This window comes from Haliotis rufescens, unplaced genomic scaffold (genome assembly GCF_023055435.1).
Source record: "Haliotis rufescens isolate VD_foot unplaced genomic scaffold, xgHalRufe1.0.p SCAF_1, whole genome shotgun sequence".
NCBI lineage: Eukaryota > Metazoa > Mollusca > Gastropoda > Lepetellida > Haliotidae > Haliotis > Haliotis rufescens.
Genome location: NW_025963779.1, coordinates 59,829,508 through 59,901,596, shown reverse-complemented (window position 1 = coordinate 59,901,596; position 72,089 = coordinate 59,829,508). Strand labels below are relative to the sequence as shown.

Below are 72,089 nucleotides of genomic sequence, written 5' to 3'. Positions count from 1 at the left end.
GATTTGGAAGAAAACGTACCTGCCAGGTCTTTCATCTGATAGCAGGCGTATCACTAATAGCATCGGTGCTATTTGACAACTTCAAAGGTAACTCATTACAATTTTGCATTTCATGCTTTCTGTCACTGGTTGGTCTCTTCCAGACTCGATCATTTACTGCCGCTCTAATATAGTTGGAAAATTGCTGACTGTGGGTACGAAAGCCTAATGGTGTCACTTTGGTTCCATAATAAAAAGAATTAAATCGAAATTTTCTCTTTGTTTCAAATTATTTTCTCGAAATTTCGAATTTTGTTTCTCGTTAACATCGAAAACGAATTTCTCGTTATTTCGAGGTTATTCTCGTTCCTTCGATTATTTTCTCGCTACTTCGATTATTTTCTCGTTATTTTTTTCGGGTTTTTTCTTGTTATTTAAATTACTTTCCCGAAATATCGTGGCTTTTTAAAACAATCGAAGTAACGAGAAAATAATTGAAATAACGAGTTTTTTTATATAACGAGAAAATAATCGAATTAACGAGAAAATAATCGAATTAACGAGAAAATAATAATTACACTTTCCCCTCACTCTTCTACCGCATCCGTCACTCTACTTCTCCTTCCCCTCACTCTACTACCGCCTCCGTCACTCTACTACTCCTTCCCCTCACTCTTCTACTTCCTGCCTTCACACCACTCACACCACTCTCACTCTATTGCCGCTTCTTTCATTTAACTACCACCCCCCCTCACAGTACCACCGCCTCCCTCGCTCTACTACCGCCCCTCTCACTCTACTACCGCCCTATCTCATTCTGCTACCGCATCTCTCACTCTACTACCGCCCTCTCTCACTCTACTACCGCCGCTCTCACTCTACTACCCCCTCTCTCACTATACTACCGCCCCTCTCACTCTACTACCGCCCTCTCTCACTCTACTACCGCATCTCTCACTCTACTACCGTCCTCTCTTACTCTACTACCGCCTCTCTCACTCTACTACCGTCCTCTCTCACTCTACTACCGCCTCCCCTCACTCTACTACCGCCTCCCTCACTCTACTACCGCATCTCTCACTCTACTACCGCCTCTCTCACGCTACTACCGCCTCCCTCACTCTACTACCGCCTCCCCTCACTCCACTACCGCCTCTCTCACTCTACTACCGCCTCCCCTCACTCCACTACCGCCTCTCTCACTCTACTACCGCCTCCCCTCACTGCACTACCGCCTCCGTCACTCTACTACCACCCCTCTCACTCCACTACCGCCTCCCCTCACTCTACTACCGCCTCCCCTCAATCTACTACCGCCTCCCCTCACTGCACTACCGCCTCCGTCAATCTACTACCACCCCTCTCACTCCACTACCGCCTCCCCTCACTCTACTACCGCCTCCCCTCACTCCACTACCGCCTCCCCTCACTGCACTACCACCCCTCTCACTCTACTACCGCCTCCCCTCACTGCAATACCGCCTCCGTCACTCTACTACCACCCCTCTCACTCTACTACCGCCTCCCCTCACTCTACTACCGCATCTCTCACTCTACTACCGCCCCTCTCACTCTACTACCGTCCTCTCTCACTCTACTACCGTCCTCTCTCACTCTACTACCGCCCTCTCTCACTCAACTACCGCCTCTCTCACTCTACTACCGCCTCCCCTCACTCTACTCCCGCTTCTTTCACTCAATTTCTGCCTCCCCTCTCTCTACTACCTCCTGCCCTCATTCTACTACCCCCCTCCCCTCACAGTACCACCGCCTCTCTCACGCCACTACCGCCTCCCCTCTCTCTACTACTCCCTCCCCTCTGTGAAGATGGTTCCTCTCAGTCCATATTATTTGTATGCAGAGCGGCGGTATAGCGAGTGAACATTATAGTACAATGATTGAAGGCTGTAAATATGTTTTTACCGTAGTATATAGGAATTTGTGGCATCTCACACCCACTCACTCTATACATATTTCATATATCGTCTTTTTCAGACACAGTTCCTTCCTTCAGTGCAGCGGTTACAGCGTTTGTCTTCATAGGAAAATATGCAATATCGACGTCATTTTCAGTTGTGTGGCTGTATACCCCTGAAATATTTCCAACAAACATCCGGTAAGACATTACGACTTTTTAATCCATGATATGGGCATAATGAATTTGATGATAGTGTTATAGTTTCTAAATACGTACGACCACTGTATGACATGAGTGACATGTGTCAATGTGGAAACAAATATTACATTAAGAGTGATTGGTATAGTTTTTCTCTTGTCATCTATTTGAAATTTTGTTGGCTGGCATCATAAGTGTCCAAAGAAAATCATGATGTTGTCGCATGAAACGGCTTCAAGAGCTGCTACAGGAAATTACAGGAACTTTATTGTTACAATTTTATTCAAACTATTACCCAAATGAAGTCAGTTGACTACAATAGATTTCGAGACAATTCACCTGCAGTAACGTCCATTAACTAGTACCCTACTCCGGGAAATAAACATTTACTTACTTTCTCTATTTAATGTGAACCCCGTGGACATCCTGGTCGACTAAGGGGATTGGGTGGTCAGGCTGGGGTACTAAGGGGATCCGGTGGTCAGGCTGGGGTACTTTCCTGATTGCATGTCATCCTCCTCAAATCGCGTGGATCGATCTTCGTGATATCAATCACTTCATCGTCGGGCCCAGACTCGATTACAGACCACAGTAACATGGCTGTAAGATTGACAAACTGAACCGGACATAAAATGTTCACACAAAATCCACATGCACGTTGTTTCCAAACTTCAAACTACAGTATTTCCCGGGAGTTTTCACATTCTCTTGTCTTTAATCTTAATTCACGTCTGGAACTTTTTACGTCAATAATTTTGATATTACAAGGAGGTAGTGGTGTTGATGTGAATCTACAAATATAACTGAAACGGTGACGAGTACTAGTCAATAGTCTAAATGCTTAAAGAAACCGAACCATTGCAACGAGACAAAGGTGGTTACATTTAAGTTAACTTAGGTACCTTCGTCTTAAAAGAGCATACATATGGTTGCACTTATATAGATGTAAGTAATAAATCAGGCACTACACACAATACTTGTCATATTAATTCACGATTTCAGATGTTTATTGCATTTGAGGCCATACGACCCGAAAGCTGGAATACTCATGATAGCTATAAAGCAAAAGTATCATTTGTTTTTATATCTTCATGTTAATGGCGCTATGTTTTCAGAAATGTTGGGATTGGCCTGGCATCAATGGCCGCTAAACTTGGTGGACTCTTTGCTCCATTTTCACGAACGTTGGTAAGTTGACTCTACGTGAGTGAGTGAATATTACTTTACGTCACTAGATTGCAGGTGGCCCGGTGACTTCATGTAACTTCAACAGCATAAATAATATTAGAATATACTATTTGTATATAGCAATTTAATGGTAGCATTGTGGTATTTTCCTTTGTATCTGCGTGTTGCGTTTGTCTGTTTGTTTGCTTGTTGTTTGGGGCTGACTCAGGCAATATTCCAGCTAAATGACGGTATCCTGTAAATACATGAGTGTGAACCCGACAAACCAGTGATTCTTATTGTGAGCAGCGTCCCACGCCGCCGAGTTCAGTCAGACCTGACCACTTGATCCAACTAGTGGCCTAATACGAAAAGCATAGGCTGCTGTGGGCCCATTCTAACCCAAATCCCCTGGGAAGGGGTGGGGGGGAGATGGGGTGGGGGTATGGGGGGGTTAATTCCAAACGTCGCACTACCACATCCTCAATCCTCAGTTTTATACACAGTTAAACCTATGCGGTCCCGTAACACTTCACCTGTTATCTGCGCATGTTTTTATCATCGGTAATCCGGACCATACTCAGTAAAATAGTCTACGTTTAAGACTCATAGATGCGAAACAATATCCCTTTGTCTTTATCTAATCACGAATTTTCCCATATCAGGGGTTTCCAAATTCTAATGATGATTCTTATATGACAGTACCGCTACCAGCCGTGGGCACCTGGCACTGTGTTCGGCACATTGTGTATCGTGGTGGCTCTCATCGTTCGCTTCCTACCGGAGACCAACAACCAGGAGCTGCCGCAGACCATCCATGAGATGAAGAAGTGGATCAGGCAACAAAGTGAAACTCCACGGGAAAACACCATACCCGAAGAGTAAAGCACAAATCTGTATTTTCAGACACGAAAGAAAGAAAAAGTGAAATAAATATCAGGAACTGAATATTTACCTTTCTGATGTTTTGTTTCAGTCTATAACATCCACATACAGCGACACGAACACATCCCTAAAGTTTGACTTTGTTCACCCCTGCCACCTGGACAGTGGGAGGTCGGAGATTTTAATTACATCTACTACGTGCAAGTGCAAAGATACTTCTGCTTACAATTAAATATGTTCGTTTTGCAACACAGTGGGGAAGGGTATGAAGGCGGTTTCATGTCTCGGCCCAAACACCAACAGCATTATTGATAAATATTACTGAACATTATTGATAAACAAATGTAAACACGCATGTCGCTATAGCGTGTAGTAAACAGGATTGTATGTAGAATTGTAAACGCGTATGTCCTTATAGCGTGAAGTAAACAGGATTGTATGTAGAATTGTAAACGCGTATGTCCTGATGGCGTGTAGTAAACAGGATTGTACGTAGAATTGTAAACGCGATTGTCCTTATAGCGTGTAGTAAACAGGATTGTATGTAGAATTGTAAACGTGCATGTCCTTATGGCGTGTAGTAAACAGGATTGTATGTAGACTTGTAAACGCGTATGTCCTTATGGCGTGTAGTAAACAGTATTGTATGTAGAATTGTAAACGCGTATGTCCTGATGGCGTGTAGTAAACAGGATTGTATGTAGAATTGTAAACGCGTATGTCCTTATGGCGTCTAGTAAACAGTATTGTATGTAGACTTGTAAACGTGCATGTCCTTATGGCGTGTAGTAAACAGGATTGTATGTAGAATTGTAAACGTGCATGTCCTTATGGCGTGTAGTAAACAGGATTGTATGTAGAATTGTAAACGTGCATGTCCTTATGGCGTGTAGTAAACAGGATTGTATGTAGAATTGTAAACGTGCATGTCCTTATGGCGTGTAGTAAACAGTATTGTATGTAGAATTGTAAACGCGTATGTCCTTATGGCGTGTAGTAAAAAGGATTGTATGTAGAATTGTAAACGTGCATGTCCTTATGGCGTGTAGTAAACAGGATTGTATGTAGAATTGTAAACGTGCATGTCCTTATGGCGTGTAGTAAACAGGATTGTATGTAGACTTGTAAACGCGTATGTCCTGATGGCGTGTAGTAAACAGTATTTTATGTAGAATTGTAAACGCGTATGTCCTTATGGCGTGTAGTAAACAGTATTGTATGTAGAATTGTAAACGCGTATGTCCCGATGGCGTGTAGAAAAGTGATTGTATGTGGAATTGTAAACGCGTATGTCCTTATGGCGTGTAGTAAAAAGGATTGTATGTAGAATTGTAAACGTGCATGTCCTTATGGCGTGTAGTAAACAGTATTGTATGTAGAATTGTAAACGCGTATGTCCTTATGGCGTGTAGTAAACAGGATTGTATGTAGAATTGTAAACGTGCATGTCCTTATGGCGTGTAGTAAACAGTATTGTATGTAGAATTGTAAACGCGTATGTCCTTATGGCGTGTAGTAAAAAGGATTGTATGTAGAATTGTAAACGTGCATGTCCTTATGGCGTGTAGTAAACAGGATTGTATGTAGAATTGTAAACGTGCATGTCCTTATGGCGTGTAGTAAACAGGATTGTATGTAGACTTGTAAACGCGTATGTCCTGATGGCATGTAGTAAACAGGATTGTATGTAGAATTGTAAACGCGTATGTCCTTATAGCGTGTAGTAAACAGGATTGTATGTAGAATTGTAAACGCGTATGTCCTTATGGCGTGTAGTAAACAGGATTGTATGTAGAATTGTAAACGCGTATGTCCTTGTGGCGTCTAGTAAACAGGATTGTATGTAGAACTGTAAACGCGTATGTCCTTATAGCGTGTAGTAAACAGGATTGTATGTAGAATTGTAAACGTGCATGTCCTTATGGCGTGTTGTAAAGTGATTGTATGTAGAATTGTAAACGCGTATGTCCTTATGGCGTGTAGTAAACAGGATTGTATGTAGAATTGTAAATGCGTATGTCCTTATGGCGTGTAGTAAAAAGGATTGTATGTAGAATTGTAAACGCGTATGTCCTTATGGCGTGTAGTAAACAGGATTGTATGTAGAATTGTAAACGCGTATGTCCTTATGGCGTGTAGTAAACAGGATTGTATTAGAATTGTTAACGCGTATATCCTTATAGCGTGTAGTAAACAGGATTGTATGTAGAATTGTAAACGCGTATGTCCTTATGGCGTGTAGTAAACAGTATTGTATGTAGAATTGTAAACGCGATTGTCCTGATAGCGTGTAGTAAACAGGATTGTATGTAGAATTGTAAACGTGCATGTCCTTATAGCGTGTAGTAAACAGGATTTTATGTAGAATTGTGAACGCGTATGTCCTTATGGCGTGTAGTAAACAGGATTGTATGTAGAATTGTAAACGCGTTTGTCCTCATGGCATGTAGTAAAGTGATTGTATGTAGAATTGTAAACGTGCATGTCCTTATGGCGTGTAGTAAACAGGATTGAATGTAGAATTGTAAACGCGTATGTCCTTATAGCGTGTAGTAAAGTGATTGTTGAATTGTAAATGCGTATGTCCTTATGGCGTGTAGTAAAGTGATTGTAGAATTGTAAATGCGTATGTCCTTATGGCGTGTAGTAAAGTGATTGTAGAATTGTAAACGCGTATGTCATTATGGCGTGTAGTAAAGTGATTGTAGAATTGTAAATGCGTATGTCCTTATGGCGTGTAGTGAAGTGATTGTAGAATTGTAAATGCGTATGTCCTTATGGCGTGTAGTGAAGTGATTGTATGTAGAATTGTCAACGCGTATGTCATTACGGCGTGTAGTAAAGTGATAACAAGTAGTGGTGAACACGTGTAGGTCCGAAGTTTGTAACGCAGTGATAGCATGTACAATTGTACACGTGTATGTCCTTATGGCGTGTAGTTAAGTGACTGCATGAAAAGCAGAATATATGTCTGGCGTCAAACGTTATCAAACTATTGTTAGGGGAATTAGGACTAAATCAAACATGTCTACGAGACACCACAAATATTCAGACATTTCTCTGAAGAATAGTTCCAACGTTATTCTGTTGTATAATATGCAGCCAGACAGGTTTTTATCGGGCACTTCACAAGGCAGCACCGCACAATAAGCGTTAAGGAACCTCAAGATGGTGAAATACCTTTGAGAGAATTGTGTTTGCTATGCGCCATGCCTCAGAGTTCTCTTCCTTGCTGTCGATTCGTGAACTGCACCGCCACTATTTTGGAAGATATGGTTATAAGTGTGTCCATCCATCAATCCATCTGTCATTTTATCTGTTTACATCTTTCCATTCGACCCGTGAAGATCCGTGGAAGAATAGGTCTTCAGCAACCCATGCTTGCCGTAAAAGGCGACAATTTTTGTCGTAAGAGGTGACTAACGGGATCGGGTGCTGACTTGGTTGATGCATGTCATCGATCCCAATTGTGTTGATCGATGCTCATGATATTAATCTCTGGATTTTCTGGTCCAGACTCGATTATTTACATACCGCCGTCATATAGCTGGAATATTGCTGAGTGCGGCGTTAAACAACAAACAAACAAAGTCAAAATGCACCCGTCATCTATCACAGGATAGATGGAGATGCTTTTTCTTGACGGGAACATGCGTCATAAAACTCTTCTGAATTCAGGTTCAGTATACATAAAGATCAACATTCAAAATCACGGCCTCGTACGAATGAGTGCTCAATATATGTGATCAAATATTGTGTTTTTATGTGTATTAAAGGGAGCGAAGTCCGTGTGCTACATGAAGTTTCCATTTGTATGAGAAACGTTATGCATCATGGCGAGTCGAATACTGCTGATATCTCAACTTGTTTCAATCATGAATCAACATTGTAATTTAACTGGACGGTTATTTGTAGCGTCGTGTCACCGGACTCAAAAGGAAGCCATGGTATTTATCGTAATATAGTGGAGCTATAACTCACTGGATAAGCGAGGATGTTCACCAATCAATATTCGACGAAGTCAACCTATATACCTCTATATAAACCCGGAGTGAGGTAGGAGCGGGGTTCGATCCCCGGCCGCGTCATAGCAAAAGACGTTAAAAGATGGTACTTGTTGTTATCCTGTCTGGCGCTCGGCTTGAATGGGCTCAGTCAGTATACTGTGTCTGAGTGGAGTATTCATGGTAAACTGCGGCAAGGTATCTCAGTGGCCTAGCACTATAAAGCACTAGCACTATACTTCGCTATATAAGTGCAATAATCTTGAACGCACGCTAAACCCCATTTCACCTCACCTCACCTCTCCTCACCTCACCTTCATGAGACACTAGTAATTTAGAATTTTAGAGATTTACAGTTTTGTGCATTTGATTAGTATACATATAATGAATGACATGAAATGCCTGCCGACGTGAGGAAGTGCTCTGTTGCTTCATTTTGCCAGCATGTGACTTGTCATCATGGGTATCCTTGCCCTTTCCATTCAGTCACTCGGGACAGGTAATCCTTAATGTCTCGTAGCTCGTGATTATTCTCTAATTACCACCACCTCAACGATAAAAATAGGATATATCACTACATAATAAATGGTATTTGATTGACGGTTGTCATTTTATCATTGTTGTTTGATGTGTTTTATTCGTGTTTATATAACAAATCTGTCGGTTCTCTTCCGTATTTTACTAATAAAAAGGAATATTACAAATGTTCGTTTGTTATTTGTCTGTGTTTGTATTTACCTGTATATCTCAGAAGGCGGTGAGTTAGCTTAGTGGTTAAACCGTTTGCTCGTCACGACAATTATCTGGGTTCGATTCCCCAGTTGTTCGCTTTGTGTGAAGCCCTTTCTTGGCGCCCCCGTCATACATGGTTTGGGCGTCGCTAAAAACAGTGTAAACCCACACGTACCAAATAAACACTCTCCTACCCAGCTTCCCTTGCGGCCAACCTAGTACCTCTGCCTCAAGCCAGTACCTCTTACTCAGCCATTGTTCTTCTGTTCCCTATTTGAAAAGTCTACATTTAGATAAACATATGTCATGAACTAAGGATATATCATAAAACGTGGAAACCTGTGTCCAGTTTGCCTACTTATCCTTTGTTAACAGTGGTTGTGTGGCTCCATATGCTGATACCTAATCCCGGCGGATAGTAGCGATACGGTCAGTTTGATGTGTATAGAAATATTGCCATACTCCTCACTGTCGCTGTTGCAGTGGTATATCTTAGTAATTACGCCCCGTGAAGATGTGGGATGGAATTGGTCTTCAGGAACCTATGCTTGTCGTCATAACACGTGAAACATTATTATTTGCATCAGCGTATTTATCCTTTGTTTGCAGTCGCTGTACGATTATTCCATGGTCATACACTGACGGGGTCGGGTGGTCAGGGTCGCTGACTTGGTTGATGCATGTCATCGTATCCCAATTGCGTGGATCGATGCTCATGATGGCAATCACTGGATTGTCTGGTTCAGACAAACGCAGTAATTATGCAAAACCATCTGTACATTTCACTAAAAGGCTTCTACTAGGCCGGACTGCTCAGATTTAGAATAAACGCATTTGTTTATAATCAGGAGTCAGGTCACGCAATATGAAAAATAGATTGATCGCAATCACTAATTGAGTCCCTATGGTCTATCTGCGGTCCACGTTTTGTCCGTAGGTACTGGCAACACAGGAATTAGGAGCGACAGAAACCTTTATATTCCTAACAGCAATCACCTGCGAAAGAATTGCACACGCACACATGCACACGCGCACGCACATATTTTTGTATGTACATATATAATGGTTAAACACTTAATTGTTCATTTGCAAAAGCATAGTAAGGAAGTAAGGTAAAGTAAGTTTAGAAACGCGCAGAAAATATGTCTGGCGCAAAACGTGATCAAACTATTTACAGATAAATTGGGATTAAATCAAACATTTCTACGAGACACCACAAATATTCAGAACGTTCCACTGCAGAATAGTTCTGTCTGTCAACCTTTATTCTGTTGTATAATTTGCTGTCAGTCAGGTTCTCGTCAGGCCCTTCACAAGGCAGCACCGCACAGTAAGGGTTAAGGAAGGATCAATAATGACTCCGACAACGCGGTGCTAAAATGCCTTTGAGAGAACTATGCACTAAACATGGCATTGCGCCCTCTGGTGGCAGATTGCCTCCCTTGTAGCTGGCAGTAGAGGTCCGTGTTTTGTTGGCATAATGTCGAAATTGATCAAGTTTGAGGTTGTGTTCAGCCAAACACAGGCTATATACTACCCAGGCCAGACTATACAGGGACATCTCACTGTGGAACTAAACGACACAATGAAAATGAGAGGTAAGCAGCTCTATTACCAGCAGTACGGAGTCCGATCGCCGCATGACTTTAACCCTCACAGTATCATGAAATCATGAGTCTTCAGAAAATGCTTGATTTCACCTTTGATGTAAAATGGTTGTACAAAATCCCTGAGTTGAGATGTGTGCTTTCATGACTATTGTTTTATGTTAGGCTGGCGCGACGCTAGCTGCGAAATCGTAGCTTGGTACCTCTCCGTTTTCAGTATCACAATCTCGGGGTTCAGTGAATCTAGCTGATATTCAGCGTGTCACCGGAAGTGTACAGAGAATTCATGGGAGGACACGTTTCTGTCAAACACAGTGAGGACCAGTTTAACCAAGACTTAGTACCTGTTGACCAGGCTCGTAAATGGCTGAATCGTTCTTGCAAGGTGGCTGGAGGCTTGACAGTAATAACAAGGAAGGAATCTGCATACCATAAATGGTGCCTTCCTGGGCTTAAGATGAAGGCCGTACCGGCGTATTTTCGATGGTGATAATACGCACGTTACGGTAGTGGATAATTTAGAAAACGTATCAGATACGCATCACAGCATACATGTACGTTCTAACATTCATTTACAGACGTATTTCCCCCGAAATGTATTGTGATTTCAAGCAGCGTATTTTCTTGAGCATAGTGTGCAATTTTAAAAAAAACACGGCTGTGTGAAGGGGCTGCGCATTATACACGCCACAATGAGTTTTGATGTTTTATTCCCCAACGCAGACACTACCGTATGCATGAAAACCGGAAATACCATGTCAACAAATCCGCACTGTAGTACGCAAATTAATCTTGTAATTACACAGGTTACAAAAAGTGTTCATTGTATATCTGGACTTATGTTTGTAACCTATTTTAATTATTTATTGAATTATATTGTTTACATTAATTTCGGAGAAATCGTGTGTGAAGTGGTCGGCTTGCCCCAAAATACTGAAAACCCTTTAATGGGGGTGCGCATCATACAATAGACATACATGTACAACGAACGAAGTTTACACGAGAGTAGCAATGCTGTGGTGCATATCTAAAATGAAATACAAGATTAATCAATTAAATTCCATTCAGTATTCTAAGAGTACTCTTTAGTTTTACCAGTACTCCTATACTGAAATGATAAGGATGGCGTACTCCTGATGCTGAAAAAATATCTGGAGCCTTGAAGAAATATGCTGAAGGATTTCCATGCGCTCCAGGACCATATAAGGCGTGTTCACGATTAAGTGATTATATGTAACCAAGCAACTGTCAGAGTACAAATTGTTACTGATCCAGTTGCTTCTGGGGGCTGGAGAAAAGACGAAAGCCTGGGTTACCTTGTCCCCGTTCTAGTGTCAAGGGAGCCTATTCCAGCAAGTTGTCTGGAATGGACATCGCGTGGTTGCAGAAAAAAACGTTCTTCTTGATGTTACAAAAACAAACTGATTTGTACAGGTGCACGGAGCTGTTCAGTTAAAGGATTCAATAATCCAACTATGTAGAGTACTTTTAAATGAGCTGGTCGACTATGAAGCTGTCGTAGAATGTGGTATATTCAATGACGTGGAGAAATGTTATATATTCAAGGGTTGAAATGTTTAATGTGATTAATTCACCATATGTGTTTAAATTGATGTCTATTGTTTTTTTTATTCTTTATTCTTATTTTCATTTGTATACAAACTGACTGAAAATGGAAATTTAAAAAAGTGGTTAAAAAGGCGGCAGCTTTTAGATGATCCTTACATCTCCAGATATAACAAAACACTGCCAGTGTATGGAAATATATGTCTTATGAGCAATAGCAGTGATAATTTTGAATTCACAATAAAAAGTGTTTTAAAACACTTAAATGGAAAATACTTTTTATACGGCCCCTCAAATGCAGAACAATGCAAGGATGGCATCCATAGTGTTCAGTGACGTCTTAGCAACATTTCTAGCATGGATGCCATATTGTAAAAAAAAAATGCCATCGGGCGTTTCATTTGCAATTTTCACCTCCCCACTACAGTGCACGTTATAAAATATCGTGGACATTTGTATTCCCCCTAGTACCCAAACTATTCCTCTTTAAGTACACCGACTATCTGAACATTCATTTAGTCCAAACAGACCTGGGCCCACTTGCACAAAGCGATCTTAGCGCTAAGATGATCGTAACTTCCATACTTTAACATAGGCTTACAATAGTCGTAGCGCTAAGATCGCTTTGTGCAAGTGGGCCTTGCACAGGACTCAAGCTTCCTTACTGTTCTCAAAATAGTAACATCGACCGAGACCATTGTTTATATCTGTTTCGCGGCTAACGAACAGCAAGAAATAGATGATTTTGTTTGTTTGTTGTTTAACACCGCACTCAGCAATATTCTAGCTATATGACGGCGGTCTGTAAATAATCGAGTCTGGACCAGACAATCCGGTGATTGACATCATGAGCATCGATCAACGCAATTGGGATACGATGACATTCATCAACAAAGTCAGCGAGCCTGACCATCCGATTCCATTAGTCGCCTCTTACAACAAGCATAGTCGCCACTTACGGCAAGCAAGGGTTGCTGAAGTCCCCGGATCTTCGCGGAAATATATGAGGCTAGTGTATATGGAATTATAGTCTCCAGGTTAGCGCAATAGAGGATGTTTGTATTTTCTTCCTATGTTTATCTCATTGAGTGAGTTTCACTTTTTCACTCGTTGTGCGGTACATTTGCATGACAGACATATTCACTCGTGGCGCAATCAAGATGACATTTGCACTCGTGGCCCAAACGACATTTTCCAACGTGGGGCTATCAAGTGAAGAGGTAGAGTTGACATTTCCACCAATAGAAATATCAACTTTGTCATGTCATTAATGGGATTGACATCTCCGTGATCTTTGCCTGAAAACATGGTGTCAGGGATGATGCCCTCATCGACATGGCTTTCTGGCCATCAACCAAGCAATATTGTATCAACAAACTGCGGACATCATTGAATTTTGTTACTCATCCGTCGCAGGAAATCTTATCTTGTTCTCTAATTTAAGCATTTTTTGTTTTTATAATAACTTCCAATAATTTCGTGAATTGGGGTACACTTTACTTTCATGTTATTATATTTAAATCACTTATACTGAAACAAGGGGTCACGGGTGGCCCAGACGTCTAAGGCGCCGCGATTCGCTGTGCAGAGTTGCGTCGCTTGGGCACGCTAGCAACCTATAATTGTGGGTTCGAATCCCGGTTCGCCTCCATTATGTTTCTAGGTTTGTCAGCACCATACCCGTGCTCGTGGGTTTTTACCGAAGTGAGACCTGCGTGACTTCGGGCTTTACTCCCACATTAAGCTGACACGCCGTGATTTAACTGGAATACTGTTAAAAGCGGCGTAAAACCCAACACTCTCACTCAGTCACTGAAACAAATCTGAATTGATGGGAATGTTGAAATAAACCGGTGTTTATTTTGAGCCACATCATGTTTTATGTCTCCGGGGTCTGACAATTCTTTAATTAAGGTGAAATTCTGTATCCGGGGTACTCTGGTTATGCTTCCACAGAATTAACTGAGGTAGCGTATTTCAGGAATCCGCCTCCGGTTTCAAGGCAAGGCAGAGGTGGAATGGACAGAGGGTTCGGGCGATAATGAGGAGGAGTATTCAGAGAAGGAGCAATACTTTAAAGATGATATCTTACTTGATGGGAGAGGTAAGGATATATGCAACACACCTACCTTTATCTACCTGTATAGTTCTGCATAAAATAGTGTAACCAGTTATATCACATTGACGGCACGTATTTGATATTTCACTAATTGCCCCAAATAAAGGATCTCTCAAATTTTACTTGACACCCATGGCATATGACTTTAGAAAATATGCAGAACTTATAACCGCCTTTCATTTCCCATTGCCTGAGTCTTAGATGCCAGTCTTCCATTGCAATGAGAGATTGTCTATTTCAAGGGGAATCTTCTAGAAACTTACAAGATAGATAACGACTGGGGAGCAGGACGTGCTTACCCTTTTCATTACAGTGACCCGTTCAATATAATTCTCATCACTGTATTTACACCCAGTGGAATCTCTTTGGGCAGATCATCGAGATAGATAATCCTCTGACGTTGACCCTTTGAATTGTTATGAGTAATTCTGTATTCTTTAAGATTATAATAAAATGGGAGATGAATAGCATTAATGCTTAATCTATTTTGTGTTCTCAAAGGACCAGACAGGATGACCTTTTCTTTTGGTCCACATCATTTGCAAACTTTAAGAAAGTATGAAACACTTTAAGCTGTCAAATATGTTCACATGAATGTAAGGTAGACATTGTTCATTATAACAACACTAAATGTACGGGTAAGGATAAACTGTTTTAACAAGGATGAATTTCAGAAAACACTTTTTTAATATTTGAACATGGTCAAGTCTTTGATACAAGTTTATCTTCGGGGATGTAGTCAAAAACATATGGAAACAAAATTCTTCTTGGATCACATACTTGCTCATAGTTATGTTTTCCTTTGATGTCCTAAAAATCAGCCTTTTTACACAGTTTATTCATTCTTATATATATAATCAGGCCAGAAGTCCAAAATTTACAAGTTTAAGAAAGACAAAATGGTAGTTTTGTTTAGTGAACCATTTGAAAATGTCAAACCAATATTTCAATGTTTTTCTGTATTGTTTGGGATGTCCCTTATCCTACATCGCCCTTATGGTATTTAAATTTGTAATGGTGCAAATATCCTTCGTGCCTGGTGAATAATATAAGCTTTTGGATTTAGGTGACATGTCTAGAATAAAATATTCACATTTTGTCATGTGGATTCTAGGCAGTGATGCGTCGGGGGCCAAGCTCCATCTCACCGCAGGCCGACACACCTATCCCTTCACGTACCCACTCCCACAGGATATTCCTTCTTCATTTGAGGGAAAATATGGTTATGTGCGATATTTTGCAAAAGGCATCATTGATAAACCCTGGAAGTTTGACCACGAAACCATGAAATGTTTCACAGTAATCTGTCCGCTGGATCTAAATCAAGAAACTCGTGCTACGGTAAGTGATGAGGTCATTGTGGTCGGCGTACCATTCATTAATCATTTATTATAGGCTGTTGAAGATATATCATTAGTGTGAACTGTCGACAGATATGCAAATGAGTTCTGACACAAATCCTGTAATATTTGTAAAACTTTTATACCTACCTCTACCTCAACCATTTGCCACAACATATATATACTTAAACCGAAAGGGAACTGAATGCATTCATTTACAAGATAACTAGGGGGCGTTGGGGTAGCCTAGTGGTTAAAGCGTCACGCCAAAGACCCGGGTTCGATTCCCAACATGGGTACAATATGTGAAGAACTTTTCTGATGTCAACTTCGTTGATATTGTTTGAATATTGCTAAAAACGAAGGAAAACCATACTCAGTCACTCACTCGAAACAAGATAACTATTCCCATGAGGAAGTCTTAATTGCAAAATGAATTGGCAAACGTGAGTATTTTTGTGTCTTCCTCCATCAATCAATCCGTCTATCTTTATAGCTGTTTACATCTTTGTTTCCTTTCATTCGTTTCATATTCAATGAAACTTATATCTTTGCCTGATATTTGGACAGTGACTTTGATTTCCGGATCAGACTTAAATGATCATCAAACATACAGCATGATGAGATATATTGCTGTTTAATTTGCTTACATTTCTATTTTGATTTGGACGTTTCGATTGTTGTTGCTCTTGTTGAAACTGGATATGTATTTCAGTTTCTGGAGATCTCAAAGAAACGTCTTGAAAGTCTTTTCCTGCAAAGACATCTTTTCTGAAAGGTGTTCTCTTAATCTGCATGATCAAGTAAGAATGATATACACTTCCAAAGCGTCCTTTAGTTTGGGGTAATATACAACCAGATGTTTATCTCACTTCCTGCTGTTCCATTTCCATTTCTAAACACACCAACCACAGGTCTGCGCTGTGGCACGTACTTGAAATAATATGTGGACCCTTCAGTATCAGTGGTGGAATACGTAATGCAGGACCGTGTTTTGAACACCATAGTCATTTTGAATCCAACTAAGTAACATCCGATCCTAGCTGCCAGGCTATTCAATGCACGCTCCTTGTAGCAGAGCCTCGAGAACAGAATGAATTCTTGTAGATGCCTGAAAAAGATAGCAAATCGAAGACCATCTGCTGTCTGTGCTGTCAATCTGGACCAATCACTGCCACCTTCACCATCGACCGACAGGGGTATGTCCCAGGAGAAGTCATTATTCTGAAAGCTGAAATAGAGAATATGTCAGATGGCCCAATAGATTCTTCATCAGTGACTCTCACTATGGTGAGTTGAAATCTATGAATACTGTGTTGTTAACAAGAGGGTCACTATGTCATGGACGTTTTTTCACAAATGTTCGAAGTCTTAAGGTGCTTCTCCAAACATGCATCAACATAAACAAAACTTTTTGAGGAAGTAACGCCTAATTGTCACGTTACAGACACAAGCAAGATAGTTTTAAGCAGCATCTGTCTATGACCCCTGTTTAGATCATTTTACTTATCAGCATCCATTCAGACATGTATACCAGAAATACGTGTGGAAATGTTTATGTTGGCTGTTTGTCCCTCGTGATTGTGTGTAAATCTTATCACATGTTCAACATCTCTGGTACAACTTGGTGAACGTTTTTGTTTGAACCAATTTCCAATTACAATTTGTTTCAAGATACGAAAGAGTCAAGGCCCTTAAGAAGCTGATACAGTTTGTGAATGATTATAATCGTCATTAGTTAAGGATCTATTCAACAAATTCGACGGTTGTAGCCAAAAATTCTCAATACGTTGAGTTCACATTGAAGTTCTTTTCTTTATTTACATTATCCAATCCCGTATGCATTTGGGTCAGAACAGGTCCCCAAGAACTCTAGATTATCATAAGGGCCAACGAAAGTCGAGATCAGGCACTCTGACTTAAGCGTGTCATCTTGATCTTGTGGCTTGGATGTCTCACTCGTCTGCCACTAGTTCATCTAGTCAAGACTATTTACAGTCCGCCCTCACATAGCTTGGCTATTGCTAAGTGAAGCATTAAAACGTATTCACTTAGTTCTGATATACTTATGCCCATACATACAAACAGTTGTAGTGAGTTTTGCATGTGATTCATAAATATGCTGATGAATTGAATTCTATGAAAAAACAAGTGAGCTGGCACTTTTTACTCTTCTTTTTAGGAGACAACTTTTCTAGCAGAAGGGGAGTCAAAAACTACTTTTGAAAAGGTGGCCAAGCTGCAACATGAGCCAATCCTAATGGGAGACCATGACTACTGGAATGGAGACCAGCTAGCTATTCCACCTCTTCCGCCAACTTATCTTAAAAGTTGCACGATCATTGATATACAATACACTCTCACGGTGAGCTGTTTATTTGGGGTTGATTGAGTCATTTTCACTATGAGATATTTAAGTAGGGTTGAATGGTTCACTCGTAGGGTGATATATTTAAGAAGGGTTGAATGGTTCACTCGTTGGGTGAGATATTTAAGAAGGGTTGAATGGTTCACTCGTGGGGTGAGATATTTAAGTAGGGTTGAATGGTTCACTCGTGGGGTGAGATATTTAAGTAGGGTTGAATGGTTCACTCGTGGGGTGAGATATTTAACTAGGGTTGAATGGTTCACTCGTGGGGTGAGATATTTAAGTAAGGTTGAATGGTTCACTCGTGGGGTGAGATATTTAAGTAAGGTTGAATGGTTTACTCGTGGGTGAGATATTTAAGTAGGGTTGAATGGTTCACTCGTGGGGTGAGATATTTAAGTAGGGTTGAATGATTCACTCATGGGGTGAGATATTTAAGTAAGGTTGAATGGTTCACTCGTGGGGTGAGATATTTAAGTAAGGTTGAATGGTTCACTCGTGGGGTTAGATATTTAAGTAAGGTTGAATACTTCACTTGTGGGGTGAGATATTTAAGTAAGGTTGAATGGTTTACTCGTGGGGTGAGATATTTAAGTAGGGTTGAATGGTTCACTCGTAGGGTGATATATTTAAGTTGGGTTGAATGGTTCACTCGTGGGTTGAGATATTTACGTAGGGTGAATGATTCACTAGCGGGCAAGATATTTAAGTAGGGTTGAATGATTCACTTGTGGGGTGAAATATTAAAGTAGGATTGGATAATTCACTCGTGGGGTGAGATATTTAAGTAGGGTTAAATTATTTACTCGTGGGTTGAGATACTGATGGGGATTGAATGGTTCCAGTGTCTTGAGTGTAAAACGTGCAGCTAAACAACTTCACTGACAGAGAAATTAGTCTCGAAATCATTGGAATGCTATTTTATTGTAGGGATATCTCCTAGGACAAATCGCTTGATCTCACCACAGCGATATCTCCTATGGAAGTTAGTTTTGGCTGATAAAATCCTAACATTCCACCTGAAAAATCCTGATATTGGCATTTTGTATGAACGTACATAACATAATCGAAGGTGAAGTGAATGGGGTTTACCGTTCAAGATTATTTGACTATCATAGCGTCGTGCATGCACGCTTGTATGTGTCTCTTTTGTACTGGTCCGGACTTATACTGGTATTATAGTGCTGAGCCCACCTCAGTTTAACGTGAGTACCCCACTCAAACATATACAGATTCCGAGCCGACCAGTCTTTGTTTTATGTCCTTCTTCCCGACCGCACGGCAAGATAACAACAAGGACATGTGCCGTATTTTATCGTATTTTGGTATAACGCGACCAGGCGATCACAAATTGGAAATTATGATATGACATCATTAGTTTTGTTCCAGCTTAAAGTTAGTCCACCAGGGCTCAGCATTGATCTCGACATCGATCTTCCAGTCATAATTGGCACCATCCCCCTGCAAAGTGTCCCCGATAGGCATCCTCCCATCACGCATCCGGGTCCAGCAGTTTACACCGAGACCACATTTTCATACCCAACACCACCAGCCTATCCCCCAGGAGAATCGCTACCCCCGGGAAGAGATAAATTTGCCCAAGGGGCAGGATATGCCCCACCACCATATCCTCCAGAGAGTCCAACAGCTTCGCCTAACTTGCGTAAGTAGACATCGTGATGTTATGCATTAAACTCTTACAGGGAACATCGGGTAATGGTTTCGTATAATGCACTTACAACGTTCAATTCTTTTCCTTCTTGTGTCATGTTTTAGCCACAACGCTGGCCGAAAGAAGCCGATTTCTCGCAGCTGCGCAGACGTTACCCTTTCCTCTGTAAATTGTTGTCCACTTAGTGGAGATGACGCATTTTATTCAAATACAACAGTTTTGCGCTCAAGTTACGTGTTTGGACCTAATTTCGGCGCTGTTTCCGATATCTAATTCGCTCTCCATGCAAGAATTCATTGTAGTTCCCCAGTAACCTTCGACTGCCTTCCTTGGTGAGATTCAGCGACAGAATAGTGGTCAGCGGTCAGGCTATGTAACTGGTTGTATGTCACCGCATCCCGACGTGAGACTTAAGACTGCAACATGTCCTCCATTTCAACTTTTGGATGTACTGGCTAAATATACATGCTCTGGTTTGTGAGTGTACTACTGCGAACGTCTAGAATATGAAGCCTTCGGTAAGGGCTGGAAGAACATGTAGACATGAAATCTTTATGGATGACCACTTTATTATTTGTAACGACCCTACATAGGTACTTCTTGCCAATTCATCAGTAGGAAGCTTGTTTGGCTCGTTAACTCATGCGCGTGACTAATTACATGACAAGGCATTTTGCTACCTCAGGAAGAAGGGGTAAAGTGTAGCTCTGGAACGTCCAACAAACAAAAAAGTTCATAAATGTTTCATTTCTCCACCTCTAGAATATGGTAGACTGGTTGTAATAATAAGACATTACGTCACATAGAAGTTGTACATATTTATGAAGCCATGACAAATATTGACAAAACACTTAATGCAGAGTTTAGATTGTAATATACTGGTTCATGTTTCAGCTCCTCCTTCATATGAAGAGTGTGTGTTTGGCAGGGTCAACATCACTGAGAAAGAAGATAGTGAACATTTGCACGGAGACAAATACTTCGCTCCCGTCTACACGTACTACGACTGGGGCCACAAGGCGACTGCTCCTCCTGAGTAGTCAACATGGCAGACATCTGTTGTTGAAGGCATACACTGGTTACACCATCTGTCTACACATACTTCGACTGGGGCCACAAACTGTCTGCTTCATCTATAGAGTCAATACTGCAGACATCTGTTGTTGAAGGCATTCACTGGTTACAACATCTGTCTACACGTACTACGACTGGGGCCACAAACTGTCTGCTTCATCTATGGAGTCAATACTGCAGACATCTGTTGTTGAAGGCATTCACTGGTTACAACATCTGTCTACACGTACTACGACTGGGGCCACAAACCGTCTGATTCATCTATGGAGTCAGTACTGCAGACATCTGTTGTTGAAGGCATACACTGGTTACACCATCTGTCTACACGTACTACGACTGGGGCCACAAACTGTCTGATTCATCTATGGCGTCAATACTGCAGACATCTGTTGTTGAAGGCATACACTGGTTACGCCATCTGCCCACACGTACTACGACTTGGGCCACAAACCGTCTGCTTCATCTATGGAGTCAATACTGCAGACATCTGTTGTAGAAGGCACACACTGGTTACGCCATCTGTCTACACGTACTACGACTTGGGCCACAAACTGTCTGCTTCATCTATGGAGTCAATACTGCAGACATCTGTTGTAGAAGGCATTCACTGGTTACGCCATCTGTCTACTCGTACTACGGCTGGGGCCACAAACTGTCTGCTTCATCTATGGAGTCAATACTGCAGACATCTGTTGTAGAAGGCATTCACTGGTTACGCCATCTGTCTACACGTACTACGACTGTGGCCACAAACTGTCTGCTTCAACTATGTAGTCAGTACTGCAGACATCTGTTGTTGAAGGCATACACTGGTTACACCATCTGTCTACACGTACTTCGACTTGGGCCACAAACCGTCTACTTCATCTATGGAGTCAGAACTGCAGACATCTGTTGTTGAAGGCATACACTGGTTACAACATCTGTCTACTCGTACTACGACTGGGGCCACAAACTGTCTGCTTCATCCATTTAGTCAACATGCTGGATATCTGATTGATAAGATGTACACCATGGTACGATGGTTCATGGACGTCGTTGAGTCGTTGAGTCGACAGTGATGGTGGTGAGAAGAAGGGTCTCCATATTAAGACAACTGTGGAATTCGTACAGCTTATTGACGTTCGCTAGGTGATAGATATCCCTATCTCGAATGTGACGCAGCTATTGGATGTAAAGATGAACCTGTTGACTATCTTTTAGAATGGGTAAATAAAGCGACAAAACCCTTTCCATATCCAATAGAGTCGATTGTACGATTCCGACTATATCATGGGCATGTTATTATGAATCAATATCAAATAGTGATGACACCAGGTGTTCGCGAAAAGGTGACACATACACGTCATACACATACAACATTTGGTACAAGTCAAAATAGGGAATTGCATCGGACATCAATTTTGTCACCGATGCGTCAAATTAGGAAATGTCTTCCACATGCCTACCATAACACTACACAAGAAAGTTGTCTTTAGCTTTAATAACTTATATGAATATGCACTTAATATCTTGCTCATTTCATTTCACTATTTGTGACCTATCTCTTGTTTCTTATGATCAGACTTGCTACATGGAATGTGCGTGGCGTTATGCATACTGCTACTGAACTTGCTGGTAAACTTGAAAGTTGTGATATAATGTTCATTTCTGAACACTGGCTAAACAGACAAAACGAATCCTACTTAAATCGGATCCATGATGAATTTGATGTGTATTCCAAATGTGACAAATCAGAACTACTAAGACCTAGAGGCTCAGGAGGCGTCGCAATATTTGTTCGTAATTGGGACTGTTGTGTCTCGTCTGTGATAAACACTCCAGATGATGATCGAACGATCAGTATCAAAGTGACTTTGAACAATGATCCTGTTTTTATTATAGGAACATATCTTCCATCTTGTAATTGCTGGACAGTGTTTATTGTGAAGCGCTTGACTATGTCATGCAATTATATGATGTGTATTCACAACATGGACAGACTATCATACTTGGTGACTTTAACACAGACTTACGCACTCCTGATAAAATTAAACTGCGTTCATAGTACTTAAGCAGAGTATTGAATGAGAGATCTCTGTACTCTGTTATCCCCATTGATGACGTCACTAGATATACATATTTCACCAAAAGTGGAAATATTAAGACTATGTTAGATTACATTTTTGTAAATGTTGATTTTACACCTAATGTTGTCGGATTTGTCATTGATACAAATGTATCTTACTCTGTATCAGATCATTTGCCTATTATTGCCTGTCTAACTATAACAACACCTATTAGCCAATATGGAGGTGATAAACTTAACTGGCGCAAAGCAACTGAGACGGATCTAATTCTTTATCGTTATGAAACTAAAAACTGGCGTCGTGATACGGTTTTTGCAATTTCAGACTACCAGACGCCAGTAGACTTTATTCAATATTACAATGAATACATCACCTCAGCCCTTCAAAATGCAGCAATAATGTACATTCCTTCATCAAAATTCCAACCTAGGCTGAAACCGTACGGGAAAAAGGATAATCTTAAATCATTACACAATAGTATGCGCAAGTGTCGTAAAGAATGGAAGGAAAATGGTAAAACTCGTGATAAAAGTAACATCTTTTTTGCTAGATACAAAGAAGCCAAACGGTTATTTAGAAAACAGCATCGGATCTCAAAACAAAAGCTGATAGATGATAGATACAAAGAAGTTTATGAAGCTGCTGAGGTTGATGTTCATGAATACTTCAGGGTAGCTAAACGTTATCGTAAAAACAAAGGTCATACTCAAAAACTTGTCTATTCAGATAAATCATCTAATGACCCGAAAGATATATATGATATGTTTGGTGAATATTACAGAAATCTAGCTGCCCCGGATACTGATCTGAAACATGATGTTCTATTTTCCTCTTACGTCAAACAACGTGTTAATGACCTTGAAAATGAGGTATTAGATAGCACTGATTCTTATGACAATAATGGTGTAGCTATGGCATCTCCCCTTTCAAAACCCTTCACTGCTGAAGAATTGATGTATACTGTCAAATCTCTTAAAACAGGTAAATCACCAGGGCATGACGGAATCTCAAACGAGCATATTAAAAAAGCAGGTAGATCTATTTATAACCATCTCATGGTTTTATTCAATGCAATTGTGCACTATGAATATATACCTTGTGAGTACAACATAGGTCAAATCCTCCCAATTCATAAAGGTCATGGTAAAAGCAAGTCGGATCCTGCTAATTACAGGGGAATAACTATGACATCTGCTTTTGGTAAACTTTTGGAAAGGCTCATACTCAACAGAATCGAATCCTGGGTAACTAAAAACTGTAATTTCCCACAACTTCTCCAATTTGGCTTTCGCAAGAATGCAGGTGCAGACACAGCGGCAATCACACTATTAGAAGCAATAGCATATTGCAATGAAAGAAGTTCTCCAGTCTACTGTGCATTTCTAGATAATGAAAAAGCCTTCGACAGGGTATGGCTAGATGGACTTTTTCTAAAACTTTATGACCTTGGTATCACGGGTAAAACATGGCGAATACTACGTAGCTCTTATATGTCTATGTACTCCTATGTCAGCTTTGCAGGCTATAGATCAGACTTCTTTCATGTACGCCAAGGAGTTGGTCAAGGCAGAGTTATATCTGCTTGGCTCTTTACATTATATATAAATGATCTGTTATGCGAGCTGGAACGCTCTAAGCAAGGGCTAAATCTGCCGTGGACACATACTCCAGGCCAGCTCTTGGCAGATGATACAACACTGTTTAGTAGCTCACCAACAGGCCTTCAAGATCTTCTCAATGTTGTAAATCAGTATGCATATATAAATGGCAGCTTAAGTACAATGTCACGAAAAGCACTGTTCTAATATTTGATGTGCAGCGTAAATTTACCTGCTCTCAATCACTGTACTTGGGCAGTATGTGTGTTCCACTTCAGCAATCTAAAATATATATGGAGGTGTCAGGATTTGCTCTGATAAGTCTTTCTTAGAACGAACACAGTTAGCTTGTGAAAAGTTAAAAATGTTAATCAATAGTAATAATGATACTGGACTAAAGTTTGGAGGCATGAATCCAATCCCAGCAAAAAGGATCTGGGAACGAGTGATACTTTCATGCGGGCTCTATGGATGTAATGTCTGGGGACTATTAACCCTCAAAGAATACGATATGCTGGAAGTTATTCAACGTTATTTCAGTAGAAAAATACAGGGCCTTCCAAAATGTAAATCAGGTACTGTTGCTGTGGACAACATGGGCTTGATATCTCTCCAATCCTTTATTGACAAACAGTCACTTTAACTACTTGGAAAACTATGCCGGTCCAGTTACAGCTATGTTTTTAAAAAGGAATTATTACTCGCCTTGGGCAGTTTAGATACGAAATAGCGTTGGATAACTTCAGAAAACGATGTGCTTTGTCACCTGTATATAACATGCTCACACTTGTCAAAAAATACAATCTCTATGCAGAAATAGAAGATTATCTAATTAAATGTAGCTTCCCAAGTAAAAAGGCATGGTCTGATATTGTTAGGAAAGGATTATTTTTGTAGACCAGGAAGCTGTATGCTCTAAGCTGCTATCTAGACTTAACTTAAATAGATATGTTTCGCTACGTAATGATAAAGAACAACACAGACTCTGGCTGCTTGCACTTGAACGTCCTGAACAGTTCCCAAACCTGTCTCATCTTGTACGGCTGGGATGCCTAAATATAGAATCTAGGGAATGTCGATGTAGAATTGTAGCTCATGATATTATTAAGCATGTCTTTTTGTATTGTACATTGAATAAGAATGACAGAAATGAACTATTTGAAATCATTTGTGAAGGGATAGATGTCTCTACATTTGCAAGACTATGTAGTGAGGACGATGGTATAATCCTGTCTGTACAACTTGGCGGTATGCCTGAGTGTGTTAGCTCTTTATCTCAAAGTCTATGGGGTGACCTTATGGTTATTGTGTAAAGATACTGTAGGAAATGGCTGTATCTGTTACAAAACATTTATAAGAATGCTTGATTGTCATGCATTTTGAAGTTATCATTTCTCATAATATTGTTAAATTGTACTACTGTACAGCTCTGTAATTATACATAATATCATATATGATATGCATCTTCAATATCTGGAGGAAATAAAGAATATCTATCTATCTATCTGTCTACACGTACTACGACTGGGGCCACAAACCGTCTGCTTCATCTATGTAGTCAGTACTGCAGACATCTGTTGTAGAAGGCATACACTGGTTACACCATCTGTCTACACGTACTACGACTGGGGCCACAAACTGTCTGCTTCATCTATGTAGTCAGTACTGCAGACATCTGTTGTAGAAGGCATACACTGGTTACAACATCTGTCTACACGTACTACGACTTGGGCCACAAACTGTCTGCTTGAACTATGTAGTCAGTACTGCAGACATCTGTTGTAGAAGGCATACACTGGTTACAACATCTGTCTACACGTACTACGACTGTGGCCACAAACTGTCTGCTTCATCTATGTAGTCAATACTGCAGACATCTGTTGTAGAAGGCATACACTGGTTACAACGTCTGTCTACACGTACTACGACTGGGGCCACAAACTGTCTGATTCATCTATTATATCTTAATGAAACCGTGTAAAGAATACAGACGTTATTATTATATTTTTGTGTCTTCAAGTCTTTCCAGATTTCAGACTTCAAAAGCACTGATTAAAACTGAAGAGTATATTGCACGATTCCGAATATATCATATATCAATATATAATGTGTTTATGCATCACCACCAAAAAGTGATTGTACCAGGTCGTCGTAAAAAGGTTTGGTACCCATCACAATCACAGGCAAAAGAAGTCAATTATTCACCTCAATAACCCTAAAAAAAACATTTAAAAAACAAATAACACACGTGAACATATTGTACAGGTCAAAATAGAGAATGGCATCAGACATCATTTTTGTCACTGATGAGTCAAATGTAGAAATGTCATCCACGTGTCTGCCATAAGGCTTTTTGAAAGCTTTACTGAGGCCATGGGTGTTGTAACCTTGAAATATAAACACCAAAGGCTGGAGCTGCTGGAATATTGCTCAACATGAAGGGAAAGTTGAAGTCATCCCTCTTGCCATACACTCTTGCGGAGAGTGTTTTGTCACTCTGAATCTTCAAGCATAAATATGAAACAGATGAGGCGGTCTTGTTGGTATCCTTTATTTCTAGTTCAGGTGGGTAAATCAGCGGAAGGGAATTGGCTATTTGATTGTTATTGAATGGTATCAGATCATTGATATACCTGAAGCTTAAGTCAAACTTCTTGGCCAAATTACCTTGTTTTGACTTTGCCAATCCGCACAGATATTCCGATTCATATGCACAAAGAAACAGATCCGCAAGAAAGGGATCACAATTGGTGGCCATATGGATGCCTACTTCTTGCATAAATGTCTTATCAGTGCCTGGCGTTGTCATTGGTAGAATTACAAACTGTAAAAGAGGAGGCAGAAATGGAATAAACGCATTCTGTCCCAGTTAACTTTCATCCAAAGTTTGGCTGCACATATATGAAATGTTTGTAGTGGGGCCCACTGACAAGGCCTCGAATAACATAACCATAACAGGTCAGCAACGCAACCATAGATATATTAACATCGCTATCTTCAAGGGTACAATTTGTCGAAAAGGAAAGATAATGTCATCTGAAAACAGCACATCATGGTAATATGTCATGTTATATGCACGGACACTTTGTCATTTTACATACAATGTACATATATATGTTCTATAGGTACTGTGTTATTTTACATACATTTTACATATGCCCGGTGAAGATTGTGTGTCACTTTATGCGCTGTGTATGCCCAGATGTTATAACACTATCAGTTACATGTGAGTCAGCTGTGACAGGACAAGCAAATGACGTCAAGATATTATTACCGGACCAACTTGCACAAAGCGACCTTAGCGCTTAGATGATCGTAACTCCAATACTTTTACTTAGGCTTACGATATTCTTAGCGCTTAGCGCTTTGTGCAATTGGGCCCAGGTGGACCAGCCGACTTGTTTGGGTTTTACAAGACGACGTCCAGGCAATTAGATAGCTACATCCTTTAACGAGTAACTATGGTGTATTTCAAATGCAATGTGTAACTTATTTTAATGGTACCAATACATTTGTACAATGTATGTCTAATTCTATAGGCTGGAAGGCAACAACCAATCAAAATGTCTCTTCGGAATGCGTCACCACGTACGAATAGGTACTCCATATATTTAAGCGAAGCTGGATACTGTAAATTATGCTGGAAATAGAGTGTTTTATGTGTATTAAAGGGAGCTTTAAGTCCGTGTGCTACATGAAGTTTCCATTTGTATAAGATACATATATACATGTGTCTTTATTTTCCCTTTTTCTTGACGATTTAGAACCCTGACTGAAGAACCATTTTGGTGAAAGTGTCAACGTGTCTTATTCTGATGAAACATTCACAATATGTATCCAGTTTTGGGTACTTTTATACGCGGACGATATTGTTCTACTAAGCAAGAACCCAATATCCCTACAAAAGTCTTTACACTCATTGTAAATTGATTGCGAAAAGTGATTGCTTAATGTCAACATTTATTATCTTTGGCAGCGAAAAGCCGAAAACAAACAAATACAATTTTACCTAAGGTAATAGTTAGCTGGAAATTGTTGATTACTATAATAACTTAGGTGTAAAATTCATAAAAATAGAAAAAAAAATATTTGCCGTGAAGTCCCTCATGGAGAATGCCACCAAGTGCATGTATCTGTATCAACCCGCTTCGTCTAAGTTTTTGAAACAGGTAAACAGTGGCTATCTAGACAACCCAGGTACAGTCAGGGCTGGGTGACTTTGCTGGTTAGATAGAGTAGGCAAGTGGATCAATCCATTTTACTGTGAACAGGGATGCAGGAAATTAAAACAAAAAGACAAATTCGCTTGCATCAGTCATTTATCTATCTTGGCACTTAAAAAGAGCCACACGTATAATGTTGTCAACAAATATTCGACACAGGCACCTCACAGTTTACAAGAAGCATAGGATTCAACAATTATTCCACACAGACAGATGACCGTTCACGACAAGCATAAGTTTCAACAAGTATTCCACAGAGACACTTCACTGTTTACGACAAGCATGAGATTCGGTAATTATTCAACACATACACTTCACTGTTTACGACAAGCATAAGATTCAACAATAATTCCACACAGACACTTCACCCTTCAGTTCACGACAAACATAAAATTCAATAATTATTCCACGTGGACATTTCACCGTTCACGACAAGCATAAGATTCAACAAGTATTCCACACAGACACTTCACTGTTTACGACAAGCATGAGATTCAATAATTATTCCACGTGGACACTCCACTGTTCACAACAAGCATAAGATTCAACAGTGGTTTGAAGTATTTTAGTTACAATGAGTTCTAACGACATTTTTTCTATTATCTTCTATTAATCTCTATATATCTGCTATTAATCTCTATATTGTCAAACTATGTTATTTAACTTAACTTTATTGATTGAAAATGACCTTGAATTAGTCGCATTCCATTACTGAGAATTTGAATAAATACACTGCTTTATTAATCTCCATTTCAACTTGTCCCCTCTTCTATTTTGTCTCTATCAATGATCTGGAAACATTTCTTATGAAAGACGGATGCCCGAGTGTGAAACTTGGCGATGTGAACGACTTACATGTACATGAGCATTTCCTAACCCTTCTGTATGCTGACGACACTGTCCCCTTTGCTGATTATGCAACTGAACTCCAAAATACATTAGATTCTTTTAAACGTTATTGCAATATCTGGAATTTAGACTTAACCTGGAAAAAAACTAAAGTTTTGATTGTTGGAAGCGGGCCGTCCAAAAACAGTAGGTTATCTTTTTATTTGGAGAATACGGAAATTGATATCGTAGACAATTATACGTACTTAGGTGTTATGTTTAGTAGAAACAGAAATTTCAAGCCAGCAATTAAATGTTTAGCGGAGAGTGCGTCCGTCTTAAGCCATGTTCTGTCTTTTAAAAAAATCAAGAAATTATAACATTCCTCTGGATTGTCTACTTAAGGCTTTTGGTGTAACGATAGTACCAATTTTATTATATGGCTGTGAAATTTCGGCATACGAAAATAGGAACGTAATTGAAAGGACCCATCTAAAATTCCTTAAACTGCAATGTGGTCTTAGAAATGCTACTCCGCATTTCATGGTCTATGGAGAACTAGGTAGAATACCTTTATCGATTTATGCAGCTAAACGGGTATTTGACTTTTGGCATAAACTTTGTAAACCCAGACCTGCACCGAAACTATCGCAAATTATTTATAAGTTTGCTCATTTATATTTTCTATCTAATAATGAACAAACTGCCTGGATAAGAAATGTGAGGCAAATACTTAATAAGTGTGGTCTGCCCTATGTATTTTATGACCCACAAAGCGTTTCCGGCCATTTGCTAACTGCGCAGATAAAAACAAAAATAAAAAGATCAGTTTTATCAAAATTGGAGATCTGACGTCGAGAGAAGTTCAAAAGGGTATTATTGCAAATATTTAAAAGATATCCCGTCATTTGAACACTTTCTTCTCCTATCTAAACAAATTTATTATCCTATTCTAAAACATAGAACCTGTAACCATGATCTACCTGTCGAAGTTGGCCGTTGGCTAGGCACAGATAGAGAATTTAGGACATGTAAACTGTGTATGTCGCCAGCTATAGCCGATGAATTCCATTACATGTTTAAATGTAAAGCGTTCCGTGAATCTAGATCTCAACTTATCTCGAATAAATATACGCAATTTCCGAAAGTAATAAAATACAAAACAATGTTAAGTACCAGAAGGGTAAAAGAAATCAAGAACCTTGCAAAATTCATATGCATAATAGATAAGTACCTTTGAGCGTAACTGTGTGTAGTTTCTTTTGGTGTGCGACCTTTCAAATATAAAAACCTAATCACTGCTCGGTATTCTACTGGCTCCATTGTCACACCCTACTCGATCATAACACCTGTGAAAGTGGTAAGATTAATAGTTCGGTGCTGCAAATTCAGACATAACCCATAGATACATGTATCATTACACATGTGAAATTTCAACCAAATATGATAACCCTAAGTGGTTTAGGGGAAATCTTTAATGAACACCCCTCGTATGTGTGTTTGCTTATGTAAGTGTTTCTGTTTAAATGTTCGTACAAATGTTCAAGTAAAATGTTTATCTCCAAATATGTGTACAGTATAACCGACATCTTCTCACATATTTATTGTCATGTTAAGAAACTTTTTTCTCTCTTTTTTTAGAAATAAATGATGTGAAATGAAATGACAACATGGATTATTCTGATCCAATGAGAAACAATTCATGCATGGTAAGACAACCCAGGCACACTGAAGCTCTAAAAATTAGACGACCCGGGTTGAAATCCATGTATCGTCTTCGGAGAAAACCACGGAATATTAACCTTCCACTTGACGGTATTGTAAAAGCATTTGATGTTATGATTTTACCTCTTGTGTTGTTTGGCTCTGAAGTATGGGGAACTGAAACCATTAATCTGATTGAAAAGGTACAACTCAAATGTTTTAAAATAACTGCCGGTTTGACAATGTCTACATGCACGTACTTTCATGGTATACGGCTAACTAGGAAGAGTACCCCTCAGTATACGAATAGCCAAGAGAGTTACAGGTTTCTCTAATGTGTGGGGGTGCTGTGGGTTGTGATGGGTGGCTGGCCCGTGGGGTTGTGTGCTGTGTGCTTGTTTCATGTTGTCGGGTTTGTGTGTGTGTGTGTGTGTGTGTGTGTGTGTGTGTGTGTGTGTGTGTGTGTGTGTGTGTGTGTGTGTGTGTGTGTGTGTGCGTGCGTGCGTGTGTGTTGTTTGGTTGGGAGTGTGTGTATGCGGCGGTGGATTGTTGCTATGTTGGTGTCTTGGGCATGTTTAAGAAATAGGGTGTGCGTGAGGATAATGTGTGACGGTGTGGGTGAGGGTTCGGGCGAGGGTTCGGATGTGATTGAACGGATGTCAGTGAGGGTTTGGATGTGTCTGAATGAGCGGGTGTGTTTGCGTGGTTTGCGTAAGCTGCCGTGAGTGAAGGCCTGGATGTGGGAATGGATGTGGTTGTGTGTATATAGGATGTTTGTATGGGGGATACTATTATGAATGTTAATTTCATAATTACTATTAAATGTGGTGTGTACACATATAAAATATTGTTTCTATGAGCCTTTTAGTGTCTCGTAGGCCATTTGGGCCGGCCGCTGAATTTATACATTCTTGCCTTGTCATTTTATATGTACAGCGGGTGACACTATAATAAAATATTCTTCTCCTCTCTTCTTTTTCTTCTTCTTCTCTCTAACGAATACTGATACCACACGCTATGGTATCACACAATGTGTAGTACAGCTGTGTGTTTATTAAACAGGTGATATCTTCACGGGAGAGTAATAAATGTTGGTTTGTTATTTGTCTGTGCTTGTAGTTACCTGTATATCTCAAAAGGGGTGAGTTAGCTTAGTGGTTAAACCGTTGGCTCGTCACGACGAGGATCTGGGGTCAAATACCACATTGTTTGAAGCCCTTTTTGGCGCCCCCTTCTTGATATGGTTTGGGCGTCGCTAAAAAAACGGTGTAAATCAAACACAATAAAACCCACACTCGCTAAAATACACACTTCCTTACCGAGAGTTAGTTGCGGCCAAACTACGAAGTACCTCTGCCACAGGCCAGAGTGATGTGAGGATTCGTCACATCTTACTCAGTCCATTTAAAAAATATATTATGATATGCCTTTCTTCTGTTTTCAATTTTTTTAAAGTCTACCCATTTAGATACAAATATGTCATGAAATGGTCAACTTTCATTGAGAAAATATCATAACACGTGAAACATTATTATTTGCATCAGCGTATTTATCCTTTGTTTAAAGTCGCTGTACGGTTATTCCACGGTCACACACTAACGGGATCGGGTGGTCACGGTCGCTCACTTGGTTGATGCATGTCATCGTATCCCAATTGGGGTCACGGGTGGCCCAGTCGTCTAAGGCGCCGCGATTCGCACGCCAGAAATCACGATTGTGGGTTCGAATCCCGGTTCGCCCCGATTATGTTTCTAGGTTTGTCAGCACCATACCCGTGATCGTGGGTTTCACCGAAGTGGTAAACGTCTGAGACCTGCATCACTTCGAGCTTTCCTCCCACATTAAGCTGACACGCCGCGATGTAACTGGAATACTGTTAAAAGCGGCGTTTAACCCAACTCACTCACTCACTCGTATCCCAATTGCGTGGATCGATGCTCATAATGGCAATCACTAGAGGGTCTGATCCAGATTCGATTATTTACTTCGGACTGTTCAGACTTTAGAATAAGCGTGTTTGTTTACAAACAAGAGAAAAGTCAGGTCACGTGATATGCAAACTAGTTTGTGGCAGTGGCGTAATGCTAAGTTATCAGTGCGCCGGAATGTTCGAATGGAATATTGATGATGGCAGTACTAAACAGCATTCACACATCCAAAGAACAATTTATACCAATCACTAACGGGTATTATTCCATGGCCTGTGGTCTATCTGCGGTCCACGTTTTGTCCTTATGAACTTGCAACACATGTATAAAGAACAGCAGGAGCCTTCATATTCATAACAGCAATCACCTTCGAGAAAAGGTGAAGGCTGACGTTGTACCAACGTTTAGATTAATATTTATCCAAACGAAGAAATAAATACAGACGTTCCCCAACCCCAGTCACATACGTCTGATGCGCACGTAAAATCATCCAGCTGCCTATAATGTGTTTGTTTGTCTGTTGTTTAACGCCGCACTCACCAATATTCCAGCTATATGACGACGGCGAGTCTGGACCAGACAATCCAGTGATTGACATCATGAGCATCGATCCACGCAGTTGTGATACAATGACATGCATCAACCCAGTCAGCGAGCCTGACCACCCGACCCCGTTAGTCGCTTCTTACGACAAGCATAGTCGCCTTTTACGGCAAGCATGGGTTGCTCAAGTCCTATTCTACCCCGGATCTTCACGGGTCAGCTGCCTTTAAAGTCAAATACTTCGACTGACTTGTTGACTGTGACATGACACTGCTGACACTGTGCGTCCATTAAGTGGCTTCTTCGACCAGTACAGGTTACCATGGTTACAGGCGATCTATTCAAACCCGGAATCCTTGCGGGTTTGCTTTAAAAGACAATAAAAAATGCATATATTATTTTTCAATCTCCAAATATTCTTTTTACTTTTGGTTCTAACACAATACAAAGATTCACAAGAATTTCCGAATATTCTTTCAGTGATCTGTATTGGGAGTTTCTGGCATATATATTAACTTTATGCAATTTAGTTAATGCAACTTATGCAATTTATGCATAAAATTAACTTGAACAAAACGTGTGCGTGTGTGTGTGTGGTTTTTTTTTTTTGGGGGGGGGGGTACATGTGTTGGTGTTAAAGTGAGATTTCACTTTCGTACGTTTTGGGGCACTCCATAACGTTTAAAATCTGCAGAGATCGATGCTCTTGATGTCAGTCATCGGATTACCTGGTCCAGCTGCGATTATTTACAGACCCCCGTCATATAACTGGAATATTGCTGACTGTGGAGTTAAACATCAAATAAACAAACACACAATTAATTGTTTATTTGCAAGGGCTTGAAACTGATATACTATAGACACTTTTTTCTATTTCTCTTCTACGCTGGTCATGTATGAATTACTATAACATCAAGTCATCGCACGTGAGGTTTTCACTTGTTCATATTTAACTCACTCGATTTTCTCCTACGCCCAGTTCAAAGCGGTCACCTTAGAGTGTACCTATTTGTCACATCTTACACAGTCCATTTACCTTTTTTGATAATCTACTCATTTAGAAAAAAATATTTTAAGTACATGAAAAAAATATTTCCATTTGCGATTTTATCCTTCGTATACATAGGTCGTATGGCTCCACGTGCAATATGTAAAGCGCACTGTAAGGCTTACATTGGGGCAGCCTGTCGTGATTTCAGAATAAGCATGTCCGGTCAAGTAATATGCAAATTCGCTTAATGTGGCAGTGGTGCATGTCATCAGTGTGTCAGAGTTTGCATAACTATAAGCCTAGTCAAATTAGCCTGGTCTCATACCTTTTATATTTTGTTTCAAGCGATATATGAAGACATCTAGACATGCATAGGCATGAAAGTATGTTAAAAATGTGAGAGTAATTCGACTCGTCCCGGACATTCGTGACCAACTCGTGTCATTTCGGGACACATTGGTGGTTACCATTCGTCACCACTCGCCCCTTTCCGTAACCTGCAAGAAGACTCGTCCCCCTATCGATGAATGTTATGTGCGAAAATACGACAAACCTATCAGAATGCGCGTATGATTTCAAGTTCTTCGTCAAAGAATCCCTCAGAAATAATTTTTGATTTTACATATGTCTTGCATCTAAAAATATACCCAAGACACAGTTAAATGTGTTCAGTCATACTGTATAATTCTGCATGTCCTGATGTGCTTTAAATTGCATCTGAAATATATATAATATATTGGGAAATAAACCTGAACCATTACACAACGAGTTGACAATTGTTTTAGGTATGCCCGTTTGCGCTAAGACGGAACCCGGTCACAAAAATGGCCACGAGAAGGGCACGAGTCGCTATTCGGCTTGTCCCGGAATAACACGAGTTGGTCACGAATGTGGTGGTTACGAAAAGGGACGAGTGGTGACGAATGCGTCCCGGAATGACGTTTACCTCTTTATATCTATAGTGTTCTCCAAAGTTCGTTGAGCTTTTTATAATATTGTGATGTTACCGGGAGAGTAACGAAGGTGTCACGCATTTGGTTCGGCTTTTCCCGTCAAGACTGGAAAAATTACTGGTTCTGTGGTTATGCCAGCGTCCTCTGGTGGTAGATTGCGCGGGTTCTCCGGCATTCGTGACCAACTCGTGTTATTCCGGGAAAAACCGAATAGCATTCGTCACCACTCGCCATTTTCCGTAACATGCAAGAAGATTCTGCATGTCCCGATGTGCTTTAAATTGCGTCTGAAATATATTTAATATATGGGGAAATATATGTGAACCATTACGTAACGAGATGACAATTTATGTATGCCCGTTTGCGCTAAGACGGAACCCGGTCAAAAGAATGGCCATGAGAGTCGCTATTCAGCTTGTCCCGGAATAACACGGGTTGGTCACGAATGACCGAATAGCGAGTGTGGGTTACGGAAAGGGGCGAGTGGTGACGAATGACAAATGTTGACGTTTCGCATTGAGGGCCAAGAACCAGCTTAAACGCGCCCTCTGTAGTAAACTGGTTCCACTATGGGTACGCGACGCATACTTAGCGGTAGACAGGAACCCAGTATGCGCCCGCACACTCACATTCGGATTTCATCGGCTCTCAACGACATTGCGAATGTGTTACTGTGAGCAAGAGTTGAGTTACAGGAAGTTCATTAAGGTTCTTTCGATTGTACCACACGCTTGCAGCGCCATTTTGGAAATCGGCTTGGCTTCAGTAAAAGAAATTACAAACTCAACAAATACAAAGAAACCTTCAAATTTTCATCATGCAGAGAGACGAACCTGGGTAAGATACAATTCATGCATCGTTTCGCCAGTGTTACGCTGTGTTGTTTGCTGTGTTGTCGACAAATTAGTCTCTTTATTGTAATTAGTTCATAGCCTACATTTTCACCATGCTACAGTATCGGTTGTTGCCGGTAACGATGTATTGACCGTGGTTTGGATAGTCTGCATGTCCTTGTAATGGTGTAGATTGTACGATCACTTCTCTAATGCGTTTTACTAGTGTTTTGAACAAGACCTCTCGTTCCTATAAAGTAGATATGGGGCCTATTTAGCAAAATCAAGGAAACCAATATAGGCTAAACAAGTGCCTTTTTTCGTGTTCTTAACATAGACTTCAGGAATTAGGTGATTTCATCAACACGTGACCACCATGAAAATAACATTTCTTTCAATAAGAAAGAAGTCCTCGCCGTTTTTCGTCAAGCATTTACTGTGACCTCTGAACTAGGTCAGTTTCTATGCTATCACCATGATCAATAGCACCATGGCTATGCATGTCTAGATAATAAAACAGTATGTCAGTTATTTTATTGATTAAGATAATCCTCTTTTCCAGTATATAATGTCCTGTTGAGTTGAATACAAGGAGAATGACGTCTTTTTCAGCAGCATCATGTACAAATATTAAGCCTAATGGTAATACTATTAAAAAAAAGAAGATTTTCCACTCCCCAAAGGTGACTTTACATTGTTCAGAGTACAGCCATGGATTGCATTTCATTGTACTCTGGTTGCATCATGGGGTGTTGCTCATAAATATCAACAGGTTGACTCTTTTCAGACTAGCCTAGTGGTCTATGTAAATAAACTAGATGTTTAGTATCAGCTAGTTCCCCTATATATTTTCTCTAGGGCTGGGGTGATACACCGACTGTGCAATCAAACTGTGCTTGTGCTCTTATTTGTGGTGTTAGGCCATCTTTTTTGTAGACAGAATGGCCAAATACCTGGCACACTGACAATTTACTGTTGGCATCATCAAGTATAGCGCAATAGATGAAAATATTTGTTTTGATTTAATAATTTTAACTACAAATTAGTGTTTGATGTAACAAGGCAAACATTTAAGGCAAGGATTGATGTTTTTAACTTGTACGGCTGTGATCGATACAAGTATGAAAGTAATAAATTGAAGCGTATCGTCCCACTACTAAGTTTCACTTGTCTAAGACAGTGGTCTATTCTTGTCTACTATTGTTTTTGTCTGTTATTTCTCTACAAGTACCAACTGCCTCCGTGGTCTAGTGGTAGAGGGTCCGCCCGGAGAGCAGAAGGTCCTGGGTTCGATCCCCGGCCACATCACACCAAAAGATGGTACTTGTTGTTACCCTGTCTGGCGCTCGGCATTAAGGGGCTAAAACAAGGATTGGTCGGCATCAGTCCATGTCAACAGTCATTAATCCTAAAGGCATCAAATTCTTTGTAGTAAAACATGTTTTTGTTCTTTGCAGTAAAATTTTCATTGGCGGCTTGAGCTGGAACACCGATGCAGGTACAGAATATTTGATCAATGGCCATATAGTTTCACTTCAAGAGAATGTTTAAAACCATAAATGTGTACGAATACTCTTTTTGGGGTACATGTCATAGAGTTAATTCGGTATATAGTCTGGAAGGTAATTTAAGGTACCAACGTTTACTACAATATCTGAAAAACTATCGGACCTACACCAGTCAAAGTTGGTATGAGATTGTAAACAGTCATACATAACTGGATATTACATTTAAAGACAATCGGTGCATGAATAAAAAATCTGTCTATTTAGCTATCACTATGTTTCATCAACAACCAGACCTGTTCGTCAGAATCGTCACGGGTTGAACAAGCATTCATTGAAACAGCCATCTGCATAATGCTACCCCTGCGTCACAGGGCCATATGACACAGTTGAACCAATCAACTCAACTCGAAAGGGTGCACAGGAATCACACACATTTGACGCCCAACGCTAACACCATATTCGTGCGTGCGTGATTCCGGTGCACCCTGTTGAGTTGATTGATTGATTTTTCTAAGAGTTGTAATATGCACATCCATTATATTTCAATAGCATTTTGATACTTTTTGTTGCATATTTGATATGCTAGGGATTCAATTTGTCTGCATCATGCAGATTTCAGTTTATTTGGTACATATTTCAGGCAAATATGCAGCTTATCTATAGCTCTGCAATAACGAGAAAGTGAATTGATCAGCTTCTCTTCATTATTCCAAACGTTGTATACATTTATTGTGTTAAGTTTAGTGTGTTTTCCTTGTCTTTCTAGATGCCTTGAAAACATACTTCTGCTCTTATGGAGAAGTGGTTGATTGTGTAGTAATGAAGAACCCACAGACTGGCAAGTCTCGTGGGTTTGGTTTTGTCACATTCAAAGACCCAAGTGTTCTTGAGGTTGTATTGCCAGAAAAACACAAGATTGATAACAGAATGGTAAGAGCTTGTAGACTTACTGTTTTTTTGTTAGTAAATGATATTACAATTTGATAAATTATGCTTGTTTTTTTTTGTTTACAATGATCAGTTTTTTTTCCATTTGTCCATGATTATTGAAAAGTGGATCATTTCATCTCACGAATAACCATCTGTTGTTTGAAGAAATGGTTTGGTGAAATGGCTGCTGAATCTTTTAATCCTTAATCATGTTACTTATATAAATGACTTTTTACTCGGGAAATTAATTTCCTTTCACAAATGAGTTTAACTTTAAGGAAGTAGGTCTCTTCTGACAGTACTCAAATGAGAATGCTCTTTTTCAGGTTGATGCCAAACCATGTAATGCCAAGCAGGGCGGAGGGGGTGGAGGTGGAGGAGGAGGAGGACGTGTATGTAAATTTATTTATTTATTTTGAAGTTACCTTTTGTCATATTTGTTAGTCCGTGAAACAGTAACAAAGCTTCTCTGTAGATAATTTGGACTATAAAAGTACCTTTTTAGTCTACAATTGTTCACAGAATTCAGAGTTTTATTCTTATCTCTGAAATGGTAATTAGTTCACTGATAAAGAGTCCTTAAAATGTCTTTACCCTAAATAACTCCAAATTTAAGAAAATAAGAACTTCCCAATAAGCATGATAGGAAAAACTGCAAATTTGGACAAAATAACATTTGTTATCCAAATTGCCTGCCTTTGACACTTGCCTTAGTTTGGAATCGAAGATAGTACCTGTTTTGTCATATAAGGCGACTCAGTGGATTGGGAAGTCCAGCCTTGTGGCTTGGTTAATTGTTTATCATCACAAACCAACCGCTTTTCACACAAAATCTAACCACTGGTTAGTCTGAATCGATAGTTTTCAGACCAGCATCATACATCTGGAATATTGCTGATTATGACTGATTACAGACTCCATGTTAACTTTATCACCAACATGAACTGAACCCAAGTTTTAGATTTATGATGCATCTGAGTAGTTGTGTCTTTGATTTGAGTGTTGATGTTGATGTTGATGTCAGGGAGGAGGACCAGGAGGATCATACGGTGGTCGCGGTGGTGGCGGTGGCGGCCGTGGAGGGTATGGGGGTCATGGACATGGTGGAGGTGATAGTCGCGGTGGAATGCAAGGAAAAACAAACAAGATCTTTCTTGGTGGCATTCCAAATGAAGCTAATGAAGACAGTCTCAGAAACTACTTCAGTCAGTTTGGAAGTGTAAGTATTAAATAATTGAGCAGGTGTCAAAGTTTAATTTTTCAACTAGTAACCATATGGCTACAAGTACTTTTTTCCAGGTAGCCACTGGTAAAATCCACAAGACCAGCAAAAATTTTAGGTAGCCAAAAACATTTCAAATTATCTTTTATGAAACAACTATTATTATATGTACATGTCATAGCACTAGGCTTGAAATTGTATATTAGTGGAAACTGTACTTGATTTTTGTTATTTGTGGCTCGAATAATGATGCAATTTATTTTACTAAATGACATAGGTATCATGGGTATATCCTTGCTTATCCAATGAGCATTGTCAACTAAAATAAAATAGTAATTACATTATAATTATGTATTTCTGTTCAGTGTTGACTTAAGGAAGAATTATTCGCGAGTACAATTATTACTAGCAGATGTGTTTTTGTTGATTTATCATGCATTTGAGTAGCTGTTTCATCAGCATGATCAGCTTATACTGGTTTGTGAAGATGAGAATATACTGAAAATAATACATGGTCAGACTAGTAGTCTCAAAAGTTTTTGCCAGAAACTGCAGTAACATTCTAATTTTGTCCCGTTTTTACACATATCTTAGACAATATGCAAGTTATCACTTTAATTTTTGTTGTTACGCTCATCCAAAGGCAGGTTATTTTATTTTTGCTCAACCACTATCACTGATGTAGATTTGTGAAATGCATCAAATGATAGGGATTGCTCAACAATTACTCTTTTCTCTGTTATAGGTGACAGATGTGACGATAATGTATGATCAAGAAAAAGGCCGTTCTCGAGGTAAGATGACTGCACTATTAGAGAAGACTTAACTCTACCCTATTACTTTGTTTTTATATGCACAAATTAAATAAGGCATCTCTGAAAATATTATGTGAAACTTGAGGATGTCCCAGTATTCAAATAAATATTATGGAATAAGTAATATTAGTTAGTATATGAAGGTTGAGTTCACAAAGATGTGGTTTTGTATGTACCAAGACCTGGTGTACACCATGGTATGTTTGGTTTCTGAAACATGCAACCTAATATTAAATACTCCTCCAATAAGGGGAGACACGTGAAATGTGACTTAGGTAACATAAAGGTGTGGAATACGTTCTGAAACATGAAATAACTTTGGTCATGAAATGTATGGTACTTGAAATTATATGTCAAGTTTACATATTGAACAGCTGGAAGCATTAGTCCTTGCTGTTACAGTGGTAACTTGAACTCTTAATGTTGTATTTGACCATTGATATCTACAATAATTAGTTTTACATAGTATTTAGCCTTGAAAAATCTTGTCATATTACCTAACTGAAGTCTTATTTGTTTGTGCGGTACACTTTCGTTAAAGTAGTATGGGCATATATACTGATCTGATGGTGAAGTTAGCAGTTTTGTTCTGTTGATGTGTACGTGTCATGTCCTGTTTGACATACTGACCATAAGTGCCATGAAAACATCATGCAGAGTGCAGTAACCATTATGACTGAACTGATGCATTTGCTAAGTCAGTACCTGATTTCGTGTATTGGGCATTATTGATGCAATATAATCTTGTGAAGAATTTTATCTATTAGTTATGGAATTAGTCCACAGTGCAGTTGATTTAATTTAAGTCTATATTAATCTTGCACTATAGAAGTTCAGTATGGGTGCTGTTTATTTAACTTTAGTATGGCGTTGATCATGTTCATGATAATAATTTATTAGATAAAAATAAATGATAATCTTTTCTTAGAATGTTTATCCATAATGTTATATTAAAACTGAATTTATCATGTACTTCAATCCTGTATTTAGACATTTCAGCTGTCTTGTGGTATTTGACCTGAAGAACGAAGATTTGTCAGGCTTACATAATGTCATACAAAGTATCAGGAAGTTTGCTCCAAATTCCATAATGTGTCATGATGAAATCGAGGAATTGTTAGAATTAATTATTCATAGAATTTAGTAAAACTCATATGGATATTTAACTGTGTGACAATTGTTTTTGTACATTTTTAAGAAAAGTGACTGATTATTTGTCTCATTATGTGAGCCTGAAAGTGACGTTTAAATGAGTCAACTAAGGTTGGTTCTTGGATCTTGTTCCTGGCAGCCCCAAAAAACATTCTTGGGGGGGATTGAGAGGAGAGAGAGCCTTACATTATTTCCATTAGGGTCACCATCTTCATAATTTCAAAGGACACTTTTCGTACATAGTATATGATTAGTACAATGCAGAAAAAAGTATTGTCTGTCCTTATATTTCTGCCACGGCACTTGATCCAAGATTGACCATGGCTTGAGTTTCATGATACCTGGTTCTCAATCCTGTCACTGCATGTTGCAATGACACAGACAACGTATCAGTTAGTTGTGCACTAGAAAACCCTTTCACAGTGAAGCAATTGGGGTTTACATAGGTAAAACAATTGTAAGTCATAAGTCTCTTACTCATGAAAACACAGCTCTGACTTGTAAAAAGATCTACATCACTCAATGACTTGTAAGGTCTAAATTGTGCTTTTGACCATTTGGACAGTTTCTTTATGATTATTGATTCACATAATACCAAATAAAGTGCATGCAGTTGGTTCCATAAGCACAAAGACCACTTTTCAAATATCTCTGTGTTAAAAATCGCTGTTCAATGTGTTCATGTCACACACATACAATTAAACACCTTTATTAGTAAAGATTATTATGCTACAAAATCTCATTTGCAAACAAATTGTGACAGACATTTTGAATTGCTACAAGTTCTTGAGTCACTGACTTTCAGCATGTTCATTGGTTAAAACAAATTTTTTAACTCCCAGTGACTGAAGTGTGCCTTACATACGTCATGCAATGATAGTACTAATGTTAAAGTTCTTTACAGTTTAATCAAGGGGAATATCACCAGTTCATTTGTGAAATATTGCCGACATTTTCACAGCTGATAGGGCTACTATGTCTTTAAGAATAAGATGGGAGAAAAATATTCATTGTTATATTCTCTAACATAGCATGGTTATTTCTATTTACTGAAAGTGGCTTTATTTCTTATTGTACAAGTCGATGGTGAGCATTTTGCTAGAATTATCTCGGCCACAGTGACCAAGTTAGCACAGTGGGGCAGTTCCAAGCCACTAAGAAAGTTAACTTGCAGTCCACGGTGGTCATGACACACTTTTATTCCGTGTAAATCATTTGTTTTGACCATTTTGCATGAAAAATGTAACAAACATGCACACAAATTAGTTATATTTTGTACTTTATATGATCAGGAGAAACCTGGGTTCACATTTAGGTAATATAAACTAATATAAGAATACCAAACCTGCTGCTATGGATCCAGGAGCAATGCCCTGTCAAAGATTTCAATAAAATGGATTGTTTCGCAAGTGTGTTTGTTTTTTATATGAAAGATTTATTATGTGAATGTGTACAAGTGTTTATTCTGAAAGTTCTAGTAAGTGTTACAATTAATTGTTAATAATAGTCTCTTTGAGTATAAAACACATAATTGGTTGCAACTGCAATCTGATGTGAAATATTTTGGCAGACAACAGAAACATGTTGTTTTACAAACATTGTACACATGCACAAGACAAACTTTTGTTGGCACTATTCCATCAGAAAACCCCATCACCAATCCGTTCATTTTTGTGTCTCTTAGACTTTAATTTGTTTGTCCTTAAGTAGAATAGTTGCTTGAACCTATTGAAATATTTTCTAAAAAAAGAAAAATCTGAAGTGAAAATGTTTCCAATGTAAAGGTGGAAACTATGATTCTGATCTGAAACCTCATATTGGCATGCTATATTTATGGTTTGATTCCATGTGATGGGTTGTTTCTTGAACTGATGTACTGCACATATTTTCGCTGTCATTGATATTGCCGAGTCACTTCAAGAGTTTGTCACATGAAAGTCATTTTTGATAATATTGTTAATTTGTTATAACCATTACTTCCCCCTTCCTTTTAGGTGAAGATGCTCTTCAAGTTTGTGAATGTTTATATGCATATGATGAACCTGCTTATTATTGTCTTGCTGTTACTATTAACTAGGCTTTGGGTTTTTGACATTCGAGAGAGAAGACAGCGTTGAATTGGTGTGTGGAGATCAATTTCATATTGTGGACGGGAAGAAGGTTATTTCTTATTTACACAACACTATAAAATTGAATTATTGATTATTAATTTAATGAACACATTTAAGGATATTATCCATGTTTGATATTGTTTTAATAGTTCCTTGTGAATATTTTCCTGTTTCTTTAGTGAATGTGCATTATAAATATTAGATGTTTAAACACCGGAAACAAGATTATTGTTATATCCCCTTAAATATTTGACATTTTAACCAAATGGGGATTCGAGACAATTCAGCTTTGGAAGAGATGTACTGCTTAGTTTAGTTTAGACTTTAGTTTATTTACCTGACCTAAAATATGGTATACATGTGTGTCATGATAGACAGGTGCATGTTGATTCAATCAAGATGAGCGATTTTGATTGTTCACTAAATTACTTAGCATGATTACTATAGTGTATTTATTGCGACTGAGATGTGAATAGATTATCAACATTTTAGATAAGGTTTAGATAGTAAATTGGGTTAACGTTTAACAGTGGTTATTAAGTACAGACAATTTATGTTAAATGTTGTGATATTGTAGAAGGCATTTATATTTATTTACATATATAACAAACTGCACTCCTACTAAGCTATAAATGGGTCATACTTTCACCAAGAACTTAGCGTTGGTGTATGGTGATTACAACTGCATGTTAACACATATCTCTAAAGTATCACCAACCTATGATATCCAGCTGATCAAGTCCTTGCTTCTGATACTTAAGTCTTTGCTGGTAGTTAGGTTTGGAGTGCAGGTTGCCCAGTGGTCAAATGTGGCACAATTTGTTGTGCAGAGTTACGTCCCTCAGCTGGTCGTGGGTTCAAATTCACACATTCACCCTGATTAGGATCTTTAGTTTCTTACCACCATTCCAATGTTCAGTGGTACACGTCTGTGAACTGAGTCTACAATTGAAATATTAAACTGTGGGGCCTAGCTAAGTGGCTCTATCTTTCAGATTCAAATAAGGAAACACAGTGAACAGATTGTTGTGAGTTTGTGTAGCAGTGATTCGTTCTCACAAACTGAGTATTTCAAGCCATTAATAAGTATGGTTGAGTGTGAATTTAGTTGTGCATGACAAAGGGGACAGTGTGAAACTATAAGAGGGACTGAGGAAAAGCACTCCGCATTCTTTAAGTATACCAAGTCAACGACGTACATATTTGATATTTATGATTAAATGTCAAGTTTTGTACAGTGGACCATTGCTTATGAATTTGTGTGTCGATATTTGAGAAACGCTTAAGTTGGTACTTATCTCATGAAGGTTATCAAGATTTCTTCTCAGTAGTATGACATTGTGAAATAAGTAAAATATGCATTTTCATAAAGTTTGCTTAGATATGAAAATATTAAATAGAAGTATGGTCAGGATCCAGGTTACAGCAAGTGCATCTCTTCCGTATGAATAAATAAACATTAGATATGTGTTCTCTACAGTTAACAAAAGTTGTTTGTTATGCTAACATGTTTTGCTTATGAAGTTATTTGATCCATTTTTGATAGTGCCTGTTTGCTGTGCTATGTTATATGTTGTGCAAATATCTGACATTGGGGCTATTTGACAAATACAATTAGAAAATGCAGCATTTTAATTACATCTTTAGGGTATTATTTTTAGCTTGAAAAGCTACCAACCCTTTCACATTGCATTGAGAACTACTTGATTACAAATCTGACTTAGTATAGTGAGTGTTTGTACCTGTACCTTTCCATTCTGATGGTGGCTAGAGAGACTGATTTAGTGTTGGAATGTCCACTCATGGGTGTAGGATGCCAGACATGCTATTCTTCACTGCATGTGAAGAAACAGATGGAAGGCACTGTGGTGCTTTGTGCAGATAGCAAATTTAAGGGGTGTTTAGCATTTCAGTACTTAACTTTTCCAACTGGCATGTACATCTCTGAATGTTTTCTGATCTGTATTCACAGATTGTAAAAGTAGTAATAATGGATACTGTAGGAAGTTCTCACTTGATTAGTTTACTTATTCCTGCTATCATGGTTTCTATACCTTTCTAACACCAGAAATTCTATGTTATACACACAATATTAAGATGTTATTTTGCAAAGACTAGTAGTATTGTGTCCATGATACACATGTATGTTTCCTATAATTCAGTATCTGTCCCTTGACTCCCTTATAATGTTTAATGGTGGAAGCTTCCCCACTGAATGTGTGTGTTGTGTCCCAGGTGCAGTAATGTTGTTGGTTATGGTGGGCAGGGATGAGAATTCTCTATTGATGGTACTTTCTGAAATAATGCATTTATTTATTTCATTTAAGATCTTCTCTTACCACATCTTTAGTTTGTATCAATTATTTCCCATGAGGATACTATTATTAAAAGGCCAAAATTGACCCATTCTCATCCCTGGGTGTTTGTGTTGATGTTTTAGTGTTGGCAGAGATGCATTTTGATAGTTGTCAGAAGTCATGGAGTCTTGGGGAGTTGAACAAACATGATTAAGTGAGCATAGTAAAAGTAGGCTTTTATATACCGAAGGGGTTGGGAGTTTTTTGTAGCCCTTTTGTCAAGATATTTAGTTCACAGTTAGCAATTAGTTCATAAAAAGTGCATATATTAGGTAGTTTAAGGAACAGATTTTGATACACTTAAAGATTATCACCATGCCATTCACAGTCATTTGGTAATTTCAACTGGTACTCTGTACCTCATCTTAAATAAGTCTTTGTTGTTCTATTAGTTAGATTAAAGATTGATATTACATTACATTTATGTTAGTTGTAGCTGTATTAACACTGTTCCTTTTTTTCCCCCATAGATTGAATGTAAACGTGCAGAGCCCCGCCAGGGTCGTGATGGTGGTGGCGGTGGTGGAGGAAGGGGGCGTGGACGTGGTCCACCTGGACATATGATGGGGGGAGGTCCTCCTCAGTTTGCCCCTCCCCAGGGACCTGATAGTTGGGGTCAGGGAGGAAACAACTTCCCACCTCAAGGAGGTCCTCCCGGGGGCCCACCTGGCTACGGATCCAATGGGCAAGGTTATGGAGGTGGCTATCAAGGCTACCAGCAGCAAGGTGGAGGATATCAAGGACAGCAAGGTATGTTTCATTACACACAGACAGAGCTTTTTCAGGTGACGCTTGGCAAACACTCTTTTTGACAGTGTTTCATCAATGCTTACAAAACATTAATTAGATTGTTCTTTGATCAGTTAAGTTCAGATAAGATATGTTCACAGAGCTCAAGATATGTATGTTTGTACACATTTGAAGGTACAGGTAATATTTTTATGAAACAGTTTAGAGCCTTCATAACAATTTGCAAAGTTGTCAATTTCAAACAGATTGAAATTTTTCATTTGTCCTTTTGAAGTTACTTGGTTGTTTAAGTGTAAGTTAAAGCATTAATTCAAAATGAGAAAAGAAATTGAGGGGACAAAGAAGTTCAAACAAAAAAAGCTTATCTTGAACCCTGAGATTCCTTAAGTGGCGATGATATTTTTAGTAGTTTCTCACATGCTGTATTGCTGTGCTTACCACATTCCGTTACAACTTGAGTTGATTTTTGTCAAGTTTTGCTTTGTATTAGTTAATGTGAACCTGGTTCTTGATGATTTCAGTGGCATGGCCTATGACTGGTATGTTTTGTAGTAACCATTAGTTATTGCACAAGGAAATCCCAATGTTGCCTCTTGTGACACATTTCCAGAAATAATTATACATCTATAAAGATTTCTGAAAAGATATCCAAAATCTATTTCCAAATGCCACCATCTGATGTGGATGTTGTCACTGTAGTTAATAGAAGCATCATTGAGAACCAGATATTGCTTAGTTACTCTTAGGTATTCAAGTGTAGGGTTGTCATGGCTCACGCCTCAGGGTAAGATATATGCCTGTACTCGCTGTCCTAAAATTAATATTGAAAGAAAGGCTTGTCCGAATCATTAATTGAATTACCATTTTGCTCTCATTTGTGCTGTCAGACCTATATATTGTGTATGCTGTCCGTGAAGTTTCATCACAGAGCTTATTCACAATTCATGAGACACAGTTGTTTCCTGGGCACAAGTACTACTTTGTATCAATAGCGCATGACAACCCTACCAGGGTTAGAAATTAACACTAGCCCGCTAGCCTGGGGCTAGTACAAATTTCCAAATACCTCCCATTGTTTCAGCATAACAGGGGCATATTATCCCTCTCAGGCTAGTGAAGCTTTTAAGTTTAGTTCAAACCCTGCCAACTGTGTTAGATTGAACATTCACTAACCATGGTAGCAACTTCATTCACAGGACGGTTTTAGCGAAGTTCATGTATAGGGGACAAACCACCCTTCGAGACCTTCGGCGAAAAAGTCCCTATCTTTCATTCATATATTTATTCAGTGATTTCATCTCATCTCGCTAATGGCAAAGGGACTTGGGTTATGCAATAACAGTGTTTTAAATTCGTGGGGTTCAATCCAAAATCCTAAAGTTAAGAATGAACATGATCAGGGGGCTTTAGATTTAAAGCATTTATTATGATATTGTAACCATAATACTGATGGCCCCCATTGAATTTTGAACACTGCTTTTAAAATAATCACCTATTTATTTATAGTTACATTTGTTGAATGAATTATTTGTGCATTTTGTTGAAGCCACTCATGTCGAGATGTGTACAATTATCATAAATACACACCTTTAGATAAACCTTTTGCTTTATTCAGTCACTTACATCAATAATTCACACTTACTGTGAACAATTTCTTTACAGTTTTCAAGCACCTTGCTTTGAGAGTAAATTCAATATAATGCTTTACCAAATCTTCAAGAAGTCCCGGAAATGATGTACCATGTATTGAAGAGGATTGTTTTTCTCTTGATGGCATGTGTGATTTTTCCATCCTTCTCTGCTGTTTGGTGGTACAAGAAAATGGGCCTTTGAGACCTCATCTTCTCAACACCCTATTAACTGTTGTATACAAACTGTGGATTATCACTGATATGAACATTGGTGCACAATTGTCTGGGGGAAAAAGAATTTTTCAAAAAATTTAACATGGCAGGGATGGATGATGATGATGGAAGAACACATTAAATAAAATGCACAACTTCAACAAAGCTGCTTAAAATGTACCTGTTTAAACAGCTTTGTAGCTAAAAGTATTTTAGTGGTTGTTCTACTTTGTTTTTGAGCATGAAGTTGCTTGTAGATCGTGTTTAGGGGTTTAACAATACAAGAGTTTCAGTACAATGCATTTATCAATTCATTTGTTCCGTATATTGTCCTTAAATGGTATGCTGTGAATTTCAAGAAATATTTTGCCAAATGGGGAACACAGTTCCACTTCATTATGATGAAAATATGTTGTCATGGCAATACCCTTTGATTGTTCTGGCATCACTTGTGCCACACCATGTTATGTGTTTGGGTTTTGACCATTGTTACTCCCCTAATCATGCTACATTGTTTTGTGTATAGTAAGTAACAGTGTTAGAAATCAAGTGTTTTACATTAGATGGAACAGTTCAATATGTTTTATGTTTAAGTTGGTTGTTCATTAATACTGACTTAGTAAGAAATTATGCTTTAGCAAGCATCCACCAGAAGTAGACCAATATCTATATTTAACCACATTTACTTGAGTTTATCATAAAAGTCCAATATTATGCTCTGAAGGTAATGAGTCATTTGATAGATACACAGCAAGTTTGCAGTGCATTTGTTTCCCTTCTATCTGTAAATATGTTGAGCTGGTTTCATTTTAGTGCATGAAATATGAATCACATGTTTCTTGGATATTTGTATAAGAGGATTTAAAGATCATCATGGAAAAAAATTGTTGATTGGGTGTCCTAAAAGTTGACTTGCTTTACCTTGGGCTTGGATGAAACAAAGTTTTTGGATTGAATAGAAACCATATAGTCATGCATGTATTAATATCAAGGACAGGAGTGGTTGTGGTTGTCACATGTGTAGATTACAGGGCTAAGTTTGATTTCTATTGTTATTTTTTTCAAGTTACCCAAAACTATTGGCTTTATTAGTTTTTGTTATTATAGGGGACCCATATTGTTTCTGGGGTTAGTGATTTGGGCCACCATACTATCACTCATTTGTCATGTAATACAGTTTACAGTTATGCAACATAACTGTTTGATCTTCTCTGAATACATCTGGGTCAAAATTGAGCTAATATGTTGAAGTGCCCAATTTCATGTTTACAGTACCTGTTAATTGTTTCCAATTAAGATATTGCAAGTTTTTGGGGTTTTTTTCAAATTTATATGTTAGCTGGTATTGGAATTATGACAATACTTCAAAACTGGTTCAAAGGTCATACCTAAAATTCTTGGATTTGTTTTTATTGATTTTGATGTGTCAATAGTTAACTAAATTACACTTTTCATCATAAACTGCATTGGAGTGATTTCCCCTAGAGGGTTTACAGGCAACCTTTTCTTTAATCAAGGTCCGTGTTTTTTTCACTTCCTAAAGTACTATTTATATTTGTTTCAAATGAGTTAAGGCCAGTTGAGCACATTTATTGTCTTGACTCTTACCGAGTCTCATCTTTTTCACATGTTTTGGATGAAGTCAGTGCATGCTTGACAAGTTAATAAGATATTCACCACTTTTCACAAGCTATTACCATGATCGTTATGAAGAACTAGTACTATTTTTTTATTTGTTGTACATTCTTTGCTGTTTAGATGAGTGTTCATTGTCAGTTGTGTGAATTTATTTTTAGTCTGGTGAGAGAATTAGCATGGAAAGTGTCGTCTACATCAGTCCTATGTGTATGCAAAGGTCTGTATTTGTAGCCTAATCTGTTTTCCAGGTGGTTATGGAGCCACACCGCCAGCTCCAGGCCAGGGTGCTCCTGGGGCCACCCAGTCCCCTACCCCTGGGGCGGCACCAGCTGCACCTCCACCTTACAATCAGTGGGCTTCCCCTCCCCCGGGGCAGCAGCCCCCTCCACAACAGCCACCACCGCAGGCACCACCACCACAGCAGCAGCAACAGCAACCCCAGCCCCCTACCCCGGCCCCAGGCTATGCAGGTTACCCACCTCAGGCTCCTGGGGGGCCAAGTTATGGGGGTGTACCCACCAGTCCCTCTCAAGCCCCACCCCCCAGACAGCCTGGGGCACCACCAGCTCAGCAGACATATGCCGACTTCAGTGAGTGGTAGTTAACATATGGTAAATTAAGGAGAAATAAACTCAATGTTTTGGATTGCAAGATAAACCTGGCATAGCATGATGTCAGTATTTTCCATTCAGATATAAGAATTGAGTGTCTTTCAATTTTTAGCCCTACCACTTACTCAAATTTGTTCACTCAACTGATCAGTTGACCAGTTGAGTTTATCGGTGATCATGCATATCGTCTTCAAGTTATACATCGACTCAAATACTAAAGATGCTCACAATTTGCTGAACCATCTTGGTGCTAAGATGATGGTAACTCCAATACTTTAACAGAGACTTATGAAAGATGTTGCTTTAAGAACATTTTGTGGAACGTGGTCCAGGACTCCATTCCCAAAACAGGCCTACCTCTGAAAACCAGCAGTGAGCAACCAAAGTATTTGTAACAGTATACACTTAAATAAGTTTAAATAGAAGTACTGCTCTTCTTACAATATGCCTATGTTTTCTATGGCAAATACTACCTGTTTCATTATTTTTTTTATTAAGTTTGAATTGATAATGCACCTTGTTTTATGAAACTCTGAATGAAAAACCCCCAAACCCCCAAACCCCCAAACCCCATGGCTCCCCAAGCAAAAAAATGCTTTGTCTCATACAGCAATGTAGTTCTGTTATTCTGTGTTGCTGCTTGTGTTTGGGTAAGAAAAATGACAAGACCCCATTACTAGCCAACTGGTAAATTGTTAGATTTTGGTAATCAAGGGTTTGCTGTAGAGGAGGTGAGGTTCCTCTGGAAGACACGGTTTTGAAAGCAAGTGTATTTTACCAATATGCTGCTGGTCACACAGACATATACTTATTGTTAAACTTATCAGGATTCACAAACAAATCCATTATTACTGAAATGTAGTAACACTTCATGCACTTAGTCTCAATTTCTTGCACTTACTAATTTAGCCTTATTAGTATTTCAAAGTATAAAAATGCCACTTGAGCACAGTCTCATTGCATTGGTATTTCTATTGTTTAGTTTCTTGATTGATTAGTTTAGTGGTTGATTTAGTTACATGATAGTGAGGTGCCAGACTGTCATAGTAGGTATGTCAGGTGCTTTCAAGGGTTTTAGATAGTTAAAACAGTACTGAATATTTAGTTCATCATTTGATTACATTTCTCAAGGTCTGCATTGATATGACAGATTAAAATTCACGGACATGTCATTGTAAAAACAGTTTGGTGCTTTGTTCAGTGTAATAAATTAAATTGAGAAGGAAAATTTGAATGCAAAATAATGTATGTCAGACTTTTCCATGTATCTTAATAGTCAGACCTTGAGAATTATGATCAATTTCTGTGATTCAGGGTACTTCTACATATCATGTTAATAGTACCTATATTTAACAATGTTGAAACATTTAGTCGCTTTAGTGTTTGTATCATTAATAATGGTAAATACTCATAATTGATCATACAAATACTTAAAAAATTAAATATATATGGATTACTAACCTTGGTTATGTGATGTCTATTGTTAGTGGCTTTAGCATGGCCAATGTTTAGTAATTAGTTATCAGTACATTTAGATTACGACTATCATTATTAGTTCAAATGATAGGAGTCTGTTAGCTTAACCTGTGACACATAGCCCAATATGTTATCTTTTTTTTTGTATTTCTTAAATATGTTACTTTTGAAATAAGTGATCAGGTAGAGCTATTGTTTCACACAGCAGAATTCAGTAAAATTGTTGATCTGAGTATGCCTTAGTGTAGAACAACACTGCTGCCCCACAGCTAAATCTTGTTTGAACATATTGCTATTGAAGTTCATAACAGATTTATGTTCAGATCCCACCAGGGTTTTTTAATTATCATTTTTGTAATTCCCAATTGTATTCATACATGTATACAAATACCACTACATATTTAGATTTTTCTCTGATGCCAATATGTTGATTTGGTTCTTCAGTCATCAAGTCTTCTGGCTTCTGAAAATGACAAACTAACCAAATCTTTCAATAAATACTGTCAGTCAGTGGCAGATGTGTTCTGCCCTTCTGGCCATCACGCTTTATCTCAACAGAATTAAGAAACTGTTTGAAACATGTTTAGAGGTTAAATTTACTTGTACGCTATAGTGAGTTATGTTCACCTGACCCTTTGAAAACTCTCAAGTAATCACTATATTTTTCTTATATGCATAAACCAAGGTCTGAAGTAGTGTCCCTTGTGTTTTAGAAGTTTCAGTATAAGTTACATCTTTTCTTTTTGTTTCCATGGTAACAATGTGAAGTGATGGGTCTTATGTCTGCCCACACATTCTTTTGATACTAATGGAATGTTTTTATGTTAAGGTTAGATTATTTAATTCAGTTATTAGAATATATAAGATTTCTTATGAAGCCATTAGTTATTAGTTAAGAGCTTTGACCAAATTGAAGTGATCACATCAATTTTTCATTTCATTGCCTTTGCTTTCTTCAAGTAGAAGCATTTCTTGCCTGCAAGCTTTTAAAATTTTCTGTTCACATGAAATGTTTTGAAAAATTGATCTGATCCAAACCTAACTGTAATTTCCCAACATTTTGTTTTTGCTAATGAATTTTCTTTTCCCAACTAATCTTATCTTGAGAAAATTGTCTGATGAATTTAATTTTCCTGCTTACAGACCAAGCTGCTCCAGTGCCAGCTGTAGCACAAAGTTACCAAGGTTACGGTGGTGCCTATAGCAATGGTCAAGCTCAAGCTGCCCCTGTAGTAGATCCATATGCTCAACAGACTCAGCAGTCACCAGGTACATTTTCACATGTCTTTCATACATGGTTTTGGTTAGATATTATCATAACTATGTAGTGATTTGATGGTGCATCATACTTCTGGGTCATAACCGTGTAATGTACATGAAATGTTTGTTACAGCTATGGGACAGTATGCTCAGGATGCCAGCAACTATGGCCCCAGTCGGACATATGGACAGACAGCAACAGCAGGTGCCCCTGCAGGTGGAGCATACAGTCAGCTAGCCTCATATGCCCAGCCCACAAGTCAAGGTAGAGACTTGTCTCAATATGGTTTCAATAGTAGGAACTAGCACTAAGTAAAAAAAAAGACCTGTGAATATCCGGGGTAGAAAAGGTCTTCAGCAACCCATGCTTACCGTAAGAGGCAACTAACAGGATCGGGTGGTCAGGATCGCTGACTTGATTGATGCATGTCATCATGTCCTGATAGTGTGGATTGATGCATGTCATCATGTCCTGATAGTGTGGATTGATGCTCATGAAGTCAATATATGGATTCTCTGGTACAGACCGCCTCATATGGCTGGAACATTGCAGAGTGTGGCGTTAAACAACAAACAAACAAATAACTAGTCGAAAAGTTCCAATCTAAATGCATAATAGTTAAGACTTGTAGAGGGTACTAGCACTAGTTCATAGTCCCAACCAAATTGTGAAAGTGTAATTCTCAGACATTACTATTACATTTTCAGCCGCAGTGTACAGTGACCCAAGTGGCTATGGAGCTGCTGGAGCGGCCGCCACACAGCAGGTAGCATATGGCAGCCCACCAGACCCTCAGCAGGCGAGCTATGCTGGCTATGGTGCTCAAAGGCAGTCAGGAGGCAGTCAGCAGGCATACCACCCCTACCGGCGATAAACATTAAGACTGCCTTATCAATCATTGTGTGTGGGAGAGCGTGAGGACTGACAACAAGCAATTTTATTATTTGTCACATCAGTAGCATTCATTCATTGTTGTATTCATGATTGTTTTAATTGATACTATCTTGAAGTTGTCCAAATTGAGTTGTAAATTATTTGTGAATTTAATGTAAGAACTTCAATCATGTTTATAGTTGAGGTATGTTCCAGGTTAAGACAAGATTAAGTACAATAGACTGTGCCAAACCATTCATTTCATCTCACAAATTTATCATCTTTACTGAATAGAATTAGACTAATTATTCAATTAGGACTTATTTTTGGCAAATGTGTGAGATTATTAATTTGTACCTTCTCCTTGAGTAAAATGTATTGCATTTGTGGGTATCTCAACTATTTACACATGTCAAGAGGTTAAGCCACAGAACATTTTCATCTAGGATCGGTCTCCCAGTTTTTGATGTTCAGAATCTCTGTCAGTCTTGTTGAGATAATTGATAAGGTTTACCATGTAATTATTTCACAAATTTTATCATAAATGATTGAGCAGAAAATGTTGAGCGTATCCATTTATGACAATTTCAGTTCTTGTTTTTTGTACATAGTCATGCCATTGCTCATCATTCTGCTAAATAAACATTTTATTGTCATGGATCTGTTTAGTTTGTTCTTTCTTGTGAAGAAAATGTTTGTTTTTATGACAACTACCATATTTGCCATAACAAGTGTCCAACGCTAATCTTGACGCATAAATGAGTTACCTTAGTTGAAAATCGATGGAACTGAAACTTTTTCAATATATGTTACCTGCAAATGATTATTCTCCTTCGCTGCTGTCTGTAATGTGCACATGAAAATATAGACTGTTATGTTAACTTTTGGTCTTAAGTGGTAGCAGTTATGATGATTACTTGCAGATTTGTTTAGATGTTGGTCAGGTAGTATCAATTCAAGCATACCTGTGAAGATCAGGATAGAATGTCTTCAGCAACCCATGTTTGCCCTGAAAGGCGACTATGCTTGTCGTTATAGGCGACTTACGTGATCGGATGGACAGGCTCGCTGACTTGGTTGATGCATGTGATCAATCCCAATTGCGTGGATCGATGCTCATGATGTCAATCACTGGATTGTCTGGCCCAGACCTGATTATTTACAGACCGCCGTCATAAAGCTGCAATATTGCTGAGTGTGGTGTTAGACAACAAACAATTCAAGCGTCTTGCTTAATCTGGCAAATCTGGTATTTGTTATGCGAGTCAATTTCATTAAGAGTGATTTTCAAAGGAAAATTACATTTTTGCAAACTTGCAGATGGACATGAATTTTATTTTGTGAAATTTAATCTAAAAACAGTGAACCAGACAAAGAGATGGGTATGTTGTGCAACCAACTACTGCTATCACACACCTCAGATCCACCAGTGACATATTGAAGTTAACAAAATTATATTGTTGGCTTCAGTTCCTGTACACTGCATTTCAAACGAAATGTTAGCCTCTAAAATAGCATGCATCCATTAAGGAGATATTTCTCTTTCCCAAAACATTTCATATCTTAAGAACTGCTATTGCTACATAAATAATTATTTAATGTATTTCAAGTCTGAAAATGGGACTTTGCAGAAATTGAGATCGATGCCAAGTTTCTCTTGTGCATTGTATTCCTATAGTTTTAAAATATAATGAGACGACAAAATGTTATTTTTACCCTTAAGGTCCCTTATTTAATGGTTGGTCAGAGATATTTATATATTAAAGGCGAAGCTTATTCATTTTGAAACCATCATCAAAGCAGTTTATGGGACTTGCTGAATCAATGGTTTGATTTACAGGCCGTCTGTGTGTAACGAACGTTGCTGAGCGAGACCTTAAAAAGTAGGTAGCATGACCTCTCAGGTGACCCTGTGTGACTGAGTATGTAAAAAAGACTGAAAGGGTCATTATGTTATAGGGTTACACTTTCAACACACATAAACCTACCCTGGTCAAAGTCAGAATACAGAAAAGTTTTGTTTGTTGTTTAACGCCGCACTCGGCAATATTACGGCTATATGACGGTTGTCTGTAAACAATCAAATATGGACCAGACATTCCAGTGATTGACATGAACATCGATCTACGCAAATGGGATATGATGACATGCATCAACCAAGTAAGCGATCCTGACTACCCGATCCCGTTAGTCGCCTCAGACAAGCAAAGTTGCCCTTCACAGCAGGCATGGGTTGCTAACACCTATTCTACCCCAGATCTTCATGGGTCTACAGAAATGAAGTCTTAGTTGGTCACCGCATAGTCGATTCAATATTTATATATGGACTCCAGACCAATTTCAAACAACTATCTATTCCTGCAGCATGCAAGACTTGAGGTTACAAATGAAACTAACTGGTTTAGCACGTGATAAACTTGCCCAAACTGCTTCAGTGAAGTAATCAGCTGGGGAACATTTCAGAATCATAATTTCTACCTGAATACTGAACTGTATGTTCAGTGGTAAGTCACTGACTTCCCAAGATATTTTGTTGAATCTTATGACATTTTAAGCTTTTTCACAACATGGACGCTTAAAATGTTTCCGTATTTGCAGTATGAAGCTACCCTTACCAACAAAATTGTACACCAATCTAGGAGTAATGTAGTAAGTCCTAGTAAACTGTGTTGGAAGAGATATATTATTGCCAGACTTAATGACAAAGTTTTAGTTTCTACAACGTTTGTACTTCTGAAGTTTAATCCCTACTGCTTGATCTCTGCCATCGTTTTAGGACAACAAAGGAAGTTGCCAAAACTCAGATCAAGTCTTTCGAAATACTTCTACCTATTTTGCAATTTAACTAGCCGATCCTCTACGCAGATGACACTTCAAGATACTTCACACACAGGTTTTACATATCAGAGTAAAATATCAGCGATTAATGAGATTCACCTACACCATACCTCATGCTAGTGAGAATTTAAGGGACAACCATAGTGCCGATCAGGTATGTGTGTTTGTTGTAACGTTCGACGGTGGTCTGTTAATAATCAAGTCTAACCACCCGAACCATCTATACAACTGATGGCAAGCAAAAGTTGGTTAGGACCACAGGTTTCATGAAGTAAGATTGTGACTTGGCTGTATGCCATCAAGCCTCCTAGCATGGATAGTTGGTCATACTTTAAATCACTGGGTTGCCTTGGATACTAACAGACTGACATGATGTACCTGGACTATTGCTGACTGCGGCACAGAACATTCACTCACATGGTGACAACTGCATGTATTAGAAAACCAACATTGTTACTAATCTACAACATTGCTAGAATATTACTGTCATGGAACAACATCCATTCATTACCAGCAACAAATCTTGTGCCCAGTAGAAAGAAGTGAGAAGGAATTAATTCCACAATTCGATTCGGCTCCTAAGTCAGATGAACTGTTGCCTAAATCCAAGTTGGTAGAAACCTCAAGTTCTAATACAGAGTTCTCAGTTGTTCAGCAGGAAGAAAATCATAATGCAAAAATATGAATAATTTATTGTCAACCATCTGCTTATTTAAGATACAAAAAAAACTAACTGCGAATGTTAAATCTCTACACCAGTAGATATTCTGTCTAATGCTATCTATACTTTGTATACTCTATATACCAATCTGAAGAACACCTGGGCTCACTTGCACAAAGCGATCTTAGTGTTACGACTATTGTAAGCCTATGTTAAAGTATGGGAGTTACGATCATCTTAGCGCTAAGATCGCTTTGTGCAAGCGGGCCCTGGTTCTTTCCTAGTACTATGTCATGTCAGATTAACTGTAGTAATATGAGTCATGTGACAAACCTGTGCAATGATTTGGTGCCAAATTGGCAGAGTAATACTTGGCTTGCATGGATTGCGAGCAAGATGTGGTGATCGTCTGAAAATTTTGTTCCGTTTTCACATTATTATGTTATTAGAAAGACATGGGACGACAAATATTAGTGTTCATCTATCTCATTGTGGTAACACATTTGAAATGCTTGATGATGATGGGCTATCCTATTGTGTTATATATATATATATATATATATATATATATATATATAAGGTACTAGGGCTGGGACGGGTAACTCGGGCACCTGGGTCGGGTGGGTACTGAGTAGGACCTGGGTACCCACAGGACTACCCGCACCTGTGGTTAGTCACGGGATATATTGTTAATTGACAAAAAAAATCTAAAACTCTATGGTTACACTGCAAGTCACTATTGTTCGCATTTCTTTCTGACTATGCACCCATTCCTTCTGACCTTTATAGGTTTGAAAAAAGATAAAACTTCAGTCAACTTCAGTGCATGCATGACCAGATCGTTTTATACGTGTATCTAAATACATTTTACCAGGGCTACAGTCAAACTATTCCCAATCGGACTTTTACACCCAAGTCTTGAGACATAGAGCAGGTATCCAAGTAGCGTCGGGTAATAGCGTGGTGGGTACCCGGGTAGTAAATTTGGACTCGTCCCAGCCCTATAAGGTACACTGATAGGTGATCATAGCTTATTTTTCATATCTGGTCTTTTTATGTGTATTCCATCTCTCTTAGTAACTGTAACAACTACACCATTCTTATCAGGGAGGTCCAGAAGTTGTTCAAAGGCATCAACCACCTCTTTCACTCTGAAACAAAAACATGAAATGTGAACACAATATAAGCGATATTATAACGACTTGTGCAACTGCTGTTGACTCCTGTAACAAACCTCCATTACAAGCTCACAAGTCAATTAATTGTGTGTGTAACTCTTGGGAGTCCACACGGCAATACACAGTACAAGAAACTTTAAAGAAAAGAAGCCAAAGGCCACACTTTTTATTTATCGTTGCTTGGTGAAATGGAAAACAGAAATTTTGATTTTGCTCTTTTTTTTATAACATGCTGATAAGCTGATAGTATATTGCACCCACAAAATAGTTTTTACAACATGACCCACTATCAATAATTATGCATCAATGTTTCAAAAACAAACAAGACACTGCAGACAATAACACCCCATTGCTTGAAGCAACAGCTGTGTTGAATGCTCTCCTCATGCATTAAACCATTTTTATATTTTTTATACCAGCTGACCTGCAACTGTAATGAAGAAGCAAGCTAAAACAAGATTAAATTGCTTTTTTCCCAACCTACCATTACCTGTAGAAAATCTTTGCTAGTTACACCAAAGACCCGGGTTCGATTCCCAACATGGGATCCCGTTAGCCGCCTCTGACGACAAGCATAGTCGCCTTTTACGGCAAGCATGGTTTGCAGAGGACCTATTCTACCCTGGAACTTCCAGCTGCTCAGATTCTGTATGTATCGGATTCTGTGGGTGTGGGTGTGGGTGGGTGGGTGGATCAGGCAGGAGTCCCCACCAACCACTGCTGGTCATAAGAGGCAGCCAGATCAGGCAGGAGTCCCCACGAACCACTGATGGTTGTAAGAGGCAGCCAGATCAGGCAGGAGTCCCCACCAACCACTGATGGTTGTAAGAGGCAGCCAGATCAGGCAGGAGTCCCCACCAACCACTGCAGGTTGTAAGAGGCAGCTAGATCAGGCAGGAGTCCCCACCAACCACTGCTGGTCGTAAGAGGTAGCCAGATCAGGCAGGAGTCCCCACCAACCACTGCAGGTTGTAAGAGGCAGCTAGATCAGGCAGGAGTCCCCACCAACCACTGCTGGTCGTAAGAGGTAGCCAGATCAGGCAGGAGTCCCCACCAACCACTGAAAGTCGTAAGAGGCAGCCAGATCAGGCAGGAGTCCCCACCAACCACTGCTGGTTGTAAGAGGCAGCCAGATCAGGCAGGAGTCCCCACCAACCACTGATGGTCATAAGAGGCAGCCAGATCAGGCAGGAGTCCCCACCAACCACTGCTGGTCGTAAGAGGCAGCCAGATCAGGCAGGAGTCCCCACCAACCACTGATGGTTGTAAGAGGCAGCTAGATCAGGCAGGAGTCCCCATCAACCACTGATGGTTGTAAGAGGCAGCCAGATCAGGCAGGAGTCCCCACCAACCACTGCAGGGTGTAAGAGGCAGCCAGATCAGGCAGTAGTTCCCACCAACCACTGCTGGTCGTAAGAGGCAGCCAGATCAGGCAGGAGTCCCCACCAACCACTGATGGTTGTAAGAGGCAGCCAGATCAGGCAGGAGTCCCCACCAACCACTGCTGGTCGTAAGAGGCAGCCAGATCAGGCAGGAGTCCCCACCAACCACTGATGGTTGTAAGAGGCAGCCAGATCAGGCAGGAGTCCCCACCAACCACTGCTGGTCGTAAGAGGCAGCCAGATCAGGCAGGAGTCCCCACCAACCACTGCTGGTCGTAAGAGGCAGCTAGATCAGGCAGGAGTCCCCACCAACCACTGCTGGTCATAAGAGGCAGCCAGATCAGGCAGGAGTCCCCACGAACCACTGATGGTTGTAAGAGGCAGCCAGATCAGGCAGGAGTCCCCACCAACCACTGATGGTTGTAAGAGGCAGCCAGATCAGGCAGGAGTCCCCACCAACCACTGCAGGTTGTAAGAGGCAGCTAGATCAGGCAGGAGTCCCCACCAACCACTGCTGGTCGTAAGAGGTAGCCAGATCAGGCAGGAGTCCCCACCAACCACTGCAGGTTGTAAGAGGCAGCTAGATCAGGCAGGAGTCCCCACCAACCACTGCTGGTCGTAAGAGGTAGCCAGATCAGGCAGGAGTCCCCACCAACCACTGAAAGTCGTAAGAGGCAGCCAGATCAGGCAGGAGTCCCCACCAACCACTGCTGGTTGTAAGAGGCAGCCAGATCAGGCAGGAGTCCCCACCAACCACTGCTGGTCATAAGAGGCAGCCAGATCAGGCAGGAGTCCCCACCAACCACTGCTGGTCGTAAGAGGCAGCCAGATCAGGCAGGAGTCCCCACCAACCACTGATGGTTGTAAGAGGCAGCTAGATCAGGCAGGAGTCCCCATCAACCACTGATGGTTGTAAGAGGCAGCCAGATCAGGCAGGAGTCCCCACCAACCACTGATTGTTGTAAGAGGCAGCCAGATCAGGCAGTAGTTCCCACCAACCACTGCTGGTCGTAAGAGGCAGCCAGATCAGGCAGGAGTCCCCACCAACCACTGATGGTTGTAAGAGGCAGCCAGATCAGGCAGGAGTCCCCACCAACCACTGATGGTTGTAAGAGGCAGCCAGATCAGGCAGGAGTCCCCACCAACCACTGCTGGTCGTAAGAGGCAGCCAGATCAGGCAGGAGTCCCCACCAACCACTGATGGTTGTAAGAGGCAGCCAGATCAGGCAGGAGTCCCCACCAACCACTGCTGGTCGTAAGAGGCAGCCAGATCAGGCAGGAGTCCCCACCAACCACTGCTGGTCGTAAGAGGCAGCCAGATCAGGCAGGAGTCCCCACCAACCACTGATGGTTGTAAGAGGCAGCCAGATCAGGCAGGAGTCCCCACCAACCACTGATGGTTGTAAGAGGCAGCCAGATCAGGCAGGAGTCCCCACCAACCACTGCTGGTCGTAAGAGGCAGCTAGATCAGGCAGGAGTCCCCACCAACCACTGCTGGTCGTAAGAGGCAGCCAGATCAGGCAGGAGTCCCCACCAACCACTGCTGGTCGTAAGAGGCAGCCAGATCAGGCAGGAGTCCCCACCAACCACTGATGGTTGTAAGAGGCAGCCAGATCAGGCAGGAGTCCCCACCAACCACTGCTGGTCGTAAGAGGCAGCCAGATCAGACAGGAGTCCCCACCAACCACTGCTGGTCGTAAGAGGCAGCCAGATCAGGCAGGAGTCCCCACCAACCACTGATGGTTGTAAGAGGCAGCCAGATCAGGCAGGAGTCCCCACCAACCACTGCTGGTCGTAAGAGGCAGCCAGATCAGGCAGCAGTCCCCACCAACCACTGATGGTTGTAAGAGGCAGCTAGATCAGGCAGGAGTCCCCACGAACCACTGATGGTTGTAAGAGGCAGCTAGATCAGGCAGGAGTCCCCACCAACCACTGATGGTTGTAAGAGGCAGCCAGATCAGGCAGGAGTCCCCACCAACCACTGCTGGTCGTAAGAGGCAGCTAGATCAGGCAGGAGTCCCCACCAACCACTGCTGGTCGTAAGAGGCAGCCAGATCAGGCAGGAGTCCCCACCAACCACTGATGGTTGTAAGAGGCAGCTAGATCAGGCAGGAGTCCCCACCAACCACTGATGGTTGTAAGAGGCAGCTAGATCAGGCATGAGTCCCCACCAACCACTGATGGTTGTAAGAGGCAGCTAGATCAGGCAGGAGTCCCCACCAACCACTGATGGTTGTAAGAGGCAGCCAGATCAGGCAGGAGTCCCCACCAACCACTGATGGTTGTAAGAGGCAGCCAGATCAGGCAGGAGTCCCCACCAACCACTGCTGGTCGTAAGAGGCAGCTAGATCAGGCAGGAGTCCCCACCAACCACTGCTGGTCGTAAGAGGCAGCCAGATCAGGCAGGAGTCCCCACCAACCACTGCTGGTCGTAAGAGGCAGCTAGATCAGGCAGGAGTCCCCACCAACCACTGCTGGTCGTAAGAGGCAGCCAGATCAGGCAGGAGTCCCCACCAACCACTGCTGGTCGTAAGAGGCAGCCAGATCAGGCAGGAGTCCCCACCAACCACTGATGGTTGTAAGAGGCAGCCAGATCAGGCAGGAGTCCCCACCAACCACTGCTGGTCGTAAGAGGCAGCCAGATCAGGCAGGAGTCCCCACCAACCACTGCTGGTCGTAAGAGGCAGCTAGATCAGGCAGGAGTCCCCACCAACCACTGCTGGTCGTAAGAGGCAGCTAGATCAGGCAGGAGTCCCCACCAACCACTGCTGGTCGTAAGAGGCAGCCAGATCAGGCAGGAGTCCCCACCAACCACTGCTGGTCGTAAGAGGCAGCCAGATAAGGCAGGAGTCCCCACCAACCACTGATGGTTGTAAGAGGCAGCCAGATCAGGCAGGAGTCCCCACCAACCAATGCAGGTTGTAAGAGGCAGCTGGATCAGGCAGGTCAGGCTCTGTCAACACAGTTGATTGTGTGTCAATGTTCCCAATGACTTGGGACATTGCACATACTTTCATCACTGGTTTGTTCTGTTATTTACATTTCATCATATAGCTGGAATATCGATGATACAATCTTTTCTCAAACACATTTTAAATAGTATAAGCCTTGTCCTAACCACAAAGTGAAAAGTCAGCATTTAGTATACACTATTTGATATTCAGCTTGCTTCATACACCCTTCTGAATTGTCCAGGCTGTCATTTAGAAGTTTCCAAAATACAAACCATGATGTTGCATCACCAGGACATATTCCTATTGTGTTAATATAATACTGATACTCACGACATTATGCCCAGCATCTTCACCAGCTCTTGTGCATCATCAGCATACAGAGACTTGCTGCCATCGTCAATTCCTTTCATTATGTCAGTCTCCGCAAACGTTGGACACATGCAGCAGAAGCTTAGACCCATTGATCCCAAATGAGGATTGGCCTTAAAATGTAAAAACAGTTGGAGTAATAACTTCTTTTCTAGATTCACCCTGATGATGTATTTGGACTTGTCAGCACCATACCCATGGGTTTCACGATAGATGTCAAAGGTCTGCATCACTGCAGTCTGCCCTCCTACATTAAGTGGACACACTGTGATATAACTGAAATACTTTTCGAAGTGATAGTGAACCGAACAACCTGTATTCATGCAGCACATTTAACACAGGTTTAGAGTTTCACTTTAGTTTGTTGATCTGATGTTTAGAGGTGTGATGATAGGGTGGGGTTTAGAGTTTCACTGTAGTTTGTTGATCTGATGTTTAGAAGTGTGATGATACGGTGGGGTTTAGAGTTTCACTGTAGTTTGTTGATCTGATGTTTAGAGGTGTGATGATAGGGTGGGGTTTAGAGTTTCACTTTAGTTTGTTGATCTGATGTTTAGAAGTGTGATGATACGGTGGGGTTTAGAGATTCACTGTAGCTTGTTGATCTGATGTGTACAGGTGTGATGATAGGCTGGGGTTTAGAGAATCACTTTAGTTTGTTGATCTGATGTTTACAGGTGTGATGATAGGCTGGGGTTTAGAGTTTCGCTTCAGTTTGTTGATCTGATGTTTAGAAGTGTGATGATACGGTGGGGTTTAGAGATTCACTGTAGCTTGTTGATCTGATGTGTACAGGTGTGATGATACGGTGGGGTTTAGAGATTCACTGTAGCTTGTTGATCTGATGTGTACAGGTGTGATGATAGGCTGGGGTTTAGAGAATCACTTTAGTTTGTTGATCTGATGTTTACAGGTGTGATGATAGGCTTGGGTTTAGAGTTTCGCTTCAGTTTGTTGATCTGATGTTTAGAAGCGTGATGATACGGTGGGGTCTAGAGATTCACTGTAGCTTGTTGATCTGATGTGTACAGGTGTGATGATAGGCTAGGGTTTAGAGATTCACTTTAGTTTGTTCATCTGATGTTTAGAGGTGTGATGATAGGGTGGGGTTTAGAGTTTCGCTTCAGTTTGTTGATCTGATGTTTAGAAGTGTGATGATACGGTGGGGTTTAGAGATTCACTGTAGTTTGTTGATCTGATGTGTACAGGTGTGATGATAGGCTGGGGTTTAGAGATTCACTTTAGTTTGTTGATCTGATGTTTAGAGGTGTGATGATAGGGTGGGGTTTAGAGTTTCACTTTAGTTTGTTGATCTGATATTTAGAGGTGTGATGATATAGTGGGGTTTAGAGTTTCACTTTAGTTTGTTGATCTGATGTTTAGAGGTGTGATGATAGGGTGGGGTTTAGAGTTTCACTGTAGTTTGTTGATCTGATGTTTAGAGGTGTGATGATAGGGTGGGGTTTAGATTTTCACTGTAGTTTGTTGATCTGATGTTTAGAGGTGTGATGATAGGGTGGGGTTTAGAGTTTCACTGTAGTTTGTTGATCTGATGTTTAGAGGTGTGATGATAGGTGGGGTTTAGAGTTTCACTGTAGTTTGTTGATCTGATGTTTAGAGGTGTGATGATAGGGTGGGGTTTAGAGTTTCACTGTAGTTTGTTGATCTGATGTTTAGAGGTGTGATGATAGGGTGGGGTTTAGAGTTTCACTGTAGTTTGTTGATCTGATGTTTAGAGGTGTGATGATAGGTGGGGTTTAGAGTTTCACTGTAGTTTGTTGATCTGATGTTTAGAGGTGTGATGATAGGGTGGGGTTTAGAGTTTCACTGTAGTTTGTTGATCTGATGTTTAGAGGTGTGATGATAGGTTGGGTTTAGAGATTCACTGTAGTTTGTTGATCTGATGTTTAGAGGTGTGATGATAGGTTGGGTTTAGAGTTTCACTGTAGTTTGTTGATCTGATGTTTAGAGGTGTCATGATAGGGTGGGGTTTAGAGTTTCGCTTTAGTTTGTTGATCTGATGTTTAGAGGTGTGATGATAGGTTGGGTTTAGAGATTCACTGTAGTTTGTTGATCTGATGTTTAGAGGTGTGATGATAGGTTGGGTTTAGAGATTCACTGTAGTTTGTTGATCTGATGTTTAGAGGTGTGATGATAGGTGGGGTTTAGAGTTTCACTGTAGTTTGTTGATCTGATGTTTAGAGGTGTGATGATAGGTGGGGTTTAGAGTTTCACTGTAGTTTGTTGATCTGATGTTAAGAGGTGTGATGATAGGGTGGGGTTTAGAGTTTCACTGTAGTTTGTTGATCTGATGTTAAGAGGTGTGATGATAGGGTGGGGTTTAGAGTTTCACTGTAGTTTGTTGATCTGATGTTTAGAGGTGTGATGATAGGCTGGGGTTGCGATATGATATGTATAGATCTGGATACTATGGATGCGATATGACTGTATCCTGATACAGTTCTCTTATTTCATAAGTTGATGGGGTATTTTCAGGTGAATCACAGCCACAATTCATTTAAAAGAAAATTGTTTTCAAATTTCAGACATCAAAGATGGGACATAGTAGGGCAGATACATATAGGCTAGAGGGCACTGGGAATGTTATGCTAATTAAAGTCAACTGGGAAATAACGAGAGAATCAGCGTAAGCTGGTTGTTGAACAGTTTCGTTTAGCATTTTCAATCTGTTATCATTCACATGTTTTTACATCAACATAATGTATAACGTAATGTATCGTATGTAATGCGATACAGGGGTTGTAAATCAGTGTATTGTACTGTTGGCCTTGTATTAGGATACAATACTGTATCGCTGTATCATTATACCACTACTAATGTTTGGAATTAAAACACTTCCAGACTGCTTTACTTCGGGCTTTCCTCCCACATTAAGCTGACACGCTGTGATATAACTGGAATACTGTTAAAAGTGGCGTTAAACCCAACTCACTCACACTCACTGCCAGACTGACCACCATGGAGAAACCTCATTTACTCACTCGGTCCTGAGCAGTAACCTTAACTAACACTCACCGCCCAGCTTCGTGTGTAACCAACAACTCCGAATTTGGAAGCCGCATAAACTGGTGTGACATACACAGGCGAGAGACCTGCGAAGAGATGTATCACTACTTGTTACAGAAACTAAAGTACTCATGGAAATGAAAAAAACCTGATTTGCTGGATTTAATAATCGACACAAAGCATTACGTAGATGTAAATACGAAATAACAAAACAACTGGAAAAGTACTAGTCTGGATTTGCTAGTTTTATCTCAGTTCTCAATACAAAATGTGCTTTACAGGAGGTTATTTTTGTAGGCACTTTCAACATTCAAAAATAAAACTAAGTCCAAATTGACATGGCAGAAACAGGCTATAGGTATTATGCAAATTAGCCTGGAAAAAAGTTATCAAAAAAACAATAAAAATAACAGCTATGTTTATGTACATAATAATAATGACATGTAAGTGGTTGTTTGAGAAGGGAATATGTAACTTTTACGTTCTGATTTTTGACGATGTTACACTATCCCACAATGCCACTCACAAATCAGTAACCACTGACAAATCACATGCACGTGGGTTTCAAGCACCTGTTTTCACCTGTCGTCAAGGTGTCATAGATCAAGGACATTCACCTTGGTCTACTAACACCTGGTTATGCTCAGTTTCACAATAGTCTGTTTTGTTCATATTTTTACACACTTTTACGTGTAAAAAGACATAAAAACCTTTGATACGCTGTATTTGTGCCAAGGGCCAATTAGTACTAATTGAGTTGTTTGCATATTTATATATTTTGTATATTAACTGCATTTATTTAAAATCTGAGATCGAAAAAACAGGGTTTTTTTCATTTCCGTGAGTACTTTAGCTCTCTGATTGCCTGGTCTATACATGTCAGCTGGTTGGCCTTTACAGTCATGATGACGTCCTAGTCACTTGACAGTCACATCATAAGTGACCCTTTTGTATACCTTGGCTTGTAAGGTGAGGTGAGGTGAAATTGGGTTTAACGTCGCGTCCAAGATTATTGCACTTATATAGCGACGTGCATGCACGTGTGTGTGTGTGGTTGCTTGTACTAGTCCGGACTGATGCCGATTTATAGTGCTAGCACACTGAGATACAATGCCGCAGTTTAACATGAATACCTCACTCAGACACAGTATACTGACTCCGAGGCCGACCAGTCCTTGTTTTAGCCCCTTAATGCCGAGCGCCAGACAGGGTAACAACATGTACCATTTCTTAACGTTTTTTGGTATGACATGGCCGGGGATCGAACCCCAGACCTTCCGCTCTCCGGGCGGACGCTCTACCTCTAGACCACGGAGGCGGTTACCTTGGCTTGTAATAATCTGACTAGACAATCCTGTGAACAATCCTTGGCGTCTGGGTACAATGACATATAATTAACCAAGTCACCTAGCCTGATCACCCAATCCATCTGGTCGCCTCTTACGACATGCAAAGTTTCGAAAATCTTAACTTCAAAAGAACATCAAACTTGAAGCAAATCCAAGACCCTAGCTGAATATTTTAAACAGATGTTTTCATCGCATTTGCATTGTTTATTAAAAATCATCTTGGGAAAAAGGCTTTGAAAAGATTTAAAAACTGCTCCCTAAAAACCACTATAATCAACAGTAATGACATATAGCAAATATATCTGGGAGGTTGGTTCAAATGGTAATTGCCTTGTTTCAGAAATGTGAAGAGAAGGGACCCATGTTATCAGATAGGGGTCATATGTGTTTTTGAGGCATCTATGATCTGTGGCCTTCTGTATGCTGTGGTACTTACAGTGACACCTCATTAATCCACAACCTTGTAATCTGGACGCCCTATTCTGTGGGAACATCTATATACTACTAATTTAAAGGGACATTCCTATGTACCCATGATTTTGTTATCTCAGAAATTTGTTAATCAGGACAATTTGTTAATCAGGACAGTTTTTTAATTCGGAAACTTTGTTAACCAAGATACTTAGATAATCTGGACAATATATTAATCAAAACATTTCTCAATCAGGCAGTTTTGTTAATATGGACAATTTGTTAATCTAGACAATTTGTTAATCAGGAGACTATGTTAATCTGGACAATTTGTTAATCAGGAGACTATGTTAATCTGGACAATTTGTTAATCAGGAGACTATGTTAATCTAGACAATTTGATAATCAGGAGACTATATGTTAATCTGGACAATTTGTTAATCAAGAGACTATGTTAATCTAGACAAATTGATAATCAGGAGACTATATGTTAATCTGGACAATTTGTTAATCAGGAAATTATGTTAATCTGGACAATTTGTTAATCAGCAGACTATGTTAATCTAGACAATTTGTTAATCAGGAGACTATGTTAATCTGGACAATTTGTTAATCAGGAGACTATGTTAATCTAGACAATTTGATAATCAGGAGACTATGTTAATCTGAACAATTTGCTGGAAACTGTTCGGAATAGGGGGTTTCACTGCACATAATTATAACAACTGATAGTGTAGATACCTGCAGCAGATGAGACGTTTATGATGAGGCCTCCATTTCCTCCCTTGTCACGTCTCAGAGCTTCCACTGCATACTGGGACCCCATGACAACACCCTTCTGCTCAACACGAACAAGCATGGTGTCAGTTCTAGTGCTATGCTAATACTGGTTAGAACTAAGTTCAGAGTAATCACCAAGATGGGGGCGTGGGATGGGGGGGTGAGATGGGGGCGTGAGATGGGGGCGTGGGATGGAGGCGTGGGATGGGGTGAGGGATGGGGGCGTGGGATGGGGGCATGGGATGGGGGCATGTGTTTTCACTGCAGTGAGTATATGTTGTCAGAGCATGCTGATTAATTCTGTGATATTAGCCCTGAACCCAATGTACCAACTGACAGGTTTGAGTGGAGTCTACAGAGACAGAGCAAGGATTTTCATAACAATAATTTAATTGTACAAAAGTCATGACGGCTGAGATGGCAGTTGACCCCTGGGTCCCACTGTGGGTCTGCCAGTGAGTACACTTAGTAATCAAACGTGGTATGAGTGACATCTTATTTACCAAGGAGCATAGGACATGTTCCACTAACCAGATTGATATCAATCATTTTATTCCATGCGCCTTCATCAGCTATGCCAGCATTGTTTACCACCATGTCTAGCTGCCCATACTGTTTCTTCACTGCATCAAATGTGGCTGAAAGTTGCAAATAACTTCAGTAACACACAATATTGCACAATATCTGTTCTAGCTGAGAGCCGCGATGGGGTCTTACAGTCACGTGATGTAGGGGCATGTCTTGACTGTAGAACCCCATCGCGGCTCTCAGCTATATGTGTTCATGACCTTCCTCTTTCTTTTTTTTTCATCTATATGTATACCGTATTCAACGTAATAAGCGCCCAGGGCGCTCTCAAAATTAGAAATAGGGGGCTCTTATTATTATATAATTTTGGTGGAAAAAAAACAACAGAGTTGAAAGATTGTAAATTTCGTGGTTTATGCTGACAGACTGTAATGATACAAAAGAAAAGTCTGTGTGTATTATACACAACAGACAGAATTTACCCCGTAATTAAGGGTGCATTTTACACACGGGTGCGTATAATACACAAATAAATAAGTCTTGTGTATATTGGTCGGAAGGGGTGCTAATTGGGATTGTTCACTAGCCAATACATTAGCAAATATCATGGTGGACGCTTATTAGAGAGGGGCGCTTATTACGTCAAATTCGGTACAAGTCTCAATGTTGTTGAGGTTACACACAAGGAGCCAAATAATGTGCTTAGGATTCAATTATACGTTACGAATATGTACTATAACGTATTCCAGTAATTAATGCTTTCAAGAAATATATTTCATAATGAGGATTCGAACCTTTGATGTCATTCTCGCGCGTCACGTCACACTTAAAGAAGAAAGCCCTGTCTCTGCTGTACTGTTGTTGGAAAGACGACACAGTTGCCTCCCCTGTTTGGACTTTGATATCGGCCACACAAACCTGTGGTAAACAGGAAATCAGTTAATCATTTATGTTAGCATGAATTTGGACGATTCCTCTAAAGAAATATCCTTTAAAGCTCACTAAACTATAGATACACTGTACAAAATCATTATGAACGGCCACTCGGAGACTCCAAATATCCTCTGAGCTTACGTTCGCTCCTCGCTTCAACAGGACTTCCGAGAAAGCTTTTCCTAAACCTTGCGCTGCTCCAGTAATCAGTGCAACTTTTCCCGATAATGACATGCTGATTTAAGGGTAATTTGGAACACGCAAAACCTAAAGAGCTGCACTTCAAAACAACCCTTTTGAACGTGAGTTTTCCAAGGTCCTTTGGTGTATAAAGGCTATTTCACTTGACGGCATGCATCCGCATTCGTCTCATCCAGACTGTTGTATCAGATGTGCGTTAACTGGATAAACGAGGGTCACAATGTCGTCGGCGTCATGTCACAGCGTTCGTTCTCCGAATGTGAACACTGTTAAATTTACATTCTCGTTTGAAATGTTTTGTAATAAAATGTACGAAAAACCACGGACCTATATAACCGGTTATACAAGTCCGTGGGAAAACTAAGAATGTAGATCTATATTTAATTGCGCAAAGTAAGCGAGTTAACATATATCCGTGTAATTATTCTAAAATATATAAAAAATACAAATACAAAAAATAAGGCAACTGGTGAAGTTATAGTGAACTTGAAGGCGTAATGACGATTATATCTTTAAAATTTATTAGATCAATATCTGGTATATCCACCATGTTGAGGGATACATGTACGTTGATCTCATTGCAGCCCAACCGTTTGACGGTACTTGTCCCACTGTCGAGAATTTACATTTT

At 39.9% G+C, this 72,089-nt stretch overlaps 4 protein-coding genes across 7 annotated transcripts in view; 3 read left to right on the top strand and 1 right to left on the bottom strand.

Annotated features, from left to right (window-relative positions):
• Positions 1-4,727, top strand: part of LOC124145079 (solute carrier family 22 member 6-like) — a 24,132-nt gene extending 19,405 nt beyond the window's left edge. For both annotated transcript variants that reach the window (XM_048398730.1, XM_048398728.1), the window contains 4 exons: positions 2-87; positions 1,975-2,095; positions 3,211-3,283; positions 3,965-4,727. In XM_048398730.1, the coding sequence (XP_048254687.1) occupies positions 2-87; positions 1,975-2,095; positions 3,211-3,283; positions 3,965-4,147 (463 nt within the window). In that variant the 3' untranslated portion in view covers positions 4,148-4,727. The remainder of the gene's footprint in view (position 1; positions 88-1,974; positions 2,096-3,210; positions 3,284-3,964) is intronic.
• Positions 4,728-10,320: 5,593 nt separating this feature from the next.
• Positions 10,321-21,948, top strand: LOC124145082 (arrestin domain-containing protein 3-like). The gene is made up of 7 exons (XM_046514757.2): positions 10,321-10,481; positions 14,038-14,160; positions 15,290-15,516; positions 16,623-16,805; positions 17,698-17,880; positions 19,273-19,546; positions 20,450-21,948. Exons 1-7 carry the CDS (start codon positions 10,364-10,366, stop codon positions 20,593-20,595), a joined length of 1,254 nt encoding a protein of 417 aa, XP_046370713.2. The 5' UTR covers positions 10,321-10,363; the 3' UTR covers positions 20,596-21,948.
• A 14,152-nt stretch (positions 21,949-36,100) lies between these two features.
• On the top strand, positions 36,101-55,507 carry LOC124145083 (heterogeneous nuclear ribonucleoprotein A/B-like). Of its 3 annotated transcripts, XM_046514758.2 has the most exons (13): positions 36,101-36,303; positions 37,757-37,797; positions 38,574-38,737; positions 39,064-39,129; positions 39,762-39,956; positions 40,705-40,753; positions 44,004-44,086; positions 46,865-47,144; positions 47,666-47,683; positions 50,875-51,216; positions 53,857-53,982; positions 54,107-54,238; positions 54,682-55,507. In XM_046514758.2, exons 1-13 carry the CDS (start codon positions 36,284-36,286, stop codon positions 54,846-54,848), a joined length of 1,683 nt encoding a protein of 560 aa, XP_046370714.1. In that variant the 5' UTR covers positions 36,101-36,283; the 3' UTR covers positions 54,849-55,507. The 3 variants fall into 3 exon arrangements, with proteins under 3 accessions (XP_046370714.1, XP_046370715.1, XP_046370716.1); XM_046514759.2 differs by lacking the exon at positions 47,666-47,683; XM_046514760.2 differs by lacking the exon at positions 50,875-51,216 and having other exon boundaries at positions 36,113-36,303.
• A 2,850-nt stretch (positions 55,508-58,357) lies between these two features.
• Positions 58,358-71,668, bottom strand: LOC124145084 (15-hydroxyprostaglandin dehydrogenase [NAD(+)]-like). Its single transcript, XM_046514762.2, has 7 exons — positions 71,399-71,668; positions 71,119-71,242; positions 70,328-70,434; positions 69,758-69,854; positions 67,266-67,342; positions 64,191-64,342; positions 58,358-59,497 (listed from the first exon to the last, which is right to left on the bottom strand). Exons 1-7 carry the CDS (start codon positions 71,489-71,491, stop codon positions 59,371-59,373), a joined length of 777 nt encoding a protein of 258 aa, XP_046370718.1. The 5' UTR covers positions 71,492-71,668; the 3' UTR covers positions 58,358-59,370.
• Between the last annotated feature and the right edge of the window lie 421 nt (positions 71,669-72,089).

Excerpts from the sequence above, each read along its gene's own strand:
- LOC124145083 (XM_046514758.2), top strand. The coding sequence starts at position 36,284 with ATGCAGAGAGACGAACCTGG. Across the intron at positions 40,754-44,003 it reads AGAAAAAGGCCGTTCTCGAG|GCTTTGGGTTTTTGACATTC; the intron begins GTAAGATGACTG and ends ACTATTAACTAG. Across the intron at positions 53,983-54,106 it reads ACAGACTCAGCAGTCACCAG|CTATGGGACAGTATGCTCAG; the intron begins GTACATTTTCAC and ends TGTTTGTTACAG.
- LOC124145082 (XM_046514757.2), top strand. The coding sequence starts at position 10,364 with ATGTCGAAATTGATCAAGTTTGAGGTTGTGTTCAGCCAAACACAGGCT. Across the intron at positions 14,161-15,289 it reads TATCTTACTTGATGGGAGAG|GCAGTGATGCGTCGGGGGCC; the intron begins GTAAGGATATAT and ends TGTGGATTCTAG. Across the intron at positions 15,517-16,622 it reads ATCAAGAAACTCGTGCTACG|ATGCCTGAAAAAGATAGCAA; the intron begins GTAAGTGATGAG and ends GAATTCTTGTAG.
- LOC124145084 (XM_046514762.2), bottom strand. The coding sequence starts at position 71,491 with ATGTCATTATCGGGAAAAGTTGCACTGATTACTGGAGCAGCGCAAGGT. Across the intron at positions 64,343-67,265 it reads GTTACACACGAAGCTGGGCG|GCCAATCCTCATTTGGGATC; the intron begins GTGAGTGTTAGT and ends TTACATTTTAAG. Across the intron at positions 59,498-64,190 it reads AAGATGCTGGGCATAATGTC|AGTGAAAGAGGTGGTTGATG; the intron begins GTGAGTATCAGT and ends TTTTTGTTTCAG.